The 71204-nt window shown below is 50.4% G+C and overlaps 1 protein-coding gene across 1 annotated transcript; it reads left to right on the plus strand.

Moving 5' to 3' along the window:
* The first annotated feature begins 521 nt into the window (after positions 1-521).
* Positions 522-43875, plus strand: Ntsr1 (neurotensin receptor 1). Its single transcript, XM_075963321.1, has 4 exons — positions 522-1784; positions 38205-38418; positions 40480-40570; positions 41529-43875. The coding sequence occupies exons 1-4, from the start codon at positions 1068-1070 to the stop codon at positions 41776-41778; spliced, it is 1272 nt and encodes a 423-aa protein (XP_075819436.1). The 5' UTR covers positions 522-1067; the 3' UTR covers positions 41779-43875.
* The last annotated feature ends 27329 nt before the right edge of the window (positions 43876-71204 follow it).

A 71204-nucleotide genomic window follows, 5' to 3' on the forward strand; every position in this document is an offset into this window, starting at 1 on the left:
TGACAGAGGGCATCAAACCCAAGGGCAGCAGAAGATCGCGGGGTTGCCTGAGCCCCGATGGAGAGCTTGGGCTGTTCTGCCTTCCTGCTCTCTGCTTTCCCTCACCCAACCCTGCACAGGCTAGAACCCCCCTGGGTGCTCATGGCACCCTGCAGGCACCCAGAAGGGAGGGGACCCAGCCAGCTGTACAAAGACCCTGCCGTGCTAGGAGGGTGCCACCTCCTTCTCCGCCTTCCCGAGTATACCCCCATGGCCTTGATGGAGTTGGAGGAGACATGGGGTTGCTTCCTTTTGGGGGTAGGAGAAGTTGGTACAAACCTTGGAGAGGTTGAAAGGAAAGGTCCAATATCCCCTCACTCTGCCGCACCCCATAAGGAATCCTGGTTCTCTGAGGTGCTCATCGCATCCCAGGTTGTTCCCGGTAGCGTTCAGGGGCGACCGTCAGTCAGTACCCGGGTGGGGAGGGGACAGTGGCTGGGGCCGCCTCTCTGCCTCTCCAACACCCTCCTCCACTGCTGGGCGCGCCGCGCAGCCGCCAGCTCAGTGGAGGCGCGAGGAGCCCCGCAGGCTCCGGCGCAGCAGGAGGTGTGCGAAGTCGGGGTGCGGGGAGAGCTCGAAGCAGAAGAGGGAGAACGAGGGTGAGCACGCTGAGCAGCCGTGCGTGCGCTCCGCTCTGCGCCACAGGATCGCCCAACGAAGCACAAGCCAGCAGGGTCGCGGTCCTGAGGACGTTGCTGCCACCCAGGCGTGGAGAGAACCAACCACAGAATCTGGAGGTCGAAGCAGCCCCGATTCGGGAGAGTTTCGGGACTCAGAGGGTGCGGAGGAAAAGCGAAGCCAGAACGCAGATCCCAGACTCCGGAGGAGAAAGGACAGTGGATCACGGTGCCGGCACGTCGCGAGCCCCAAAGCTCCCAGAATCGTCTGGATCGCGCGCTGCGCTTCGCAGCTGGACGGCACGCCCCCCTTAGCTTCCGCACCCTTCCCTCTGGGCGGCTCCTCACCTGACCCAGGAGGAACTTCCACCTGCAAAGGTGCAGGACAAAGCCAGGTACCCGGCGCCCACCATGCGTCTCAACAGCTCCGTGCCGCAGGGCGCTCCTGGTGAACCCGGAGCCCAACCCTTCTCGCGACCACAGTCAGGACTGGAGGCCATGCTCCTGGCGCTCGGCTTGGGCAATGGCTCTGGCAACACCTCGGAATCCGTCCTGGCAGCGCCCAACAGCGACCTGGACGTGAACACTGACATCTATTCCAAGGTGCTGGTGACTGCTGTATACCTGGCGCTCTTTGTGGTGGGCACTGTGGGCAACTCAGTGACAGCCTTCACCCTGGCGCGGAAGAAGTCACTGCAGAGTCTGCAGAGCACTGTGCACTACCACCTGGGCAGCCTGGCGCTGTCCGACCTGCTCATCCTGCTGCTGGCCATGCCTGTGGAGCTGTACAACTTCATCTGGGTGCACCATCCCTGGGCCTTTGGGGATGCTGGCTGCCGTGGCTACTATTTCCTGCGCGATGCCTGCACCTATGCCACAGCCCTTAATGTAGCCAGCCTGAGTGTGGAGCGGTACTTGGCCATCTGCCATCCCTTCAAGGCCAAGACCCTCATGTCCCGGAGCCGCACCAAGAAGTTCATCAGTGCTATATGGCTAGCCTCGGGGCTGCTGGCTGTGCCCATGCTCTTCACCATGGGCCTAAAGAACCGCAGTGCTGATGGCCAGCACCCCGGTGGCCTGGTGTGCACACCCATCGTGGACACAGCCACTGTCAAGGTCGTCATCCAGGTAAGAGTGTCTAAGTGGGGACTCAGGGCGATGCCACGTTAGGGAGCGCACCAGGGCAGCCACTGTTCCTATCTGGCTGCTCCTCTCCCTGGAGACCACAAAGGGACTTTCTGCAGTGTCACCTCAGAAGCCCCAGTGAGTCAAGGCACCACCTGGGGAGACACAACAGTGATGCCCTGAGGAAAGAACTGCACCCAGCAGCACATTCTTCTCCCTTGTCCCCACATAGGCCCCGTGACATCACCCTGAGTGCTGCATGCTGAAAGAGCTCAGCCAGGGTGCTCCCAGGAGGCAGGGAAGGGGCAGAACCCTCCAGCAGCTCATCCTTCTTTCCTCAACTTTTCTCACTTAGGTGCCTGCCCCACCCTCCTTCTCCCCTCCTGTTGAAGGGGGCTTCAGCCCCAACAGTGTCTTCCCTCTATCTAATGTAATCTGAGGGTACTCTTAGGAGAGAGGGCTGGCATCAGCCTTTCAAGAGATTACAGGATTGTCTGACATCCCCACCGACTGCCCCCCCCCCAGTGCCTCTGGCTGCCTCTTCTGGACCCAAACCCAGGAGTTGGAGCCTTGGTCACAGTCTTAGCTGAGTTGCAGTTTTCCCATCTGAGAAGTGAGGTGATCATAACATTGAGGAGGTCCCTGGGGGCCTGAGAGGGGTTCACAGGACCCCAGGGTGACAAAGCACTCGCAGGCAGTGCCCTTGTGGCTGCTAGTGGTGATGTTTCTACAAAGCAGTCTGGGGTGTCTGGGTGTGGTGAGGCAAGGAAGATCGAGGAGGGTAGTCACAGGGGAAGCCAGAGCAGAAATAACACTTTAAGCCAGGCACAATAGTGCCAAACACTCCAGCCTGGAGCAGGAGGCTTACAAGTTTGAGGCAAGCCTGGGCTACATAGTGAGACTCTGTCTGAAAAATAATAATAAAAAAGGGGGGGAGGAGGAAAGTTTTGAACAATTTCTTGGCCCCAGCCCTTGGGCAACCATGGAGGGTTGGTTGTCCTTCACCTGAGGTTGGGCAAAGAAGCCAGAGAATGGGAGGGTCTGCAGAGGGGCTCCTGCCATGTTAGAGGGGTCTCCAGGGAAGCTAGCTGTCCCATATGTCTGTCACATTCCTCACCAAGCCATCCATAGCCTCCCTCCCACAGTCTCCCACCAGGATTCCATGATCACTTTGGAAGCCACATGGTCTGTCCAGGTGCCACGCAGAAATCAGCAATGCTGGGTAGGTTGTAATAGGCCCTCAGACTCTGGGCAGTATTTAACTCAACAGATCATCTCTGAGGTGGGCCATGGGACCAGAAACACACTTGTGCTACAAGTGTCTCTACACGGGGCCCCTCCTGAGATGTCACTCTTAGCAGGGGTAAGTGCTCAGCTTCTCTGTCTATCGAGAGCCTGCGACTTGAGACAAGCATGCTCCGTGTGGTAAACAGTGGCTAATCACAGGAGCTTCTTGCTCCCTTTGAGGCATGTTTCTTCCTTCAAGTTCCTGTCTTTGATCAACTTCGTAGGAAGGGGGGGCTTCTCAGCCCATAGCGCTTGTGGACGGCAACCTCTCCAACTGTAGGGCCTCGGCAAGGGGGCAAATACAACCCATCCTTTTCTCCTAAACGTTGCCCTTTCGGAGGTTCCTGCAGGACCCCTGGTGGAGCCACAGATCTGGATACCTATGTGACAGTATGTCTCCTCCCTCCCAAAGCTCTGATGTCTGGGGCTTGTTGAGCACCCACGCTTGGCCAGGCTCCCTTCTGTAGCTGACATGGTGTTGGCCAAGTGTTTACTAAGTGTCTGCTGGCTGCCTTCATGCCCCCAGAGAACAGGGCTTCCATTTTTCCTTAGAAGACTCAGGCGCGTTCTTGGAGCGACTGATTACAGCATGTTCTCCGTCCATCTGATGTTAACAGCTGACCAGGCCGCTCTGGCTGGGAACACAACTCTTCTGGGTACTTGATGAGACCATTCCTCATCAGAGGCCTGGACCCTCTGACTTCTCCTGTGTATTTTGCTTCTTGGGGTTGTGGGGTTTGTGGTACCCACCAGGATGTCTGAGTACCTGAAGCATATCTGAGTGCATAGCCCCTGCTCTACTGAGTGTCCCCAGGCAGGGCTGGCCATCCCATGCCTCTACCGTCATGGTCATATTTGGAAGTATTGATGCACTGGGCTCTTTCCAAAACAGGGACATCCCCCTGCCTTAGCGCCTTCTGTGAGGACCGACTACTCTGCACGCTTTAAGGATTCCATCTTAAGCACTTGTCAATGGAGATAATTAAAAAATGAGCCAAAAGTTAGGGATAAACCTGAGCAACTGAGAACAGTCACTGTTTGGAGAGCAGGTGTTTGGAGGTCTTAACAGGATGGGCAGGCAGTGGGAGAAGCAAAAAATCAGGAGAAGCCTGGTGCCCAGCTTCTCCCAAGGCTCGAGACCTGGTTCCTACACCAGTGACAGGAGGAAGAGCTGGAGGCTTGGGGACTTCATGGTGTCCAAAGGTTCCCCAAGACTGTCACATGTACCTGCCCAGTCCTGAGCCCTATGTGGCCCTTATGCCACCCAGACCAGCTTCCCGCTCTGACCTGTAACTGTCCTGCTCCTGCTGCCTGCTCTGACCCTCTATAGCTGCCTTATAGTTCTCTGTTGCTGACCTTGAAGCCTATACCCCAGACTACAGCTTATCTAGGTCCTGTGTCCGTATGTCTAGGGACCAGACATGCTCTGAATGTGAACCCATGGGGAGGAAATGTGAGCCCACAGACTCTGTCCATCCTCAGCCCACCATCCTCTCAGTTATCCCCGGACTGCCCTTTTCTTGTAGTCAGACCTAACTTTAGAAGCCGCAGCAGCGCTGGGTAGTGTACGTTCTCCTTCCCAGGGACAGAAGAGGCTACAATCCATACAGGGAGAAGCGGTGCCGGCAGCCGCTGCCTCAAGTCTACAGCAGATCAATTGCAAGGTAGCGTGGTGAGCACCCAGACAGCTCAGCGGTGATCAGGAAAGAAGAATTACTTTGACTCCACAAAGAAGAAAATTGGTTCCAATAGTTTACAGAAACGCAGTCTGGGCAAAAGGTCACAGGGGTGTGTAGGCGAAGCAATAGTAAGCATTGGGTATTGATCTCTTTTATATATATTTACAGTGTTTCATGATCAAAGTTTGTTTTTTTAAATTGCTGTGTGTGTGTGTGTGTGTGTGTGTGTGTGTGTGTGTGTGTGTGTTTGCGCACACTCAAGTGAAGGTATACGCATGTGGAGTTCAGAAAATACCTTTAGGAGTCCATTCTCTCCTTCCACTGTGAGGCCCGGGTGTCAAACACAGCTTGTTAGGTGTGGGGGGGGGAGCAGTTTTACACAACTGAACAATCTTGCCATCCTGATGACTAAAGGGTTTTTTGTTTTGTTTTGTTTTTTGGGACAGGATTTCTCTGTGTTGCTCTGGCTGTCCTGGAGCTAGCTGTGTAGACCAGGCAGGCCTCAAACTCACCTGCCTCTGCTTCCAGAGTGCCAGGATTAAAGGTGTGTGATCAGACTGATAACTGAAGATTATTATTATTATTATTATGTGTATGTGAGGTTGTATGTGGTTGTACCCTGGATGGAGCAGAAGTTCCAGGACTGCGAGCCGTCTAAAGTGGGTGTTGGGAACCACACCCCAGTCCTGTGGAAGAGCAGGAAGCATCTTAATCACTGAGCCATCTCTCCAGCCCCTGGTCAAAGCTTTTAAAGGCCCAACATGCTATATATTGTTGGACATAGTGGTATATATGTGTAATCTTTGTTCTCAGGGAGACCAAGACTGGTCTATATAGTAAAACCTGGTCAGAGAGGACTTGGGTGTGGGGTGGGCTGGAGCTTGGCTTATGAAATCGGTGTTCAGACTATAGACTGTAACTGGTCATCGTGGGTAAGATTCTGGGGCTATGAGGAGCAAGGAGGACTGAGATGGTCTTTCAGGAGGAGGTAATACTCCCATTGAGAACAGAGTGATCTGGCCTTGTTGCTGGCCTGGCCTAGCAAGGCAGGACATGATGAAGACATGCAGGCAACCCAGTGGGGTCCGTGCTGGGACCTTGTTTCTCAGAAAACAACAGGTGTGGGGCCATATTTTCGTGTTAATCAGGTGGCTTGATAGAGCACTTGTCCAGTGTGACCATCTGAATGTCAAGGGTCAGCGTCTCTGGGAGGTGAGCGCAGAGAAGGGAACATGAGTCCTGGGGGAGGAGCCTGCTCTACGGCAGCTCAGAGGCTGCACGTATAGCTCCTGTAATATCCAGGTGCTGGGCTCTTAGGCCTCCTCAAGGCCTTCATCTGCCACTCTGTTGTGGGGTGTCAAGGGCAGTGAGGGTGTCCTCTAGAAGAACCTCATGCCATGGTCTCATATGTTGTACAGGGAGGCAGAGACCGGTTGGTGGAGTCTGATAACGTGACCGAGATGCTCCCACGGTCACGTTCAAACAGTGAGGTGTCTGGGCCAAGCTGACGTGGAGGGCTCGCCATCATATCAGACTGCACAACAGGGTGGAAGGTCTGTCTGTCTGTCTGCACTTCCTGACCCATAATTACACAACTTTGTATTCTTTTCTAGCTCTTTGTGTTTAAGGGGAGGAGATTCTCAAACCCTTTCTTCCCCACGTTGCTATCAGTCCGTGTTTCATCACAGACACAGAAAGCAAACTAGAACAGGACTTTTGATCAGGTTGGCCAAGTTGAAAGTACCCTCTACCTTCTTCAAACCAGACACTTGTGTCCATTGGAGGCCATTGGAGGCCTCTGTCAGCCCCAGGGCTGGCTTGGAAGGCAAACCAGACACAGTTGGTGACTTGGCTAGTCCAGCACCTGAACCATCACTCAGGAATGGACAGTTTGGGGGCTGCCCACCCCAGGGCCGCAGTCCAGAGCAGTTCAAACTTCCACTCTATAGAAGTCAGCTACAGGACCCAGGGCGCTTGGTTTCCTCGCCTGCCAACAGTAGATGGGTTAGTTTGTATTCTACACTTGAAACTGCCAGGGATTGGAGGCGCTTTCAATTCACAACAAGCAGGATTCCCTTCACTTCAGGGAACAACAGAGATACAGCAGATTCACAGGCAGGCAAGGCTCTTTCTAGAACAGCAAAACACAAGGTGCTGTTACTCCCAGGATGCTTTCTTCACTGGAGCCTGAGAGCAGTTCTATCATCCATCTTTGACACTCCACACGGTTCACACGACCCTAGGTCAGGGAACACAGCCAGCTGGCCAGCACTATGCACCTCCTTTGAGAGATACCTGCTGTCTGAGGCAGAGTCCAGGACCAGGTCTCTCCCGCAGCGTATTCTGAGGAATCGTCCTCTGAGAATGGAGGCGTTAAGATCGGGGACACAGCTTGGTAGGTCAAAGATCTCTGGTAGGCTGCCAGGGGGTGGTGTGCAGGGTCAGGCCACAGGGAAGGACCTGTATTGTGTGTGCCTGAGGAACTGGGAGGAAGCTGGGGGGGCTGGAGCCATGAGCATTAGTGGACAGACGATGCTATGGCTTTCACTCCAGGAAATGAGCAGCGGCCAGCTTCCCAGCACAACAGTACAGAGGCATAATGCTTTAAGAGGACAGATCTGTCTTTCTGCCTCTCAGGAAACAATGCTGGTGAGGAAACCACTACCTTAGTCCATTATTCCAGAGAGTGGCTTAGACTGGGGCCGGGAGAGCAAGAAAAGGCCTGATGCCAGATCCGTGCTCTCTCTCTCTCTCTCTCTCTCTCTCTCTCTCTCTCTCTCTCTCTCCTCTCTCTCTCTCTTTCTCTCTCCTCTCTCTCTCTTTCTCTCTCCTCTCTCTCCTCTCTTTCTCTCTCCTCTCTCTCTTCTCTCTCTCTCTTTCTCTCTCCTCTCTCTCTTCTCTCTCTCTCTTTCTCTCTCCTCTCTCTCTTCTCTCTCTCTCTTTCTCTCTCCTCTTTCTCTCTCTTTCTCTCTCTCTGTGTCTCTCTCCTCCTTTCCTTTTCCTCCTCCTCCTCTTCTTCCTCTCTCTCTCACCCACATAGCAGCTCACAACAGTCTGCAACTCCAGCTCCAAGGGATCTGACACCCTCACACAGACACACGTGCCAGCAAAACACCAATGCAAATAAAATAAAAATTTTTAAGAAAAAAGAAATCAACTTTCAAGACTAGAGGAATAGCTTTGTGGCTAGGAGCGCTGGCTGCTCTTCCAGAGTCCTGAGGTCCCGTTCCCAGCACCCGCAGAGCCACACACAAGTACCTGTAACTCAATCCCAGGGGATCAGGCATGGCCTCTGGACTCCCTGGGCGTGGCATGTGCCGTGAGGAAGTGGTGAACAGGCATACATTTACCAGATGCTCCTATACACAACATCCTCCAGTTTCCATGTTGTGTCTCCAATTTAATTTATATTAATTTTTCATTTCTTAAGTCTGTTTCTCTCGGGTTTAATTTATTGTTTTTTCCCTGAACTGATGGGACTGCTTTTCTTGTTTTGTGTTTCTAAAATAGGGTCTCCCTCTGTAGCCCAGGCTAACCTTATGTTTTCAGCAATCCTCCAGCTTTATCCCGGCATTACAGTGTAAGCCGCCACACCCGGTTTGTTAGTCTTAACTTCTTATAGTAAAAACTTATAGATTGTTGACTTAAGAACTTCACTATATAATATTGTTGTTGGTGGTTTTTTGAGACAGGAATTTTCTGTGTAGCCCTTGTTTTTCCTGTAACCCACTCTGTAGACCAGGCTGGCCTCAAACTCAGAGGTCCATCTGCCTCTGACTCCCGAGTGCTGGGATTAAAGGTGTGTGCTATCATGTCCAGCATGAACTTCATTATTTAATATAAAAACAATTAATGCTACAAAATTCTTCTGAAGTACCTGCTTTAGTAGCATCTCGAGGTTTGGGTTTGTTTGTTGTTGTTGTTGTTGTTGTTGAGAGTATATCCTTTTTCATTGAAATATTTTCTTATTTTTGTTAAGACCCCCTTTCGATCTTTGGGCTGTTTAGAAGTATTTTTTACTTCTAGAGGCTTTGAGATCTTTCCAGATGCCATCGTACTATATCCATTTATAACTCGATTCTATTGTTTTCTGAGAATATACTCATATGATGTAAATTTAGTTTGTTAGAGACTGTTCTACCCAAGATAATAGTCTACACTGATAGATATTGCAGGAAACAGAGGCAGAATGTTCCGTTAGCAACAGATTATTATGTAAGTACTGATGGTTTTAACTGGTGTTTAATTTACCTCTAAAGTTTCAGTGGGTCTTGTATACAGTCTTTCTCTTTCATGAGCTTTTATCTTCCCATTCATTTCAGAGAGTTCTGTACCACAAGGAACACAGTCAGATGCTTGCTTTTTTGCTGTTGTTGTTTTTGTCTTGATGTAAGAGCTTATGGTATAGCCCAGGCTACCCAGGCTATCCTCGGACGTATACCCTCCTGCCCCACCTTCTCAAGCACTGGGATTCTACCATGTGTGCCGAGTGCCTGCTACAGCCTTGATTTTTCTTCCCTTTGGGCCACCTGTTACTGAACTTTTAGGTTCTTCTGTGGTCACCAGATGATATGGGTTCCCTTCTGTGGGTTCTTCTGTGTCACCAGATGATCATGGTTCCCTCTTCCAATTGTTAGTCTCGTGCACAAAAGAATTTAAGAACGGATTCAAGCAGAAGCTCAAGAACGGTTTTATTAAAGTTTAAAAAGAAAAACTTCCAGGCCAGGTGCCATATAAATCTCAGCAGCTGTCTGAAGAAGAGTGGAGGGAGAAAGACATTTAAGCTGCCATGGGGGCCAGACACACGACAGACACACGGTCGCAGAACAGGGGCAGGTGGGGGTACTTTAGAGAAAGAGTGAAGGAGCCCAAAGTGTCAGAAAACATACACAGGTTCTGGCTAGCACGCAAAAGAAACAGAAAAGGCTGGAGGAGGGGTCCTGTTTGGATTCAGGCTCCAGAAAAGTGAGACAACACAGCTGGGCCTCATGGGGAATCAGGGACTGCCCTGGGGAATTCTGGAAGCAGAGAGAACAGTCTTCCCTGAAAGGGGAAATCATTCCCCTACCTCTCTAGCATAGTTTAAGGTGAGCCCACCTTCCTAAGTTGATTGAACAGGCCCAGCAGGAAGGTTAGGTCTTCACCCAGAGATTCTAGTCTCTTGGCCAGAGTATTTTTGTTTTTGCTTTTGTTTTCCTTAGCGGGCTGTTATTGTGGCTGTAACAATCCCATGGATGGATCTAATGATTGTCTTTGCTTTTGGAATGAGTTGTATTCCTGGAGCTTTGTTGTTGTTGTTGTTGTTGTTTTTCAAGACAGGGTTTCTCTGTAGCTTTGGAGCCTGTCCTGGAACTTGCTCTGTAGAACAGGCTGACCTCCAACTCACAGAGATCCGTCTGCCTCTGCCTTCTGAGTGCTGGGATTAAAGGTGCCCAACTTATTTTATGAGCATTGGTGTTTGTATGTCTATGTGAAGGTGTCAGATGCCCTGGAACTAGAGTTACAGAAATGTGTGAGCTGCCATGTGGGGGTGCTGGGAATTGAACCCATGTCCTCTGGAAGAGCAGCCAGCGTTCTTAACCGTTCAATGGTAACTTTGGATTGTTTTCTGGGCATTTTAAACTTTGTTGTGGTAATTTGGGTTATGTTAACCCCTGGAGAATGCTGGTGTTTTTCTTGAGGTGGGCAGGCATTCCAGTAGAACCCCTTGGTTGCACCATCTGCTGATGGTGTTGCCAGCATCAGTACCACAGCTAAGCCCTTAGTTCTTCCCTGAACACTCATCTCAGTCTCGGTTCACGGCTGTGGCTCAGTTCTCAAACCCTTCACGGCAAGTTATGCATACGCCATTCAAGGACAATCCCAGGACTCATGTTGGGTCAGACGCAGCTTCAGTGGGTCCCTTTCTGTCTTCTCTCAGATCTCCTCCCATGATCCTCAGCTTCTAGGGCTCTTTTTCTCCATCTCCTCTCTGCTGGCTTTTCAGAGTCACCTCCGTGGTGCAGTGGTAAACGCCCCAGTAGGGCCACCCCCGCACATCCTATCAGAATCGGTAGACACGGAACTGCAGTGAGTCATATAGGTGCCTCCCACTGCTCCCTGGTGTACCTTGGGGTCTGCATCATGTGACTGCTCCTTGTCAGTGGGTCACTTCTTCCTATTTCTTTACATATTGATAGTATTTTAATTAATAATAAACACTGTAGATGACACTGACCAGGGGTCTGGGCTCTGTTCCATTCCTTTAAAGGGTCTGTTTTCTACTCAAGCAGGAGACTCCATAGCTGAAAGGTATCCTCAGATTGTTCAGGCTCTATTTGATGCTATGCTGAGTGGAAGAGGACAATACACACACACACACACACACACACACACACACACACACTGATGGGGGTTTGCTCCAACCTGTCAGAAAGGTCAGTGTAGGCCATCCCCTGCTGGGAGAGCAGTGTGGAAACAGCCCCTCCCCTCTGACTTCGACCACCAAGAAGCCTTCCATGTTCTGTCTGCACCTGGCCCTACCAGCACAGAACCCACAGAAAAGCCCTGTGTGGATTCACAGCCCTGTCCCTGAACCAGCCTTGCTGGCTGAAGGAGCTTTCCTAACAAAGACTCCAGCTCCCAAAGACTCCATCACAAAAACATCCCCAAAGAGAGGACTGAAGGAGAGCCTCTGGTGCTGGGCACAGTCTTAGCCTGTCAGGACGCAGGGCCTTGGGCACCTGGTGAGGATTGATGGCTGTTTATAGCAGCTGAGCTTGTCCAGGATCTCAGGCGAAAGGCTTCTCCTGACTTTAAACACTGCCTACATCCACAAATATCCCAGACAGCCAAGATGCAGAACCTTGGCTTGAAGAAATTATTCCAACAACGTGTAAGGAGGACATAACAAAGGAAGGTACTTGCTCGACAAATGTTCAGCAAGCCTTACATGAAGGCTTACAAAAAGGAGCAGAATTGTTTGGATTTAACACGCTTAGCCAGTTGTCTGTGAGAAGGTGAATTTATTGTAAGTACCAGTAACTCTCTTTGGCATATTTAAAGGTTAAGAGCGTTCTTGGGAGAGCTTTGTTTTCTTGTAACTCGAAATCGGTTCTTCTCTTTAAAGATGCCCCACTTTCAGCCCCTCAGAGAAGTTCAGAGAGTCCAGGAGCTGTTTGGAAATAATCTCTCCCTGGGAACTGCTAAGATGTAAACACTCGCAGCCAGCCGTTGGTCCAGCATGTGATTTCCAAGGGTTCAGTAGAACCACAGCATCCCCAGCTCCTGGGGGTCAAGGAGAGTGGGGCACATCTGGGTCCTGTCACGCGGGAACTGAGCGCCAGACATGCAGGCCTCAGAGCTGGTCGGGATCCAGGTGGGACTGGCTCGTTTATAAACCTGTCTGCAGCAGGCAGGATATGCACAGTGGGAAGCAACTGTCCAGAGTCAGGTTTATTGCCTAGGGAGGAGGAGGAGGAGTCCCACCCTGTTCAGAGCCCTCTAGGACCTGCCTCCAGGACCCTGCCCAGCTCCTTGCAAGCCCGCAGCTGCTGGTGTCTGCCAAGCACCTCTGAAGACACAAAACAATTCAAGGACCCTCAGACTCAGCCACTTAAAACTCCCTCGTCTTGACTGTCTTCAGGCCAAGAGCCTCTGGCATTGCCTCTGTATTTCCTGTTCTCCTGATGATCCAGAACCACACTCAGGAGAAGCATTTAGATTGCGGTGAAGGCCTCTCCACTCCTGCATAGTCCCCAGAGGGGTCTTCCTGTGACAGCAGGTCAGGGTGAGACACCAGTGCCACCGTAGTCTCTCTGTATCTGCTGTGCTTTTGGGGATGGGGACAGAATGGCCATCCTGAAAGGCTCCTCTGTCCCCGTAGATCTCACATGAGTGTGAGACGCCAGGTTTTGCCTAGCCTCGGAATCCATTTTGCTGAGATGGATTGTACTCCCCAAGGACTTTCCCTCATGAGGGAGGAACTGAATTCCAGAAGATGAATGTGCCTTGAACCAAATCCTGACTCAGAGTCCTGCAGTTCTGACCCAAGCAGAGAAGGATGATCAGGTGCTTGGCACCTTAGAGACTCCAGAATCTGCTCAGATGCCGGGGCAGTAATCTGGGGTCAGGTCAGGCACCCCCGGCAGAAGAAATTATTTCTGGAGCAGCCAGGCACCCCTAGGGCCCCCAGGCTGTCAAATGCGACTGCAGACTGGAAGCCGGTAATTGCAGGGCTCTTAGGCATGTTAGCGCCTGTTAAACTTCCTGCAATTAACTTTGCTGACAGCTTGTTTAAAAGGAACCGCCTAATGTATTAAAAATACCTGTGTCGGTGGCAGATCAGCCAGGCGGTGCTCACAGAGCTCCTGAAGAAAATCACCAGGACTGTATGAATGTCCGCGCTTTAAACTGCTCTAACCTCAGACACGTTTGAGAGCAAAGCCTGGGATCTGTGGCTGCCCTGACCCAGGGCCTGACACTGCTGACTCACAACTGGGAAAATATATTCTCTGATGGCTCCAGGGACTAGAGGTGTGTCTCAGGGCCGTGTTTCCTCCAGGGGCTTAGGAGACTCCTTCCTCTTCTTCCAGCGTGGTGAACTCAAGTATCCTTTGCTCATGGCCTTGGTCTTTGCACCACCTTGCCCTCTCTAGCCATTTGCCATGAACCAGCACAACTGCATCTAAATCTGAGTATATTTTACAGAAACGCTTTTCCAAAATAAGGCTATATTTACAGGTTGAGAGTCTGAAGACACACGCACAGGCACATACACACACACACACGCACACTTGCACACGTGTGTACGCACACACATACACACGTTGTCACCATCATGTTATCTCAGCATACCTTAAAAACAAAGACAGAGACTGGATCCAAGGTCTGGTCTTGCTGGTCCCAGGGCACCATCACTGCTGTTCCTTGAGTTAAGCCTAGCTGGTACACTGGGGACCTTGATTACAGGTAAATATAATACAACATAAAAATAAAACAGAAAGATCCCATTGCAGCCTCAAAAATTCCCACCCTTTTCTACAATGGTTGAAGATGATTCCCAAGGTCAGCAATGGTGGATCTCAAGCTGGGCTTGTTTCTAGCCTCCCTTGCTGGAGCAAGGCGAAACACAGGGAGGGCAGGCTGTGCCTCTGCCCTCTCATACCGAGTCTCTGCCTTCACGGTGACCCCTGGGCTGCAACAGCCCCGTTATCTTCTGTTCTCTCCCATTTCATGCTGAGGTGTTATTCTTGCTGGGCTCCTAGACACACGCCAGTGAGGCTCCCAGGAGAAGGTAGGCAGCTCTTCCACTGGCTGCCTCTTCCCCAAATGCTATCTGTGCTAACTCTCCACAGCTGCCTCTGTAGAAACGACTCCCCTTGACTTGTCCAGCCGCCCCAGCCGCCCCACCTGCCTGGTCACAGACTTTTCTAGTTGCTAAGTGGAATGGGCTAGCTGATACCAGCAGAATCCTGTCCCACGGTATAACAAACTCAGGAGCTTATCCATCTGGTGACAGCACCATCGGTTGCCACTGCCACAGCCTCCATGGCCTGAGTCTTACCTATTGGCTCCTGCTGTCTTGCAATGTGAAGATGTCCCAAAGAACCCCTGCTAGGGCCCAGGTCCGTGAAGCTGCCACTACGGGGATCCTGAAAGCCGGCCGTGTGGAATTTACTAGGCTCAGTTCCTACCATAAGCATCACCTCAGGGTCTGGGGGAGCCCAGAAGGAGCAAGAAATGGGGACCAGCTGTGGTTGGGCTGCTCAGCTTCAGGGAATCTGCAGGCACAAGCTAGAGGGACAGGCCCTAGGGAGACCTGGCAGAGCAACCAGCCCTAGTAAGGAGGCAGGAGCTCTTCCCTGTACCCAGGAATCCAGTTCTATCTGCTTCCTGGGCCTTGTGCCCTCCCAAGAGACTCATCACTTTGTTCCTGTTGTGGGATGGGGCACAGCAATGTGTTCTTTTTTTTTTCTTTTGTTTTAATATTTATTTATTTATTTTTTAATTTATTTATTTATTAAGGATTTCTGCCTCCTCCCCGTAACTGCCTCCCATTTCCCTCCTCCTCCCCCGATCAAGTCCCCCTCCCTCATCTGCTCGAAGAGCAATCAGGGTTCCCTGACCTGTGGGAAGCCCAAGGACCGCCCACCTCTATCCAGGTCTCCTAAGGTAGCAACTGTTTTGACTGGCATAAAATAGGCCTGCTCAGCTCGCGCTCTGACCCGGGACTATACCATTGCAGCAGTGTTCTGAGCTGCTCAGCCTGTGCTCTGGCCCAGGATCCTACCATTGCAGCAGTGTTCTGAGTGGCATAAAATAGGCCTGCTCAGCCCGCGCTCTGACCCAGGACCCTACCATTACAGTACTACCCAGCTAAGGGTGAGTGGTTGTGATTGACAAGGGAAGGCATCTCAACCCTCCCCATGATCCCCCACTGAGTTTTAATGGCATCTTTCCTTGACCTTTGTAACTAATTCACAAAACGAGTGGGCTTCCTGGTGGGCCCTCTTGTGCTGGTCAACACTGTCAGCAGGTTGCCTTGTGGACAGCGGAAACTCAAGCATAGCGCTAAGTATCGAGACTCCCCATCTCAAAAGTCAAAACAAAACAGAATCACTACAGGAAGGGGAGGAAATAAAGCAGCCAGGAGGTTGCCTTGGAGCCTTGGATTCTCAGGAGCCTGGAAGGCAGGTTCCTGTTGAGGGAGCTACCAGTAAGTGATGCTTGGGTTCATCCCACCTGCCTTAAAAAGGACCCTGCCAGAGTTTAATGTGAGGAGGACAGACTACCTAAGAAAGAACCTGGGAGGTGCCCATGGAACCCAGCTCTGCTCTCCCTGGGCAATGGACCCCATGCTAGTCTGCTGTCGGTACACCTGCAGGCCTGCTCCACCCAGAAGGGCCCCCAGCATCCCTCATCCCTCATTCCCTCGACGTTCTGCAGCCAAACAATGCCCTTCTGCACAAATAGCGGGAAGACCAGGCCAAACCCAGCTCCCTGGGCCTTTTTCTGAGTGGACAGGCTCAGTAAGGTGCTTCTTAGCCTGACTGTGCTTGTCCGGCTGTGAGTGTGGTCATCAGCACCGGGGCTGTCTCTCTGCGTCTGTCAGAAAACTGGATTCCTGGGGGAACAAGTAGGTTCACGTATCAGGGTTCAGCAAGGAGTGAGTGCTGGAAATAAACAAGGTGGTCACTCCCTGGAACCGTGGGCCTCCTTCCTCAGACACAAGGTCCAGTCAGCAGATGGCTCTAAAGCCAGCACCCGCTCTAAAGCCCGCACCCGCTCTAATGCCAACACCCGCTCTAAAGCCCGCACCCTCTCTAAAGCCCGCACCCGCTCTAATGCCAACACCCGCTCTAAAGCCCGCACCCTCTCTAAAGCCCGCACCCGCTCTAATGCCAACACCCGCTCTAAAGCCCGCACCCACTCTAATGCCAACACCCGCTCTAAAGCCCGCACCCGCTCTAAAGCCCGCACCCGCTCTAAAGCCCGCACCCGCTCTAATGCCAACACCCGCTCTAAAGCCCGCACCCGCTCTAATGCCAACACCCGCTCTAAAACCCGCACCCGCTCTAATGCCAACACCCGCTCTAAAGCCCGCACCCGCTCTAAAGCCCGCACCCGCTCTAAAGCCAGCACCCGCTCTAATGCCAACACCCACGCCTTGCGAAGCTGCTGGGCAGTAGCTGCGTCTCCAACCCCAGCACTGTAGTGACGGTGTATGTTCCCCTCTTCAGCTGCCTCCGTACAACCACACTAAGGTTCCAATGAGGATTAAGGGCTACATCGATTGAGGGGTTCTGGGGTTGGATAGCAGAAAGGGTTTCAGAAAGAAAAAGGAGTCTGATTTGAAGGCAAAGAAACATGTGTTTTAAGGGTGCTGACGACCCCAGCATCTGACCTATGATTCAGTAAGAGGATTTGAGCTGTTCAGGCTTTACAGACTTTCCTTTCCCCAGGTACACATTGGCCCCCACCTGCTCAGAAGGACCCCAGGCTGCCCTCCTGCCCTGTCATGTGTTGAGTGCGCTCACAAGCCTGAGTCTGCTCTATTAGGTGGGCAAACAGAAAGCCCACCGAGTGTGTGAGCAAAGCCTCCTCTCCAAGACACACCAGCCTTGGTCCCGAGAATTCCTATGTTTTCAAAAACAGAGAGAGCTCATTCCTCAGTGTCCCTTCACCAGAACTGTGGGTTTCTGGTGCAGACAAGCTGCAGTGGTCTCGTCGCCTGTCAAAGCTGCTGCCACAGCTCTGTAGAAGACAGCACACGCTCCACGGGAGCAGGCTTCTGTGTCTTGCACAAAAAGAGGAAGAAGAGGGAAGATGAACACTGTGCGGTGGAGGGGGCTGATCCCAGGGAGCTGGAGTTTCTACCAAGCAGACTTGGGGGCAGTTGCAAGTGGAGTTGAATCTACAAGGTCGCCTGGTCAGTATGGCCACCTGCACCCAGAACCAGTCTTCATTGGGTCCTTACTCGGGACAAAGACTCTTTGGGAGATACTGAGACAGTCAGGTGTGTTTAGTTTTAAGCAACCACAGCTGCCCAGTTAGCAGGGATCCCCCAAGACTTCCTTGTCCCACCCACTAGATCCAGAGAGAGCTGTATGCCAAAGTGAGAGATGAATGCCAAGGTCCTGTCCAGACCCACAGTATAAATGTCCCTGGCCTGCTATCCACAGAGTCACCCTAAGCAGCCTTCCTGCTGTGGCCCAGAAGGGACTGCTTTCTAAAGCAGCTGGTTCCAATGAGGGAGGCTGGGAAAGAGACCAAGATGGAGACACAGGAACTGAGGTGTCCAGTCCTTCAGGAGAGATGAAAGATGGGGATTATAGGAAGCCAGGGGCTCCTTTTGCTTGAGGGGAGATGCTGCAGAAGCACACAGTGTTGTGGGCAGCCTCTGGGGTGGAAGGACCTCCAACTGAGCTAAGAGCCTGACCACCAGGGAGTGTCACAAAACAAGAACCTTGCAAAGTGCAGGGAGGCCCTAAGACGGCTGCAAAGCAGCAAATAGTCCAACAAGTCAAACCCTGACACAATACTCACCAGAACAAAGAACGATTGGAATGCTCATCACTGCTGGTAGAACATACAAGAGCACAGGTGGGGAATTAAGGGGTTGGGAGTAACGACTTTTTAAAAACTGCTTTATGTGTGGGTGTTTGAGAGCATTTATGTCAGTATACCATTGCGTGCAGTGCCTGGGGAGGTCTGAAAAGGGTGTTAGAGCCTGTGGAACTGTAGTTACAGATGGCTGTAAGCCACCGTGTGGGTGCTGGGAATAGAAACTCGGTCCTTAGCAAAAGCAGTGTTCTTAACCACAGCCATCTCTCCAGCCTTAGGAATTACAGCTATTAGTGAACACTTTTTAGAGCAGTTTTGTAATTTGTTTGAGACAATGTCTCATTATGACACCCCCCCTACACACACACACACACACACACACCTGTTAGTTTCCTCTGTGGAAAAGATCTTGCATTGTGAGCTACATTGTCACAACTAACAAGTGTTGGCAAATTAGTCAGAATTGGCAGCTCAAACCAGGGCTGCTCCTTGGTGTTTCACATTCTGTGGCTCTGGCTAGATGCATAGTAGCCTATCAAGGATAACAGTGATACTGCTCCCCAACGCTCTGGGCTCCATCGGTTCACCCTCCCCACCCCAGCTCTGGGCAACTTTTTTTTTTAAAGCCAACTCTGTATTTCATTTTCCAGAAGGTCATACAGCTAGAGTCAGGTCACTTTTCAGGCCAGCCCCTTTCCTTGGCTAATATTCATTCACAGCTCCTTCGAGTCTTTTCCTGGCCTGGAAACTCATTTCTTTGTATCTCTGGATTAGATGTGATCATTGTTCCATTAATGAAGAACCTCTCGGTTGCAAATATGACTAAAGCTTCTATAAGCATATCTGTGCAGATTTTTGCTTCTTTAGGTAAAAGAAGCAAAGATTGGAATCATGGAACCTCATGTTCTGAGTCAGTTAGCTGTGTGAGAGGCTGCACCCTGAGTCTCCTGCAGCAGCTGCGCCCTTTCATCTTCCACTAGCAACGATAAACATTCCAGGTGCTCTTCATCAGGATTTTGGCTTGGGAGTTGTTTTAGGACATTCTTTATTCTAGTCCATTGCCATATTAGTGCTTTTTCCCATTGCCATAGCCGAACACCTGACCAAAAGCGATTTAATGGGGAAAGGGTTTACTTTGGTTTGTAGGGCCCATCACTGTGAGGAAGGAGGAGCTGTAGATTCAGTGGTAAGCAGCTGGTTACACTACAGTTTACCTGCTGGTGCTTAGACTGCTTCTCTCCCCTTCCCTTTTATCCAGCCCAGCACGCTAGACCCCGGGAAGTGTCCCCCCCATTTCTTTGCTCTCTAGAAACATCCTCACAGACTTGCACACAGATGTGTCTCTCCATTGATTCAAACCTGGCCGAGCTAAGCTGATACTCAAGACCTTTGGTCCTGCGAGGCTGGACACACAGCACCACTTCATGTGTGCATTTGTCGGGTAGAGTTTCTACATGAGGCTCCTGAGTAGATTTCTACCCTTTTGTTGTTGTTTTCTTATTTATTTTTATGAGTTTTGTATGTTTGGGATCAGCCTACCATACGTGTCTTTTGCAAATATTGCCTCCCAGGTTTCTTCTTACTTAATCTATGTTTGGATTTTATGAGACAGGGTCTTACAGTATAGCCAGGGCTGGCCTCCAGCTTGCCATCCTCCTGCCTCAGGCTTTTGATGCTGGTATGACAGGTGTTATAGTATCGTGCCGTCTTTTAATAGTACCATTCATTCTAATTAGGTGCAGTTTATTGGTTTTCCTTTCATGGAACATTCTTCTACTTAAAAGCCCAGCTGGTTGTGGCGTCTCACACCTGGAATCCCAGCATTTGAGATGAAGAGGCAGAGGATTGTGAATCCAAAGTCGTGTGAGGCTACATGAGACCTTGTCTTAAGAAAACTAAATAAATAATGAATACATACTCATTATTAACCACAGGGCTAGTTGACTTTTCTCCTGCTTTATTTTCCTGGATTTTATATATAGGTCTGTGGTCAGTTTTGATTAGTTTTTGGAAGATGTAGATCCTGTCCTTTCACAGATGGTTGCCCAGGGGAACAGTCCCTCACATAGCCACAGAGTCACTGATGGTCCTGTGTGGGTCCATTTCTGGGCTCTCTGCTGGCTTCACTGACCAAACCATCTTGACTATGTAGTTTTGTTGCAAGTCTCGGACTTGGCGGTGTTGATATGAGTGTTTGCCGAGTGTCCACAGGTTTCAGAGGTCAGAAGAGGACATAAGATCCCCTGGAGTTGGTGTTAGAGTTGGTGCTATGATGGTTGTGAGACACCCAACACAGGTGATGAGAACAGAACTCTGTCCTCTTCTAGAGCAGCAAGCACTCTTAACCACTGAGCTATCACTCCAATCCCTTCATCTTCTTAAAAACTAAGCCTAGTTTTTGTTTGGGTCAGGTTGGTGATGCTCGGGATACAAGGCAAGCACTCAGACACTGAGCTATGCCCAGTCCATAGCTCATTTTTTGTGTTAATATAAATAGCATTTTTTATTTTTAAGTATTTTGCATTATTTAGTTAGTATGAAAATATAGTATTATGGGGCTTGGCAAATGACTCGGGGTTAAGAGTTTTGCCAGAGGACCAAGTTTAGTTCCCAGAACCCACATTGAGTAGCTCACAATTGTCTGTAATTCCAGGTCCATGAGATCCAATGCCTCTTTTGGATTACACACACACACACACACACACACACGCACACACGCACACACGCACGCATGCACATACACACATATAAATATTAAACAAATATTTAAAAACATACATATTCTTTTTATTTCAATTATTCATTGCTGGTATATAAGAAAGCAATTGAATTTTGTTTATTAGCCTTATATATATCTTGCCTTCCTATAATCATGCTAGTTCCAAGAGTGTTTGGTCTTTGGTATTTTCTACACAGAGAACCATCTATATATAAAACTCTCTCTTTCTTCCCAATATGCATACCTTCTTTTCCCCTTTCTTGTCTTATGGTATTGACTAGGGTTTATTGTACAAGGCTAAGTTGGCTTGGTGCTGGGAAACCTTGTTCCTTATCTTAATGGGGTTATAATCTCACCAGTAGTAAGACGTTATTTGTGGGGCTTTTGCTATTCACCGTGTTGAGGAAGACCCTCTCCATGTCTAACTAGCTTAGAGTTCAGTCACAAATGGGTTTTGGATCTTGCCAATCGCTTTTCTTGCATCTATTGATATGACTGTGTGGGTTGCAATCAAATGAACCATTCCTGCACACCTAGAAGGAAAACCCATTTAGTTGTAGTGTATAATTCTTGCTATGCTGTTTGGGTCTGTTTTGTGCTTGTCTTGGTCAGGGTTACTATTGCTGTGATGAACTGAAACACCGTGGCCAAAGCATTGAGACAGGAAGGATTTTTTTTGGCTTACTCTTCCACATCATAGTTCATTATCAAAGATTGTCAGGACAGGAATTCAAGCAGGGCAGTGCTGTGGGACAATGATCTTGTACCCTGTAAAGATTTGCTACTTGGCCGGGCGGTGGTGGCGCACGCCTTTAATCCCAGCACTCGGGAGGCAGAGGCAGGCGGATCTCTGTGAGTTCGAGACCAGCCTGGTCTACAAGAGCTAGTTCCAGGACAGGCTCCAAAACCACAGAGAAACCCTGTCTCGAAAAACCGCAAAAAAAAAAAAAAAGATTTGCTACTTGTATTTTAATAAAATGCTGATAGGCCAGTAGCTAGGTAGGAAGTATAGGTGGGGTGACCAGAATAGGAGAATTCTGGGAAGAAAAAGAGTTCAGTCTGAAGTTATAACCCAGATGCAGAGGAAGCAAGATGAGAATGCCTTACTGATAAAGGTACCAAGCCACATGACTGAAACAGATAAGAATTATGGGTTAATGTAGGATGTAAGAGTTAATAAGAAGCCTGAGCTAATAGCCCAACCAGTTTATAATTAATGTAGACCTCTGTGTTTCTTTGGGATTTGAACAGCTGCAGGACCAGGCAGTACAGGGCAGAAACCTGGAGGAGCTGATGCAGAGGCCGTGAAGAAGTATGCTGCTTATTGGCTTGCTCCCCCTGGCTTGCTCAACTTGCTTTCTTAGAGAACCACCTGCCCAGGGGTGGTCCCACCCACAGTGGACTGTGTCTTCCCCCATCAATCACTAATTAAGAAAATGCCTACAGGCTAGCCACTGCCCAATTTCATGGACACATTTTCTCTCTAGCTTGTGTCAGGGGAACATGAACCAACTGGGACAGTATGTGACAAAATGACACAGACTGGGCCCTTGACAGTGAACAGGAGTGAGCTGACTTCATGTTTCTGAAGATGAGAGATCAAGATCAAGGGTCCACATTTGGTAATAGCCTTCTTTGTTTGTTTGTTTTTGTTTTGAGACAGGGTCTCTTTGTGTAGCCTTGACTCTCCTGGAACTCACTAAGTAGACCAGGATGGCCTTGAATTCACAGAGATCTGCCTGCCTCTGCCTTCTGAGTGTTGGGATTAAAGGTGTGCACCACCATGCCTAGCTTGGTGATGTGGCAGAAGGTACCACAGGGTAAGAGCAGGTAAGAGAGCGGGCAAGAGGACCGGACTTGCTCTTATAGCAAACTTACTCCAGGATAATGAAATTAATATATGTGTGAGGGCGCTTTCTCAAGACCTAAACCCTCCCACTGGTCCTACCGCTCAACCCTGTTGCACTGAAGATTGAGTTTCTGTGGTGGCTTGAAAGAAAACAGCCCCCAAAGTGGCACTGTTAGGAGGTGTGGCCTTGTTGGAGTAGATGTGCTCTAGTTGGAGAAAGTGTGTCACTGTGAGGGTGGGCTTTGAGGTCTCGTATATGCTCAGGATACCACCCAGGGTTTCAATGACTTCCTGCTGCCCGCATGATGTAGAACTCTCAGCTACCTCTCCAGCACCATGTCTGACTTCACACTGCCATGTCGCACCATGATGATAATGGACTAAACCTCTGAACTGTAAAGCACCCCAATTAAATGTTTTCCTTATAAGAGTTGCCGTGGTCACGGTGTCTCTTCATAGCAGTGGAAACCCTAACTGAGACAGTTTCCAACCCATGGACTTTGGAGAGCACGTTCCCACCACCACCTACGTGCTGCTGTGTTTATTAGTCAGTGTTTTCCTGCGGCTTTTGCCTTTGTGTTCCTAAGAGATGATGGTCTAGATTTATCATTTTTGTGGCTAGTTCTGGTTCTGGAGTAATCTCCCTATGCGTCTGTCTTCTCAGAGAGACAAGAGAGTTGTATCACTCTGATGTGTTTGGCAGGATTCACCAACAAGTCCTGTTTTAGAAGGTTACTGAGTATCTATTAGATTGCTTTAATGAAGACTTTTCCAATTGTCTGTTTCTTCTTTGGGAGTTTTGGTGGATTCTGTAGGCATCTTCAATCTCTGGCCTGCAGGCCGCATGCATTTCAAGATCGCCCAGTCCTGAGTGTTTGGGCGGTTGATAGGTTTCAGGTTCCATTCTTTGATGAGAAACCACCGTGGGAATCAATGGGTCTTGTCACCTCACTGCACAGACAAGGCACCCTAAGGAGGCTGTGGTCTGAATACCACGGAAAGAGTGTGTGTGTGTGTGTGTGTGTGTGTGTGTGTGTGTGTGTGTGTGTGAATATTCATGTAAACGTTGGACTTGCAAATTGAAGCAATTTAAATGTCATGAGCACCTGTGGCCATCTTTTGGAGAAGATCTGTCAGAGAAAATGCATCATGATTACAACCACAGCAGAAGGAGAGGCCTCCAGCCCTCTGCACAGCCGCCAGGCTGTCCCCACCATTCACAGCCCCAAGAGGGTGAGAATTAGCGCTAACCTGGTGAGACGAAAGCTGTTTCCCTCCACAGCAGCTGGCTGAGGCCACAGGCATCTTGGGGACAGCTGTGTTTCCCTGGGCAGGTGACTCCTCCAGGTGGTTCCTGGCCCAGCCTTCCCATTCCTGGTTCAAAAACCGTTCTGGAAAGTGCCTCCACTGTGACTCACCTGCTGCTCAGCTCAGGGCGAGTTCCAGCGGGAGAGTAAAGAAGGGGGTAGGGATACGAGATAGGGTAGCTCTCTTGTTACCACTCTTTGGTTTTAAAAAGCAAGGTGTTTTGTTTTTCTCTCTCTCTTGGATTTTTTGTTTTTGTTTTGTAAGTAGGTTCTCATAGAACCCAGACTGGCTTCAAACTGCTGCCTCTACTTCCCAAGTGCTGGGATTATAGGCGTACACCATCACATCTAACCCTGGTCTCACATTTGACTCGGGTCTCGCTATGACCAGACTGAAGGATCTGAGCTGGGTGAGCGGAGTTCCCGTGACAAGCACTTACTGCAAGGCTGCAACGATTAATTGTGCCGAGTGCAAAATTAGCATATACCTCAGCTAACGAGAGATAGTTCTGCGCCCAAGCCTAACCCAGTGGCTGAGGGTTCTGCTGACCATCTTCATGTTCCAGAGGAAGAAGAGGGACACAGCACGGGTCCTCAGGACCTGCTCTCTGACCAGCTGTGTGCCTAATCTCCAGGCTCTTCTCCCCTCCAGCCCTGAGGCTTGACTTTGCTGCAACGTCACTTTGGAGGCTTGGTCAGGAAGAACTTAGAAGGGAGGGAAAAAATCTCCAGTAAGACTTTGTGGAACCTTTCTGGAGTGTGGGCCCTGTCCCTACCCGGTGGAATCTGGGTGCAGCTGGCTAGGATTGTACAAGCTCTGCTGCTAAGGCCTTGCAGGGAGAGGAAGGTGTCGCACCCCTCCTTAACTAGTGCATGTGATTTATAAGCCGCTTAAGATGAAGGTCCCATCCTTGACCTGTTCAGAGACTTGTATCCTGATAGGAGTGACCTGTGAGCCCAGGATCTCACAGGACCAGGAGGGGGCCAAGGGTACTTCAGAGGAATGGCAGGAAGAGGATGTGCTGCCCCGTGGGGCTGTAGTGTGAACATCTTAAAATTTCCCTTCAAATCTTCCCAGGACAGATAGCTGCCCGGCCCATGGCTGTGCTCAGACGCCCTCTTGGAAGGGTGCTCAGCTTTTGAAGCATAAGTAAAAAAGGGAGCACAGAGTATACGTCACCAATACTTTCACACTTTGAAATAATATTTTGGATAAATTGAACTAAATAAAATTTTATTAAAATTATTTACAACCAGCCATGGTGGTACATGTCTATAATGCCAACCCTACAGTGAAGATCAACAATTAAGGCCATGCTAGGCTGCATAGCAAAAGTCTATCTCAATAAAACAAAGCAAATTATTTCATATGTGTGAGAGAGAAATTGGACTTTACTGTCCATCTGCTTCCTCTGCATCTGGCTGGTGACTCTGCTTGCTTCTTCCCAGAACTCTCTCTGTCCAGAAGTCCTGCCTATCCCACCTGCCTGTCTACTGGCCACTTAGCTTTTTATTAAACCAGTCACAGTGACGTATCTTCACACAGTGTAAAGAAATATTCCACAGTGTGTGTGTGTACGTGTGTGCGCATGTGTGCGCGTGTGTGTACATGTGTGTGTACATGTGTGTGCGTGTGTGCGCATGTGTGCATTGTGTGCGTGTGTGCGCATGTGTGTACATGTGTGTGTGCCTGTGTGTACGTGTGTGTGTTGTGTGTGTGTGTGTGCGTGTACGCACACAACCTCTGGTATCATTCTTCAGGTGCCATCCTCATTATTGTGATACATGGTCTCTTATTGGTCTAAAACTCACCAGTTAGCAAGGTGACTGGCCTCAGGGATCTTCCTGCCTCCACCTCCTCAGTGTAGGAATTGCTAGTGTGCTCCACCACACCGGAATTTGTTTGTTTGTTTGTTTGTTTGTTGTTTGTTTGTTTAAATAGGATCCTCAGCCTTAAACTCAAATCCTCGAGTTTGCAAGGAAAACGTTTTGCCAACTAAGCCTTTCCCCCAGGGTAGAGCTACCTTTAATACGGCTGCTTCTCCTTATAGCCTGCTTCCTGTTTCTCCCTACCCCAGGGCAGGGGCACTCTCTAGACTCTGCTGCACACCTCGGGAGGTCCAGAGCCTGCCCCACCCATTCAGGGCAGGATGTCCTCTTCTGAGGACTCCTTAGCAGCTCTGGAGAACCAGTATTGGGTAAAACTGACAGGTTTGTCCCCAGTAGTCCTGGGAACAGGCAATAGCTCAGCACAAACCAGCCTGCTGTCTTACAAGAACACTGTATGTAGAAGACAGCAGACCACCCGGTGGTGGTGGTGGCGCACACCTTTAATCCCAGCACTTCGGAAGCAGAGGTAAGCAGATCTCTGTGAGTTCAAGGCCAGCCTGATCTACAAGCACTAGTTCCAGGATAGGCTCCAAAGCTACAGAGAAACCCTGTCTTGAGAAACCAAAACCAAACAAAAAGACAGAAGACCAAGACCACCCCCAGTCCTTCTTGCTGAGCAGTGTCAGACACTGATGGGTTAGCAGGGCTCCATCCCTGTGCATCCTGAGGACCCCGCAGCATCAGATGCTGATGGGGTTAGCAGGGCTTCATCCCTGTGAGTCCTGAGGACCCCCACAGCATCAGATGCTGATGGGGTTAGCAGGGCTTCATCCCTGTGAGTCTTGAGGACCCAGCAGCATCCAACACTGATGGGGTTAGCAGGGCTCCATCCCCGTGAGTCCTGAGGACCCCCACAGCATCAGATGCTAATGGGGTTACCAGGGCTCCATCCCTGTGAGTCCTGAGGACCCCCACAGCATCAGATGGTAATGGGGTTACCAGGGCTCCATCCCTGCGAGTCCTGAGGACCCCCACAGCATCAGACACTGGGGGGTTAGCAGGGCTCCATCCCTGTGAGTCCTGAGAACCCCACAGCATCAGATGCTCAGAGGAGGCTGGACTGGAAGGTCATCCTGTACCCACACCGACTTCCAAATAGGCCCAGCTCCCTGGGCAGTCCCATTCACCGCTACACAAAACTCCCTAAGCTCAGTGATTGCAGAGGAGGGAGGAACCGGGATGGAACCCCCAGCAGGGGAGGATGAATGCCTTATTTGCCTCAAAGCCCGGTGGCAGTTGAGTGAGACGGATTCTGTACAAAAACAAAACAGTGTTCAGCCAGGAAACATTCAGTCTAACAAATGAACCAATTATGTCTTTGTGACAAAGTCATTATTGGAAGGAAGATGAGAAGTGGGGTGAAGGATTCAGAGTAAAGTGATCTCAGCCCAGGGAATACACCTTCCTTTGACCCCTTCTTTTGGGGTTCCTCCCCTATGTGGGGTACAGCCCCCCTATTTGCTACAGGCAGAAAATGTAGGGTTATGGGACTTGTCACAGACAGTAAAAGAGGTACCAGGCTACATCACCGAAAGGGACAACCCTCGCATGCCCAGCCAAGGCCCAGTGGTGAAGGATGCAAGATCATCATTATTAGCTGAGTTTTCTCTCAGGGGGTTTGGTCTGGATTCTGCATCTATCACCACGCCCTTACCGCAGCCCCGTTTACAGGCAGGTGCTTCCCAACTCAGTCTGCTAATCTTCATCCTTCAAGGGGAACCACCGTGTGCTGACTGGAGGCCGCTGCTGGCTCTGTGGAAAGTTAGCTCTGTAGCTCATCCCTGCGGGAATGCACCAGGGACGGGTGCTAAGACCTGCAGAGGCGATGAGCCCTAAGGGCTGTTCTCAGTGCCCAGCCCAGGTGGAGCCAGGCAGGTGGGGCAGTCAGGCTTGCTTCTGGCCCAGGTCTGGACTACTATACTTCGCATTAGGGAGGCCTTGAGAGCTGGGAGGCAGTGCTCCCTTAATTCACGAACACATAGAAAAATGTAAGCCTTACTGCCTCTCCTGCCTCAACAGGGAACCAATGTAGATGTTGAGTGTTCTGGTGGAGAGCTAGGAGAACAGTAGAAAAGAGGAGAAAAAAGAGAAAAAAAACTTTGCCGGGCGGGCAGTGGTGGCGCACGCCTTTACTCCCAGCACTCAGGAGGCAGAGGCAGGCGGATCTCTGTGAGTTCAAGGTTAGCCTGGTCTACAAGAGCTAGTTCCAGGACAGGCTCCAAAGCTACGGAGAAACCCTGTCTTGAAAAACCAAAACCAACCAAACAAACAAACAAACAAACAAAAACCCCTAGGTTTGATCCGTAGCCTCGCTCTACCAGCATTCAGAAGAGGGAGAAGGGAAAGCTACACATACCCTTCTTCTGACTCAGGATTCAGAAGGCTGAAGGACTAGCAGGCCCTGATAATGGCTCTGGGGCCATTGCACAGCTGCTGGGAGGGAATTCAAGGAAGGAAAGGTACATTATTTCAATAAAGGGATAAATATTCCTCCCATCTCTTTAGCAAAGCCTTAGGTGAATCTGCCTTCCAGAGGGGCGTTCCCTTCGCCAGGCGGTTGACCTGCCCAGCTGCAACAATTGTTAGAAGAGACAATGGTATGTTTCCACCCAAAGGAAACAACAGCTTTCTCTTAATGGGCCTTCCAAGCTACTGTAATTTCCCTTCCAGCCCTTATAACTAGGGTTTGCTATTGCTTTTTGTTTGTTATTTGTTTTTGAACAGAGAGAAACCTGAAGGGTCAGGCATGTAAGGGAAGCCGGGACCATCTTCTCACATGCTTGAGTTCCTGATCATGTGACTCAGCTGGCCTCCCCCAAGATCATTGTTTAGTCATCTCCTTCTTGGTTGAGGTCCTCAGGACCCAGGAGGTCCTGGTGTTTGCAGTACGTCTGTGTATGTGTGTCCGTGTGCATCTGTGTCTCTGTCCACAGTCTCCCCATATGTGCCTGAGATCCTGTGCACACAGCAGCTCCCAGAACACAGAGCCATTGTGCTGATGTCACTGAGCAACCAAGACGCCAGTAGCATGTACAGCACCTGCTGGGGACAAAACCACATAAAAAGATCCAACTTGCTTGTGTCTCAGAGAAATGGCCGCATGGATCGTCCCCTCCTACTCACAGCTGACCTTCACTCAGTTTCAATCGTGATAATTTGCCATCAACATTCAGCCCAGCCTGGCTGTGGATTTTCTCCTGCAGCTGCTATGGTCCGGGAGAATTTACAGACCGAGGCCTGAGTGCCTTGAAGTGGCCATTTCAGAGCCATCAAAGGAAACTCATCTAGCCTGCAGGAACAAGATTAACGGGGCAGAGACTGCTGCCCTGAAGGAGTTAGCTAGACGGCTGGATGTAGCCCATGCATTCCAATGCCTGGAACAAGGCTTCCTGCTGCTGCAATTAGCATCCAGGTCAATGGCAGAGCCTAGCAGAGGAGGCGGCGGCAGCAGCTTGGAGAATAGACCATTGACTCAGCCTGTCTAGTGGGTGCAGCACCTAGCTTCTAACTAAAGACAAGAAAACACCCCTTCCTCCTCTCCCCCATTTCTACTGCCCCTCTTCCTTCCCCTCCTGCGTCCCCCATCCTCCTCCTTCCCTCTTCTCTTTCTCTCCTCCTCCTCCTCTCCCCCACCTCCTCCTCCTTCTCTTATGTGCCCCAGCAAATTATGCTTGTCTCAGATGGACAGAGAGGGATGCTGGGAGGAGGCCCAGGTGCAGACGCTTACTCTGAATGCTACTGGAATAATACAAACCTCATTCTCTCTACACCTTGAATGTGCCTGACAAGGCATCCTAGTGAGGGTGACTGACGGCCCATGACATTCAGCAGAATGTGAATGAGGACGCCAAGTGCCTGCAGAAAGATGGATTTGTTCAGCGACATAGGTTCTGTGGGGACTTCTCTGAGGGAAGGAAGCCCCAGTTGTCAAAGAAAGGCGTCCAGAGGAGCCACTGGCCAGGGACATGGGTGTCGACGGGGACACATTTGGGGAGATTCGTGTACCTTCCACCATACCGTGTACGCAGCTGTAGGGGTGCCACCTTCAGAGACAGTGGAACAAAATGTCGGGCCTGGCAGCAGAAGGCTGGATTGGGCCACGAGAGAGTTCCTCCCTCTGCCTAGTATAGCCCATTCTTAGGGTTGTTTTAAACTGTTTTGGATGTGAAGTGAACGAGCCTAAGAGATTGTTTCTCACCTCAGAGTCCCTAGGAATAGGACGGGTTCTCAGTCGAGCACACCATTGGCCTTCGGCCCGTTGGCCATCCTAGAACTGGAAGCCATGGTCAGTTACGGTGGGGAGGACAGAAGACAGTGGCAGTTGTGTCCTGCTACTTCTAGATGGCTCTTGCTTCTCATGCTCAAACACAAGTTTTGGTTCCTCCTCTTGATCCTTCTTGCTCCTTCTGTACACTGGGCGCCGTTGTGGGAATATAGTCCCAACGGTTATATTAGTCCCCGTTTTTCTCAAGTGGACTGTGATGTGACCATCACTCAGTGTGTGTTCCACGGCCATAAGCATGAGTCTTTCAGGCAGGAGTCAGCAAGCTGGGACTCTGATCTACTATTGAAAGTGAAGTTTCATTGGCATGCAGCCCACGGTTCATTCACATGCTCGTGGATAGTTTGGACTGTGGTGACCAAGCTGAGCAGTTGTGACAGAGACCTCCCTCTGGCCTTTTAGGGCAGCTATCTGTGGGCTCCTGCTCCAGGACATGGGGGTGGATGGGAAAGGAGGGCCTCAGGGCGGGATTCAAATGGTTCCCATTGTCAGGTTAGGGACACAGATAACCTATGTCACCCTAACTCAGCCAGATTTCTTTGCTTTGTTGGCCCAACGGCAGGGCCCACAAAGGTTATCATGGGGCTTCTTACCCTCACGCTCAGCAAGAACCCAAGCCACGGCAGAACTGGAAAGTCAATGTGAAGCGACCCTGCCCGAGCGCTTGGGTTGTGGAGTCGGCACTGGGTTCTGAGATGCCCCACCACAAGGCTCTGTTACCAGGTCCAGCCACAGCCCTGGCCCCTCTCCACAGCTTCAGGTGATCTGGCCCATCCTCTCCGGCGAGGGGATGGCAGGAAGGAGTGAGGGGTCACTTGATGAGATCAACTCTGCCATCCTTCCTTTCCCAGCATCCTCTCCTACAGAGAGAAAATCCAAGAGTTTATACCCACAGCTCTCTGATTCACAGACGCTCCGGAGAGCATGAGTTGGCAGGCTGTGCCATTCATAAAGCAAAAAAGCTGCTCTGCTATTGTAAAGAAAAGCCTCATGCGGCTGTAAGGACAGACAATATAAAACCTAATGAGGTAATGGGACACAGAGAGAGCTTGTAGGCTGGGAGGGAAGGGCGCTCTATAACAGAGAAGTTCTTTTCTCCCCAGCCCCCTTCCCACCCAGTAGCATTTGAGCCACTGCTTACTGTTTAGTTTCCTCAGCTTCCAGTCTTCCGACTAGGAGCGCACGCGTGTGTGTGTGTGTGTGTGTGTGTGTGTGTGTGTGTGTGTGTGGTGTGAACGTGTGAGAGAGTGTGTGTGTTCGTGGGTGTGTAAATGTGTGTGAGAGAGTGTGTGAGTGTATGTGTGTGTAAGTGTATGTGAGAGAGTGTGTGCATGTGAGAGTGTATGAGTGTATGTGTGTAAGTATATAAGTATATGTGAGTGTGTGTGTGTTTGTGAGAACATGTGAGAGAGTGTGTGTGCTTGTGGGTGTAAGTGTGTGTGAGAGAGTGTGTGTGAGTATGTGTGCATGTGAGAGTGTATGAGTGTATGTAAGTATATGTGAGTATGTGAGTGTGTGTGTGTTTGTGAGAACATGTGAGAGAGAGTATGTGTTTGTGGGTGTAAGTGTGTGAGAGAGTGTGTGTGTTTGTGGGTGTAAGTGTGTGTGAGAGAGTGTGTGTGTGTGTGCATGTGAGAGTGTATGAGTGTATTGTGTAAGTATATGTGAGTGTGTGAGTGTGTGTGTGTTTGTGAGAACATGTGAGAGAGTGTGTGTTTGTGGGTGTAAGTGTGTGTGAGAGAGTGTGTGTGTTTGTGGGTGTAAGTGTGTGTGAGAGAGTGTGTGTGTTTGTGGGTGTAAGTGTGTGTGAGAGAGTGTGTGTGTTTGTGGGTGTAAGTGTGTGTGAGAGAGTGTGTGTGTTTGTGGGTGTAAGTGTGTCTGAGAGAGTGTGTGTGAGTGTGTGTGCATGTGAGAGTGTATGAGTGTATGTGTGTAAGTATATGTGAGTGTGTGAGTGTGTGTGTGTTTGTGAGAACATGTGTGAGAGAGTGTGTGTTTGTGGGTGTAAGTGTGTGTGAGAGAGTGTGTGTGTTTGTGGGTGTAAGTGTGTGTGAGAGAGTGTGTGTGTTTGTGGGTGTAAGTGTGTGTGAGAGAGTGTGTGTGTGTGCATGTGAGAGTGTATGAGTGTATTGTGTAAGTATATGTGTGTGTGTGTGTGTGTGTGTGGTGTGTGAACGTGTGAGAGTGTGTGTGTTCGTGGGTGTGTAAATGTGTGTGAGAGAGTGTGTGTGTTCGTGGGTGTGTAAATGTGTGTGAGAGAGTGTGTGAGTGTATGTGTGTGTAAGTGTATGTGAGAGAGTGTGTGTGAGTGTGTGTGCATGTGAGAGTGTATGAGTGTATTGTGTAAGTATATGTGAGTGTGTGTGTGTTTGTGAGAACATGTGAGAGAGAGTGTGTGTTTGTGGGTGTAAGTGTGTGTGAGAGAGTGTGTGTAAATGTGTGTGTATGTGTGAGTGTGTGTACATGGGTGTGGAGGCTAATGGTTGATGTCAGGTGTCTTCCTCTATCTCTGTCCACACTATTTTTTGAGATGGCCTTCCACTGAATCTAAGCTTACCAACTGGCCAGACAGCTGGCTAGCAAATCCCAATCTCCCCAGTCTCCACATCCCCAGTGTTAGGATTACAGACGTATGTCTGAAGGAAAATGGATGAGCGGTGGATGCGGGGAGAGAAGTGGGGAGGGACCTGGGTGGAGTAGAGGGAGGGGAGGCTGGCATTGGGTGTATTGTATGAGAAGAATAAAAAAAGCAAACACTTTGCTAACTAGCTGTCTCTCGAGCCATCTGCTGCCATTTCTAAGGAACATTCTCTTCTGCCTGCCCTCAGATACCCCATAGTCCTACCCAGCAGAAAGCTGGCTAGAGGCAGAGTGTCCCCCAGCCAGAGGTGACACAGAGCCTGGTCACCCAGGAAAAGTCCAGAGCCTAGTTTTGCACAATAAGGACTCCTGTCCTTATTGGAGAGTCGTCTGACACACCTGAGGCTCTGTGTGGGGGAACGAAAGGGAAAGGCGTCTACCAACCTCTGCCCTCACACTGGCCATCTCTAAATCCTCTTCCTGTGGGCAAGGACACCCCCTCTATGTTTGCTATAATCGGATTTACTGAGCAGGGACAGGGCTCTAATCCCATTGAGACGCCATTGTTGAAGAGCCAGATGTCCGTGGGGAAGTGTGGTGGCCGGCTTTGGCAAAGGGTGGTAATCAGCAACTGGGAGGAGCAGGCAGGGTATTTGCCGCACCACCCACACAATTACACGGCAAGAAAGCACACAGCAAATTGTGGGGCTGGAGATTCAGCTGCCACCAGAATGCGATGACATGGCAGCTAGTGCACAGGGCAGGGGCTGCATCCTGTGTGCCTCACACAAAATGTATGCTCTGAGATGGACTGTATATCCTGCTTACAGCCACTGAACCCCAGCAGATGGCCTCGTCCCAGCCTTGCAAAGCCTCCCTCCCAAGCTCAGCTGAAAGCCCTGTATGATCACTGGAATTAGGAGGCTACTGTCCACGAGTCCCAGGCTTTCCTGGCATGGAACAGAGAACTTTCTTGGATGGCTCAACCTTTGTCAAGGGCTCTCAATGTACTGGGCTGAGCACTTGGCCCGAGGCTTAATCCTTCAGTGTCAAATTAGCACCCTGCATCTTAGGAAAATGCAAACAAAAGGCATATCAGCAAAACTGATTGAATTGGCCTGGGCTTTTGAAGTAGGGATACAGAATGTTGCATCTTAGCAGGTGGAAGCTGCTTTTCAGGACACGGTTACCCATCAGAGGAGATGCTACTGTCTTAGCTGATGTGGACAGAGTCGTAGACTCAGTTCAGCTGTGCGTAGCTTTCCTGGATGCAGGCATAAAGTGAGCCTAATTCACAAACTGGGGCCTTTCCTGCCGCACTGTTGGGTATGGAAGAGGGGTGTGAGTCCAGCCGTACCCAGCCCACCTACTCTGGACTGTGCTGCCACTGAGGAGGGGTGTGAGTCCAGCCGTACCCAGCCCACCTACTCTGGTCTGTCCTGCCACTGAACTTATTGGGGATCTCAGAGTCATTTGTTGCTGCTTAGTGGATGCCCCACCGATCTGAACGTTCTAATGGGCTTTTTGGCTGACATGTATTGAAGGCGTGGCAGATAGACGGCAGTCCTCCATGCCCCGAAGTCTCTATACAGGTGGTTTGGGGCCAGTTTGAGAGGGGATGGAAACACTGAAGCATCCTGTCACCTGTTTCTGTCCCCCGTCCTGTAAGCAAGCCTCACACCACCAGCTGTGCTGAGAGTTCTGGACCCAGGCTGCCCTGCACCTATGCTGCTGTGCTAAGCCCTCCCCAGACCGTAGGGTCTGGCACAGGTGGGCAAGGGCGGAGCTGTTGAGAAGGCCATTTCCTAATCCAATTGAGGCCTCTGGGCTGAGTTAGTGGTCTCCCGACAGCCAAACTGGTGCCAGGCTTGCAACACTGCCAGGCACTGGCAGGATGTGGACGTTCAAGGTTTTCTGTTGCTAAGTCCACAACCAGGCAGCAGCCTCTGGACAGCAGGAGGGAAGAGTCTGCCTCTCACATGAAAGGTGGCCAGTACACAGAGAGGTGGGAGGGTGGTATGTACCATCTGCGGGTAGCAGAGAGGCAATGATGTCCTGCCCACATGCTGGTCAGAAGCCCTCTTGGCATAGGTAGGTACTGCCTGTGGTCCTGACTCCCCATCGAGGACTTAAGAACTACCCCACAAATCTCCCAATTAGATTCTGTCTGGGTCCAGCCTCTTCCAGTAATCACAAACCAGAAAAAGTACAGGGGCCCAATAGTGGAGTGGGGGCAACGTAAGGAAGCAAAATAGAAGCTTCCTGATAAATTCCCAAGGATTCCCAGCCTTTGTACTGAACACTCCCTAGTCTGGCTGCCGCCCAGAGAGGTACAACCTGAAAAGTGGGGGGCTGGGCTCAGCACACTCACTCATGAAGGAAGAACCTGTATTTTATCTGCCTGGGATCTGGTCTGACTCTTTGTCTCCCTTCTGAGCTGCCTCAATTTCTAGTCCTGGTATACTCAGAACTTTGTGTCAAAGCCACCACTCCCAGACACCTGTAAGGGTGACAGGGGTTCGAGTGGAGGCCGAGACAACGTGGCATCCTAGGCTGCCACTCTTTGTGACATCCAGAAGCAGCTGCTCCAACAATTTCCTTACACCTTAAGCTCTCTCCTCGCTGTTAGCTACTTGACTAGAACCTGGCTCTCAAGCATCCTGCAGGGGCTCCTAGATGATGCTTTGTCTTCTCCCACAATCCTGCTCTGAGAGCAAGCGCCTCATACTCACTCTCGCTCCCGTGGAATTCTGGGATGTGTCACTTTAAGAGACCCCCCCATCCTCTAGTTTTCTGGGCCCCAGCTGCCTACCTGTGAAATGAGAATAGACCCACCGATACAGGCTTCTTTTGTCCCTAATATTTCCTAGATCTGGGAATAAAGGATGGCTTTGGTGTGACGTGGGGTCTCTTGTTCACATCAGGCACCAGACATGTCCAGTGTGTAGGGTAAGACAGATATTTCAGGTCCAGTTCAGAAAGGACACCTGAAGCTTGTTCTACCAGCCCTCGTCTAGGTTGGTTGGGTTTTCTGCAGTGCCAAGCTATGCCTTAGAGGAACTTGGGGAGCCACCATGTTTCCCCTTGTTTCCTTGTACTCTCTCTCCCCATAAACTGCTATCTTCTGATACCTGGGGGTCAACCAGTGCCCCAAGGAGCAGATGCATGGGGACTGGCCAGCTGTCTCTGCGGCGGGCATTTGAGTCATTCTGTCTTTGTTATTTCAAACAAGGCTGTGCTGACAACTTGGTAGCCGGTCCTCAGTGTGCAGGCCTGGACTCACCATCCCTGGTCAGTGTTTCTCTTCTGCCATCTTTTTTATTCTGCCTCCCTCCTTCTCCACAAAAATACAGATTTAGGCAGGGCAGTGGCTGGGTTACCCCTATTCCTCTCAGAAACCATCCTAGCTTCCTGACAAGAGACCTCAGCTTGCTTCTTTTTCCCACCCTGATGGTAATTCTGGTGCTACCATCCAATGGTGGGGGGCACTTCTGCTCACTCTTCCAATAACAAACCTTATACCTGGAGTGACTAGAACCTGCTCCAGGTCACAGCTGCCATAGGCCATAGGACTCCTGTCTGTCTAAGGTTCAAGTCTAGACCCCATCCTGCAGCAGCCCCCACCTCCCCTGTGTTCTGCCACTCTCTGGAGCCCCTCCCCCATGCTGAGGCATTTCCAATCCAGAGCTGAGTGGGATAGTAACAGCCCAGGTTCCCTGGGTGGAAGAGAAGGCAAGGACACCAGAGACTGACGTGCCCTTGTGTCCACTGTCCTCCCCAGGGTCCCAACTCCAGCTTTGTAAGCATGACCACTAAGGTGGTGGCACAGGGTGGCCCAGCACCTAGCTGCCCTTAGGACCCTAAGGGCAGGTCCTGCCACCCATGGGAGTTAGTACATATGTCTAAAACATAAAGAGAAAAGCAAAGACAGAGATACCAGGACAGACAGACACACGGAAGGGAGGCAGCAACAGGGTGGGGGAACAGGCAACAGAGACGCTGTATGACCGTATGCATGTGCCGCACCTCCCCAAGACCAGTAGCACTGAGTCTGGCCTCTCCCCAGCACTCCACAGTCCAGCTGAGACGAGACAGCTCTTCCCACAGCGGGTACTAGCAGCTCTGCCTCTCCTGCTATTGGCTGTGTCTTCCCCACTGCTCAGAATCCTAAAACAGGGTGGTCTTGGGTCAGTCCCTGACTCGTCCCCAGGACACTCAGTGCCACATTGAAAGATGCCGTGGGTGCTTCCGGTTAGGTGGGATGGCAAGGAGGCATCCTGCTGTGAACTCAGCATGACCCTCAAGCTGGCTGAGGCCATAAATGTTCCTCAAGGCTATCCTGTGTGGACAGGGCTGGGATGCCCATGTAAGTTGGAGGCAGACAGCTGGGGCCACACCTGGTAAGGGTCAGAAAAGGGCTCAGCTTGGGAGCCTTAGGGTTAGGAGCCTGGGGACCAACAGGGGCCTAGAGCCAATACCTGTCTTGCTGCTCTGCTCTGACTCTGTCCAGTCCCAGAGGTAGCGAGCTGTCTGCTGCCTGTGTTCAGCGAGGTGTGGTATTTTAAATGTTTTGACATTTTAAATCTGTGTTGGCTACATTCCGTGTGTTTAATTCCACCATGACTCACCAGGAATTGAGTCAGTGTGTCTCCTGGGATGGGGCGCAGCTGGGTCCAGAGCAAGCCGAGAACTTCTTGCCTACCCTCCATGGGCTTCCAGTGGACGGAGATAAGCACACGGCAGAAGTAGGTCTGGCTCCTGACGCTGGGGGTGGGGGGGTGGGGGGTGGACAGACCCTCTGTTCTCAAGGTCAGCTTGGGGAGGGGACACAGGGTCCAAGAGGGAGGGGGTGCTGACCGAGAACATGCAGAAATACCTTCCCTTGAATGGTTTGTACCCTGACTGTTGAATAGAGCTTTATTAAAGTAGCAACTTGGACTGCTTCTTCCCAGCCCCTCCCAGTGATGGTCTGTGGCTACCTGGGAGTAGAGGCAAAGCCTTCCAGATGCTGCAACCAAATCCAAAAGAGACATGGGGAGTCCCGCCAATTCCAGCACTCTGGGTGGCCACTCCCCTCATTTCCAGGGTCTAGTCACGGTTGTCCTCACCACAAGCCAGGAGCCTTGCAAGTCACAAGCCTTGTGCTGACCATGTTCTCTGTGTGTTTCCATTAAGACATGTCCACATTTGTGTGGTTTTGCTCCAAAAGCTGACTGGACATTGCTGAAGAAGTCAGGTTGAACTCACACAGGCCAGGAAATAAATCCATGTCCAGCCTCTTCTGAGTCCACAAGAACCACAGACTCGGTTTCCCCAAATGTAGAGTGTGTAGAAAGCCTGGACCGATGAGCAGGGCTGTGCTTCTCCAGACTGCTGAGAGGCACCCGGTGGGTGAGAAAATGTATGGAAGCATCAGTGTGAACTGTCTGCACGCCGAGTGGGAGCCAAGGGCTCAGCCTCACTGAACAGACCACGCCATGGTCTGGAGTCCTGGGCATGATATCCTCCGACCCAGGATCCAGAGCTTGGACCTCGTCAGAACACGCAGGGTTTACCCAGCCCCAGAAACAGAGGCTGTGTTGATCATTTCCAAGCAGATGGGCGTGGGAGCTGAGCCTGATCCAGAGGAGGACCTGATCCGGTGGGCAGGCTAATGGGCCCGGCCTCCCTAACGTGTGAAGTACCTCCCAACCCCAGCTCTGAGCACACCAGCATGATAGCCTCCAGGTCTGGTGGGTAAGCAAGGCCCGCGTCTAGGACTAACGGCTGCCTCTCGCTCTCCGCAGGTTAACACCTTCATGTCCTTTGTGTTCCCCATGCTGGTCATCTCCGTTCTCAACACTGTGATTGCCAACAAACTGACCGTCATGGTGCACCAGGCCAACGAGCAAGGCCGGGTGTGCACCATGGGCGCCCAGAACAGCTTACAGCACAGCACGTTCAACATGTCCGTCGAACCTGGACGTGTCCAGGCCCTACGCCACGGAGTCCTCGTCTTACGTACGTAACCTCAGACCCTGGGGAGTAGACAGTGCTCTCGGGCTCAGTGTGGGGCTCGACCCAATGGGATAGAATGTGGGTCCAGGTTCGCCAGCGGCACCCTGCCATCTTCACCCCCTCATGCCTTCGCTCAATCAACCAGAGGCTGGGTGCCAACTCTGAGCTTGAAGTCTTGTTCCAGCTTTCTCGCTGGCAATCAAGGCTCTTTCAAGCACGCGATCGCACCCCAGGCATGAGCACAAGTGAAGTCACATGACCAGACCTGGCAGTTGGGGGCCTCAACATCTTGCTATACAGGACTAGGAAGTCCTGGTAGCAGAGTTATAGGCAGAGGGCTTGCCAAGCAAATGCCGGCTGGCCAGGCAGGACTTGGCAAACAAGGCTGAGCAGAGTGGGTAGGCCTGAATCCTGCAGCTGATGCAACCTCAGGAAATGGTCATCAGGTATGATGGATGAGAAAGACGCAGGACAAAAGTCTTTGTTCTCCAGACCCATGTCTTGCATGTTTCTATGGCTGTGGCTCCTTGCTGGTCTTGTCCTTTTGCTATTCAGGCTGCTCACCAGTAGCTCTTGGTGCAGTCTCAGAGCAAACCCACGGCGGCCAGCACCTCAGAGCCCTGTGGCAATCCTCACTGATGTCCTTATCTATACCCAAACACAGTAACTGTGAGAAGAGTTCCTCCCAAGGACACTGATAGAGCCCAGAGTCACCTCCTCATGTCTGCACTAACCTAATGGTCCTCAGCATAACTGGAAGAGATCTTACATTGCTGTCTGGCTGTCCAGCTATTCCATCCTTCTGATCACACCCACCAGGAGCTAACTCACCCAGGGCAGACATCAGGACTGAAGGGAAGACAACTATTAAGCACCCTCTAGGACCCCAAGGTGTCCCAACTCTGCTTCCATTAACTTTGGGGGTCTGCACCCTCAGTGGAACAAAACTGAAAACCTTGAAAGCTCACGTTGTATAGATAAGGATACTGAGGCCAAAGCCTCTCTCCACCTGAGTGACTAAATATCAGGTCAAGTGCAGGGCCATCCTGATGCTCAGACCGCTGTGTTGCTTCTCAGGGTCCCACATCCTCTGCTCTCAGGGAGTTTTCCCAAGTACAATTTTGTTTTTTTAATTTTATGCCAAAAATGCATAGCATAAAATATTCTACCATAATCATTGTGAGGTGCCCAGTCTGGGACATTAAGCAATAATTGCTCCCCACTATCTCTGTGTAGAACTCTTCATCTGCCCGCCAGCCCATCCTATGAGTCTGACTCCTGGAGGAGCCTTGTATGCACAGAATCATACAAGAATTAATTATGTGTCTCCATATACAAAACATATTTCAAGCTTGTCTGTGCTGGAGCATATGTTAGATCAGAATCTCCTGCCTATTTAATGCTGAATAATATTCCATGGTGCAGTGCTCACTTCACGTTTCAGGAACACACATCATGACCAGAGACTGGCGAGACAGCAGCTCCACCTGTCTGTCCCCAGGCTCCCGATCTCTTCCACTTCTGTGATTGGCTAGGGATGATGCTATTGTAAGCGTGGAGTGCAAGTATTTCTTTTCAGTCCTTTCAAGGCAATTCCCAGAAACGGGGCTGTTGGGTCATGTGCTAACTGTTGTTCTATTTTCTTTAATTGCTGTTTTTCACAGTGGCTGCAACACTTAGCACCCTTGCATCTGTTTGGCTGCTCTGTGTGTGTTTGCTTTGTATGTGTACGTGTGTATGGAAGCCAGAGGTTGACAGCGGTTGTCTTCCTCTTTTGCGCTCTGCCTTCTCTTTTAAGATGGCTTCTCTCACTGAACCTGGAACGCGCTGATTCAGCTGCATGAGCTTGCCTGTGAGCTCTAGGTATCTACATGTCTCTGCATGGGGCTGCAGTCTCGTAGCGCTGGGTTACAGACACGCGCTGCTGCACCAGCTGTTTTTTTTTTTTACTACAAAAAAAGAAAGAAAAAAGAAAAGGAAGAAAAAGGTCCGTGAGCTCAGAATGTCATCTCTGTCTCTTGTGGCTCTCTCCACATTTCCGAGACCGATGACTCTGTCTTACAGGTGCCGTGGTCATCGCCTTTGTGGTCTGCTGGTTGCCTTACCATGTACGGCGCCTCATGTTCTGCTATATCTCGGATGAGCAGTGGACTACGTGAGTGATTGGTCTATAGCACATGGGAGCAGGGCTGCATGAGCCCCACAGCTCACGAGCCAGTCTGGAATGAGGTGGAGCTGTTGTGAGCTTATGGCTCCAGGGAGGATGGTTGGATGAGGATGACCGTAGCCAAGAGGTCAGAGGAGGCAGCAGATCTTCAACGTCATGCCTGGGACATTTGGGTCAGACCTAAAGGTCCTTGGGGCCACAGCCATCCAGAGTTGGCCTTGAGACTCACACAGAGTTCTGTGTGACTTGTCACAACAGGAGGAAAAGGGGCAAAGATAGGGGAGACAGACAGGTTCAGCTCCCACCCCAAGCCACTTGTGAATGTTGTTAACTGGGCAACTCATGGGAGACTTGGTGTCCAGGTTCTTAGAGGAGGCTGGTCAGAGACCCCGCTGCTAACCCTGAGCCAGGCTCCCAGAGAGAAAGCAGGTAGTCAGCAAGAACCAAAGAGTCAACTTCTGGTTAGAGTAGTCCTGAGGGCCGGCCCAGATGCCATCTAAGGACCAGTCACTCTGGAGGCCTGCTCTGTGAACCCTTTCTGTACCCAGAACCGGGAAACCAGATATATGAGTAACAGCGTCTTCGGGGCAATAGGCACAGGAACAGCCCTGTGAAAGTTTCTGGAGCTTAGGGATGCCTGGGGATAGGGAGATTAAACCCTCATGAGTGGACACAACACACGCAAGCATCAGCAGCCTTAGTGGTTCCTGTCTTTGTGATATGGTCAGGGATCAGTGGGCCCTGAAGCCTTAGGACAAAGAGCTTCTAAATAGGACTTCACGGGCAATTAAGATGTGTTACTGAGAGAAGTGGGGGCAAAGTAGAGAGGCCATGCCCAAGGGGGGCTGTGGTCAAAGCCAGATCAACCGGATTCCCCGGGAGTCCCAGGCCACCATACCATAGCTCATGCCTGGATGTGTACATACCAAGGGCTTTCCCCCCGCAGGTTCCTCTTCGACTTCTACCACTACTTCTACATGCTGACCAACGCCCTCTTCTACATCAGCTCGGCCATCAACCCCATCCTCTACAACCTGGTCTCTGCCAACTTCCGCCAGGTCTTCCTGTCCACGCTGGCCTGCCTGTGTCCCGGTTGGCGGCGCCGAAAGAAGAGGCCAACGTTCTCCAGGAAGCCGAACAGCATGTCCAGCAACCATGCCTTCTCTACCAGCGCCACGCGGGAGACCATGTACTAGGCCCTGAGGAGGTCGGGAGGGAGCCTCAGCTTGTGGGCCTCCCAGGCCTTTGTGGGGTTCACCAGTCTAAACCATGCCCGTGAGGCTGGGGCTCCCCTCCACCTGGAGGCTTCTTTCTTTACACTTTCTCTTTCCTTTCTTCCTCTGCTCCCCTCCTCCCCAGTCCTCTATTCCTGCTCTCTGTCCCTCTCCTACCTCTGATTTAAAAACAAGAACAGAGAGACCCTCCAAAGGTCTCTAACAAGAAGAAACTAGCACTCACCAAGGACAGCCTCCTTTGTTGCCAGACTAATGGATGCTTAGAAAGAAGAAATGAAAGCAACGCATTGGGACCCAGCTCTTGGGTAGAGGGGATGCTCTAATCATAACTGCACCTTGTAGCTGCACCAGCTGGGCCAGACACCCACTGAAGCTGGACTTGGGCTCAAAGTCCACAGGCATAGGCTCCATCTCAGCTTCCTATGCCTCTGCTCCTGCCCTGGTCCTGCAGGTCCTGTGACTCTCTCCGAGTCTCATGTCCAGACCCTTCCTGGGCAGCTGAAAGCTGAGAGGACCCACGCCTCTGTCTCCACCCTGGACAGCTATGGCCCACTAAAGAGACCAAGTTCTCACATGCTCAGAAAGGACAAAAGGCTGACCTGGACTCATACAGACCTGGGCTCCCTCTTCTTTAGGCCCATCCTCACCCAGGACAATCTTCAAGTGCCTTGCAGGGATATCTGCACTGGGGCCTTGACCTTTTGGATCTGCAGAGGGCTGGCAGATATGTGGGGCCCAGTCTCCCCTGTCCAGGTGATTTTGTTGGGGAGATACATAGTCCTGTGTCTCTTAGACAGCTGTGTAGACTAGGGTCTGGCAGCTGCTGGCTTCAGGACAGGACTCCTGAGAAGGGCACTGAGCCAGGTCCTCAGCAAGTTGCCAGTGTCTGAGACTTTGCAGGTAAGGGGAGGCCAGTGCCCCAGCATCCAGCTGGCCAGCAGCCCCGGACTGAGACATATGCCAATTTGTTACCAGCTGCCAAGCAGCCGCCCTGGCCCAGGTTCTGGGCGCCCGGAAAAGCAGGCACCCTTCATCTCTGGGAGCTGTCTCCAAATAAGACAGAACCATCGAGCCTCCAGCCAAGAAAGTTGGCTGAGCGCTTGGAGACAGTCCCAGGATGCCCTGGACCAGCAAGGGAGGAGTAGCAGGAGGGCCAGAGAACTAAGCTCAGCCTTTTGCAAAAAGAGTCTTGGACCTCACTGTCCTGAAGAGAAATGAACAAATGGGCAGTTGGCCAGTGAGAATAGCACTGCCTTGGGTCATGACCCAGGGCTAGCCTTCACTCCCTCTGGGCTATAAAACCACAGGTTGAATATTGGGGTGTCTGTGATCACCCAGATATAGCCACTGTGCTACCTGAACCCCACAAAACACCTCTGCCAATAAAATGACCCTTCAGGTCATCAAAGGCAGGGCCTGGCTGACACCAGGAAGATGTGATCAGCCCAGAGGGGTCCTCTCCATCCAAGAACTGTCTACACAGGAGCCCTCGCAGCCAGTGAGTGGGTCACAAGCCAGTGCTTCTTCATGAGGATATGGACGTATACCCTGACCAGGCAGTCCAGCCCCAAGCCCCCATCCTGGGTTCCCAGACCTTGGGCAAGCCTTTTTTCTGAGCCTCAATTTTCTCATCTCAGCTGACTGGGACTGTCTTGAAGGACCCAGCCTAGACTAAACAGAAGTGAGAAGCCCCCAGGCTGGATAGAGCCAATGCCCTATTACACAACCTCCCAGAAGTGCTGTGGCTGTTACCAGAAGTCCTTGCTGCAGTCTTTGGCCCTCTTGTCTGTGTGCTTGATGTAGTTAGGGACATATGTCCATGCCCTACCAGACACACCTATGACCTCGGCTTGGTATTCTCAGCTCTGGGCCAAGTCAGGGCGGAAATAGCTCTGGAGGCTGACCTTAGTGTCCTGGGTCACAAGTCCAGAGTCTCATGAGCCCAGTTAGTGATGTAGACACAGGTCATGTGCCCTCAAACATCCACCAGAATACCCCCACCCCCACTCTTCCCCATGTGTCCCCCATAAAGAATAAAGGAAACTGTGGACACCCGGTTTGGGCCTTGTGTATGCTTCCATTCACACACCCGTCCGTTCATTGAGGCGGGCAGAGCTGATGCAATGTATGGGCTGCATCTGCCTCTTATAAGCTATGGGTGGGGTCATAGCTCCTAAAAACTGAAAGGGTCCTGGCCACTTCCATGACCACCTTCCGAAAGACTTAAAAGTCCCCCTCACACACCTGCTGCCCGACCACCTCCCTGCCCACCTTCCTGGAGAGTTAAAAGTCCCCCTCACACTCCTGCTGCCCGACCACCTCCCTGCCCACCTTCCTGGAGAGTTAAAAGTCCCCTGACACTTTACACCTGTTCTCAGCAGACATAGCTCCACAGAGAGCTGAATGATGGCTGCTTTTGAACTCTGGTTAAACTTTAAAAAAATAAAATATTGGAATTTTAGACAATATAATTTTCCTCCGAGTTGAGACGTCTCCATCCAGAGTGAGGGAAGATGAGCAATGCTTCCGGCTTTCACTCAAATGTCAAGTGGTCCAAGCTGAGCAGATCTGCACTCAGAAGAGATGACAACGTGACGACGGCGATGATGTCGACCGTGAACACTTTCCAGTCCTATCTCAGAAAAGGAGACTCAGCTAAGCCAACGGGACCTCAGAAGCCGCCAGCGTCCCCATCCACCTGGCTCTTTGGACCCTCTGTACCGCCTGCGCTATCACTAGCCTGCCTGGATTCTCTCGGCCTTGGGATTACAATCTGTTCTACTTGGTTTACTATTGCTGCGATGAAACACCACGACCAAAGGCAACTTGGGGAGAAAGGGGTTTTCACTCACAATTCCATATAATGATTCATCATCAAAAGCAGTCAGGGCAGGAACTCACGCAGTACAGGAACCTGGGGGTGGGAACTGATGCAGAGGCCATGGAGGGGTGCTGCTTACTGGCTTGCTCCCCATGGCTTGCTCTGCCTGCTTTCTTACAGAACCCAGGGCCACCAGCTCAGGGGTGACCCCACCCACAATGGGCTGAGTTCTCCCCCATTGGTCACTAATTAAGAAAATGCCTGCAGGCTTGCCCAAAGCCTGATCTTATGCAGGCTTTTTCTCAATCGAGGTTTCCTCCTCTCAGATGACTATAGTTCATGTCAAGTTGGCATAAATCTAGCCAGCCCATAATTCCACACAGTGTTTTCTGTCACACAGGTACAACCCTGAAGCTGCCTTTTCACCTGTCTGGCTCTCTCCATCTTCCTGCTTCTTGAGGAGAGGGAAAAGTTGCCTTCTTCCTAGGTTGAGCATCATGGGAGACCAGTGGCGTGACAGGTACCCAAAGACAGGTAGAGATGAGACTTGTGCCCACTTGCTTAAATATTGAATGGGGAAGTAGTTATAAGCATGTATGTCAGGGTACACGCACACATGCACACACACACACACACGCCACACACACACGCACACTCACACACACACGCACACACGCACACACACACCACACACACGCACGCACACTCACACACACGCCACACACACGCACACACACACCACACGCATGCACACATACACACATGCACGCATGCACGCACACACACACACACACACACACACACACACGCACGCACGCACGCACACCACACACTTTAAGTGAATGAAGACTCAGGGCCACCAGCTTTGGAGCCACCCTGCCCAGAACCCAGAGAGACGCTTTCTGGGCTGGGGTATACCCTGCCTCATCTCTTTTCCACCCCCACTTCTGATCCTTCTGCCACAGTCAGGGGCTCACACTCCAGCCCTGCCTACTATGAAGTTCTTCTGACAGATGTGAGAAAAGGTCTCCAACAGAGCGACCAAGATCTCTCCCCCTTCTCCCGGAGTCCTCAAGGAACCTCATACTCTCGAAAGCACACAAGCCTGCTAGCATCGCCTCCCAGCCTTGCCTCACCCTCTGGAACCAGGAGCCCAGACCTAGGAATCTGCGCTCCTGACAACTGCTCTAATGGGATTCTCCTGAAGTCCAAGAGTCACCACATCCTCCCCAGTCTCCTATCTTCTCGCTCGCTCATTCATACATTCATTCATCCTGTATGGCTTCCTCAGGCCGACTCCATCCCCTGAGAAGTCCTTCATCCCCCTCTCACAGGCATGGGGAACAGGCTGGCACACAGACCCATAAGATACATAGACAGAAACACCAAAGGAATGAAACACTAAAGGTGGGATTCCAGGCTGGTCACAAAAGTCAGATTCTGGGAGGGAAATCCAGAACGTAGCCCTGACCCTGGCCACTCACTACTGCCCGTCCCACTGAACCTACAATCCTAGCAAAGCCCCTCCCAGCTCTGATCACGAGTGTGTCTCCCATTCTGTGGCCTGGACAGAGGAGGAGTCTGCAGCTCCATCACCATTGCTAGGCAACAGGGCAGGGCTTGGGAGCGAATCCTATGTTCTAAACACATTTGAAAGAAGAAAGAATGCCAAGCTTCCTGTGCCTGTGAAGCTCCCCTCCCCAATCCTCCCTTCCCCCACCACTCCCTGCAATTATGATCTGAATTCCAGTTTTTGTCAAAACACCATGGAAACCATGTCCAGGCTGAGTCTGTGAAAGAACGACGCTGTGGAAGGCGGGGGGGAGGGGACCCCCGAGTCAAGGGAGCGGGCAAGGAGCGAACAGGAGCCAGACAGAGGCAGAGAGGGCAGAGGTGAGCTGTCCTGGGATGGAGGAGGCTGTTGGCACCTGCTGAGCAGAATGAAGAAGCCTCTTCAGCGCCGGCACATGTACACACACACACATGCACACACCGTGCACACTCATACACACATAGACACGCACACACACAGACCATGCACACTCATACACATAGAAACATACACACACCACACAGCAGCTGTACATATTGTGAGAATACATACTTCCATGGAAACCTAACCATACCATATGCAGATGAGAATGCATACACATAAATGCACATACCATACACACCAACATGGGTGTACACCTGATGTACACATTCGCACATAGGTATTCATACTTATCCTGTGCATGGCTTTCTGTCCACCTCATTCTTTTTTTTTTTAATATTTATTTATTTATTTATTATGTATACAATATTCTGTCTATGTGTATGCCTGCAGGCCAGAAGAGGGCACCAGACCCCACTACAGATGGTTGTGAGCCACCATGTGGTTGCTGGGAATTGAACTCAGGACCTTTGGAAGAGCAGGCAATGCTCTTAACCTCTGAGCCATCTCTCCAGCCCTGTCCACCTCATTCTTAAGGTCTGTGATACCTGCTGTTTCTGGTCTTGCTGGTCCACTAGTAAGCAAAGGTTCTGGTGTGCTGGGAAACCCCTAGCCAGGACCAGAAGCACCAGATTTCCAGAGCTTGATGTAAAAAGCCCTCAACCTAGCTGAGGACCAGATGATAGCTGGATGGGGTCCTCAATAAGAGCGAAAGAAGCCCAGCTCCAGACACATGAACTCCACGGCAGCCCTCACTTACACCCATTTGTAGATGGTACTGAAAGCAATCACTCAGTATAGACCACTGACCAACCATCCGGTGAGGCACTGGCTTCTACCGCTGTGTAGGGTACCTCCCTTCCCATCCTCTTCCCCACTTCTTTCTTCCTAGGGTCATCTCTTGTATGACCAAATGACAAGTACTCAAACCTTGGTCTCAGAGCTTCTTGCTGCAGGAAAATGAGACAGAAATACTCCACACAGTCAGAAATGCCGCAGAGAGAGGGTGGGGCGGGGGCGGCTTCAGGGACCCCCGCCTAGCCGGTGGCCTGAGGTGAAAGCAGAGAGAGGGGTGGGAAGTAAAGAAAACAGAGGAGGGAACAAGAAGAGGTTAAGGTAGAAGAGAGAGAGCCAAAATCCATCGAGGAAGAGAATAAGAAGAGCTACCTGGGGATGACCTGGGAGAGGCTCACGGAGGGCTTCATGGAGGCCGGCAGGAGGGAAAGCTCCTGAAATCACCCAGGATTCTTCTGCCTCCTAGACCAGCCTCTCCTACAGGGCCTCAAGGGCTTGACCTCCCCTGTAGAGCTCTCACAGTCTGGGCTCAACCTTCAGGGCCTCCAGGAACCACCTCTCCTCCATATTAGAAAAGCATGAGACAATAAGTTTTAAGCTCTGTGTAGATAACCTCACAACCCAAAGGTCCTCTTTTACCCCTTCTGAACATTTTACTGACAGGGAAATTGAGGCCTAGAAGGGAGAAATGGCTAGCCTAGGGTCCCAGAGATGTTAGGACTAGACCGAGGCCTAAAACCAAGGTCCTTCTCCCCACCTCAGAGGCGGGTCTGAATATGTATATCTCTCCCCATGGGACAGAGATTCTCCGGCTTCCACAAACCACAGTGCTGAGGTCCTAGGGACCCAGACCCACCCAGATTACAAGAATTGGTGAATGAGGGCTCTAAGCCACTGCTGTTCTGTAACTGACACCAAGGTACCCAGCAGGGTCCTGTCTGCCTAAGGACAGTGCAGCTCAGCCCCCACAAAGAGCATCAGATGCCACCACTCTCCAACGGCAACAGATGTGTTACATTTGTATCTGCTGCAGAATGTTACTTTAGCTGTGGAAAGGTGTTACTTTGTTTATGCTGCATTTGTTTAACAATGTAAGGATGTATGTTTAATTGTGTGAAGATATGTTACATCTGTTTCACCTTGCCTGCCTAAGGCACCTGATTGGTCTAATAAAAAGCTGACAGGTCAAAAGGAGAGGGATGGGTGGGGCTGTCTGGCAGAGAGAATAAATAGGAGGCGGAATCTAGACTCGGGAGAAGAGGAATAAGAGAAGGAGAACTAGGGAGACGCCAGCCAGTCAGCCATAGAGAAGCAGTGAAAGAAAGCTGTACAGAAGAAAGGTCGTAAACCCTGAGGCAAAAGGTAGATAAAGAGAAACAGTTTAAGTTAAAAGAACTAGCTAGAAACATGCCAAACTATGCCAAGGATTCAAAACTAATAAGTCTCTGTCATGATTTAGAAGCTGGTTGGTAGCTTTAAATAAAAAACCTGGAACACAGAGGGAAGGAGGGTGCCCTGGAGATTTTAAGCAAGGAAGGCCCTCTACCCTCAGGATCTTGGGGTGTGTTCCTCATCATTGTCCTCTGATCTGTTTAAACATGGACTCTAGGACCCAGGGTGGCCGTGAAAAAGATCAATCCCTTTCCAGGGCATCTCAGGGCACCCAGATGGCCGCAGGATGTTCTATAGATAAGCTGGGCCACAAGGCTCTGAGCAGGGGGATCTGGCAGTATGTAGTGGGTTCCAGGAAAGTTCAGGGGCATGGGCACAACTCTCCTCGAATTTGTTTCCTCACACACAAGGCCGTTGGAACGTCCTCTCAGAATTTAGCTATATGCTGCCTCCTGCTCCCCACAACCCTACCCCATTTTCATGTGGTCTCAAGAGCTGCCCACGTGGGTGGAAGGTTAACTGAAGGGAATTCTCCACTGTGAAGCCTTGAGGAGGTTGTCACCCATATTGGGCCACCCACACTTCTGCAAATAATCCCTCATCCATTCTTCTGCTAGTAAGCCCGATCAATAAACTCACTTATTCATGAGCTGGGTAAATGGGTGGAATCATTTCTTGGTCTGTCATTGGTAACCATAAGTATGTTTTTCTCATCTCCCCAGGAACAGTTAATGCAACACTGCCATGCGCTGATACCCACAGGCAGTGACCCAGGATTTGAAGCCAGGATGGATATTGTCAGGTCCTCAGAGGTCCCTGTAGAACTAAAGAACTCCAACAGCAGGGGCCTCTAGTGGCCTTGCCACAGTCTCTGCCTTGGTATTGTACTAGTTGAAGAAAATGACCCTGGCCAAGACCAAGGGCACCCACCCTCAGCGAATCTCAACCACAGGAATGTATTCTTGGCCCCATGCCACTTGTGCCCTCCACCCACCAGCCCAGAGGCTGCTTTCCTCTGAAGCTGCTCGTGGTCACTTATGTAGCACCTACTACTGCCTTCCTCCCGGGGCAGAGGCACAAAACTCAGTCCCTCATGCAGAAGAGTTGCATCCCCTGAAGAGATAGATGGACCAGGGTGTATAGAATAGCTAGCCTTCACACCTCTGACTCCTTCCTCCCAGACAGCCAACCAGGAAACCCCGGGTGGGAAGCTAATAAGGCCACGGAGTTCTGCCACCAAAGGCTGAGACTGTGAGCAGGTGTGTGGGCTTCCGGAAGCTCTAACCCTGTGCCAGCTCTAACCCTGACCTCAGGGTGAGGGGTCCCCAGCTGTGTGGGCTGCTCTGCCAACTCCCACACAGAGGGGCTGACACATGGGCCCTTAATGTCAGAAGTTCTAAGCCCTGTCACCCTGCAGTGGGGAAGGTCTGTGACCCATTGCAATCAGACGAGGTCATATTCTCAGACTGTCACACTGGGGAAGCTCATGCCTGTCCTGTGTTGGAACTGCTGCCTCAGGTAAGGCCGAGGACCAACCGAGATGGGAGGAAGACAGGGGAAAGTCAGTGGAGGAGGTGACCGCAGCCCAGCAAGTCCAGCAAGAGAATGGAAACACCGGTGCCTGGGGTTTCCAAATCAGTTAGGAGGAGAGCTGGCGAGGAACCCTGTAGGTGATGTCCCAGGTCCCCTCTCTGCTGACCTCTTTAGGACCCTCTGTATCCAAACTCTGCGTGGAAGCTCATTCTCACCCATGACATGAAGGGCCTTGAAGGTAGAACTGACCAACAAGGACCAGGTCCTTCCTCTGAAGCCTGCAAGAGTATGGGATGATGGGTAACCAATTCCACACAGGCTGGAGCAAGGCCAAGGAGACTTCCAAGGGAGAGCGGCTGAAAACTGGGCCTCAAAGGGCTGTCAGGTAAGGAGGCAGAAGGTCCTGAGTGGACGTTTGAAGACCCTGCTGGACTGGAGTGCCATGCAGAGAAGGAGAAACTTGAGAATAGCCCAGTGTGGGAGTCTGAGAGTTTAAGGGAAAGCAGCGGGTTAATGCTGGGCGGTGGTGGCACACGCCTTTAATCCCAGGACTCGGGAGCCAGAAACAGACGATCTCTGTGAGTTCAAGTCCAGCCTTGTGTACAGAGCGAGTTCCGGGACAGGCACCAAAAGCTACAGAGAAACCCTGTCTCAGAAGAAAACAAACAAAGCAGAGAGCTAGATAGACGGCAGCCCCATGGTCAGGACTCGAGGAGAGACAACCTCATTCTCTGGGTGGCACGTGACGAGGGTGACTTGAGGCTTGGGACCAGGCTAGGGAAGGAATGAGCAGGCAGGGCAGAAACACCCTTAGGTGCTGTCTACTTCTCTGCCTGGCCAGCTACTGGGGATCCAAGCCCAAGCATCCACCTCCTACCTGACGTCCCAAATGAGAAGTAGCACAAGCATGTGTGCTTGGTGCATTGGCTTCCTCTTCCCCAGCCACCAACCCTACGAGAAGGACCCTCCATCCTGGCAGTCACTGCGGTATGTGTGGCTAAGGGACAAAGACAGCAATTCCCTCTTCCAAATCCCAGTGTTTGCCCTTTCTGATATAGCCACCAGAGACAGCAGTGCACTCAGGAGGTAGAGGCTCAGGAGTTTCAGGCCAGCCTTGGCGACATAGGAAGGTTGGGGGCAGCTGGGGTGCTTGAGATCCTGTCTCAAAAAATAAGCCCACGCAAGGTGGTGTTGGATCTGTGGGTGAAGCGACTCACAAGCACAGGGGTGTGGGTTTGGATCCCTAACACTCTTTTTTTTGCCAAAAGCAATGTGACATGTGTCTGTAAACCCAGAATTGACTAAGAAGAGGCATGGATCCCAGAGGCTTGCTGGCCAGCCAGCCTAGCCAAAATACCCCGAGCTCCAGGTTCAGTGAGAGACCTTTCTGCAAAAAATAAGGTGGAGCCAGGTGTGGCGGCACATACCTATTCTGCACAGAGTTCAGGCCAGCTAGGGCTATTCAGTAAGACCTGGTCTCATATATATATGCCCCCCCACAATACATGCCCCCACACACAGGAGGAAGATATATATGATGTAGTACTGGAGAGATGGTCCAGTGGTTAGGAATATGTACTATTGCAGAGGATCTAAACTCAGTTTACATCACCTCCATCAGGTAGCTCAAAACCACCTATAACTTCAGCTCCTGGAAACCCTATGTCTCTGCCTAGTGAGAACAGTCACTCATGTGCACAGAACCGCACACATACACATAAATAAAAAAAAATAATAAGATCTTTTAAAAAGTAAGGTGGATACCTATCAAGGAAGATAACACGAGAGAGAGAGAGAGAGAGAGAGAGAGAGAGAGAGAGAGCATTTCTCTGCTCAAGGCTCATGAAAGGCAGAGGCTGAAACCTGCTCCCGAATCCGCAATCTGCACAAGAGATACACACTTTCATAGTCTGGCTGACAGGATGATCACTCACCAAGCAGGCTGGGCTTCCTGGCTCAGGTGGCATTCAGACAGGAGACAAACAGTTTCCAATACCTCTGGTTCACCTGCCTTCGAAAGAGCTTGTGCAAGAAGGACCTGAATCCAGGCAAACTTACCCCCATTGCCAACAAACCCAGCAAAATAGCCAAGCTCCAGCTCTGATGCTTGCAAGCCGACCAGGCAGTGCCTAGTGGTACTCAATAGATACTCGGACCTATTGATCAAATGAATGGAAGAAACGCCACTTCCTTTGCCAGTGCTGGAGATGGAAAGGCTGGGCAGTTTAATCAATATCTCTGCCTGTGCACAGCCCGGAGGGGTGCATCTAGTGTGAGATCAGCAATCTGGGAATCAGAGTTCTATTTCTGCCCCTGACTTTTCCTAGGACAGGAGAGAGTAGGGTGTCTGGAACATGATAGAGAGGATGCAAGGCCCCCATAATGATCTCTTGGTAGATGTTTGTGTCTAAGCTGTAGCCACCTGCACAGTTCTGGGCAGAGCAGACAGCAAGGCCGCAGTCACACCCTTGGATCTGGCAACTCCTGCAAAAAGCTTTATGCACACACATTCCGGCTGGGCAGCCATGCTGCAGACAGGGATGGACAGATCCCCAGGGCAGCAGCGGGTCTAGGGTTCCAGCTTGGGACTGGTGGAAACAGGAAATCAGGTAAGAGCTCAAGTTTCTGCCCTTGGTAGTCTCTCCCTAAAGCAGTGACTGTACCTCAGGACACATGTGTTGTATGGGTTTATTGCACTCTGTCCCTCCCAGTCCCCGGTGCTCAGAGATGTCAGAAGTTCCGTGGTTCCTGAGCTGTTGTCTCTCAAGGCTGGACGGATGCCCAGATCTCTGCCTCCTGATGTCCTCTATGACATTTTACCAGCTGTCTACTGTCTACCCCATTTCACCGGAAGGCAACACTGCACCTCATTTGCCCCCAAGGCCCATAGCTCTTCTGCAAGCTGTTGATTCTGAGGCCGTCTACACCAGATGCAGATATCATAACAGAGTCTGTGCCGGAGTGCCAGTCCTTGAGGTAGACTCAGACCCGCATCTCCCAAAACTGAGCTGAGCTAAGAAGTCACCTAGAAACATAAGATTTCCACAGCAGCCCACAACCATGTGTGGGAATCAGAGGGAGGGCAACAGCCCAGCAGTGCCAACATCACAGGCCTGGAGCTCCAAGTCTGGGAAGGCTCCAGCTGCCCCAAAGTGAACTTTTCTGTGATATGACCGCCCTTAAGTGACCCATATTCCTGTTAGTGACACCAGTTGACTTATTGTTCACCAAAGCAAACACGGATGGAGGCCTATCTTCTCTATCTAATATCAGCGTATGTTCTTTGTCTCCCTGGGCAGACGGCATTCCGAATCCTCCCTGCAGAGTTACGGTCATGTGCCCATCGGGGTCTGTATGAGACTCTGTAGCTCCCCTCTGATGTTGCCAGCAGAATATTCCACAGTGTTTTCTTCCCTTCCTTGTCTGGTCACCAGGAGGTCAGAGGGAATCTGGGATGCTCAGACTGAGGGTTTCCTTTCCTAACATTGGGACCTGACACAGAACCCTTACCATGGCTGTCACGGGAGATCAAGCACCTCTGTGCCTTCTGCTGGCCAACGGATCCACCCACGCTGCACTGGTGACCAGAAGGGAACGGGCACAAGCATGTTACTCGTATCTTGGACCAGAAGACCCACAGTTCTGTGTCCAATAATCCTCTTGCCTTCTGCCTTTCAACTCCAAGTCTCCAGCTCACACCCAGCAAAGCCTAAAGCCTGAGGACCTGGGAGAACCGTTTCCAATCCTTGCCCCAGAGTAGGCTAATTGTGCAGTGGGGACCCATGACTTTGAGCAGACATTGTGAAAACGCTCTGACCTGATAGGGAAGGAGGTCCCAGGAGGGATGTAGGCTCCAGGTACATTGTTTTGGGCTAACCATGAACTTAGCCATCAACTGCTATCCCTGCTTCTCAAAATGGCTCCACATAGTCACCTCCCCACCACCCTCAGGCCACTCACAGGCCTCCTCTCTCTTCCTTTGACTCAGGAGTCACTGGCCGTGACCTCTGCTGGGGGTGCCTGAGTCTGTTTCCCCACCCCAGCCTTCCTCTGGCCTCCTAGCTTGCCATGTGCTTTCTTGATATCTCATAAAAGCGTTCATTCTCTGGTGAAAATGCTAAATATGCAGGAGTAAACCACACAACTTAAGTCTTACTACCACCCTCCCCCCCCTCCCCCGGGATAATCACCACTAACAGATGGGCGAGCATGCTGCCTGGCGTTCTACACAGCTGCAGAAATGTATATATATCTATACACACATATATATCTAACTTGGAAGCAGCTCACACACTTGCTTGCCGAGGCTCAGACTCTTCCTGCCAACAGCCCCGTCACAGTAACACGCACGGCACGCTCCTTCCCGGCGTGCACAATCGCAAACCCTCATTCAGATTCTGGATAAAATGACTTGGCGACATCTGAAAGCAAAATAACCTGTCTTGCCAGGCGGGGTGGTGTACACCCTTAATCCTAGCAGGGTAGATGGATTTCTGTGAGTTTGAGGCCATCCTGGTTTACATAGCAAGTTCCAGGTTACATATTGAGACTCTAGTCTAAAAACAAAATAAAACAAAAAGCCCGTCTCAAAGATCTCTGTAATCTAATACAGAAAGGCTTCCTGTCCCCACAGCATCTAAGCAGAGAACCACGCCGCTTTATTTGAGATATGATTTGGGGACACAATTGAGCAGCAGGGGCACTCCGTCATGTTGTTTGTGCATTAAAGAGCCACAGGGAGGGCTGGGGAGATAGCGGAGTGGGAGGAAAACTCTTGCTATACACTTTGTAAGGACCTGGGTGAAAATCTGTAATCTCAGTGCTCCTAGGATAGATGGGAAGCAGGATTCCAGGAGGATCCCCAGAAGCTTGTGGGCCAGCGTCAGCGAGACTGACAGGCACAATGGTGAAAATATCAAGGTGGAAGGTGAGGACCACAGTGCCTGAGGTTGTCCTCTGGCCTCCACATGTGTACTATAGCATGCATATGTCTACATTCACATACAAGCACACACACACAGGCATGCATGCACATACATCACACACACGCGCGCACACACACACACACATACACACACACACACACACACCACTACCACAACCACCACCAAATAAAAAGGAGGTGAAGAAGGATGGCTCTGTGGGTAGAGGCTCTTGCCTCCACCCGTACTATTGATAAAGTGTTTGGCTAGTGTGATCATAAACCAGGCACGGAGGCCCATGCCTTGGGAGGAGGATCAGGAGGATCAAAAACTAAAGGTCACCTTCAGATGTACAGGGAATTGAGGGCCAACCTGGGCTGCAAGATACTCTGCTCCCTATTTTTTTTTAAATTTCATAAAGTTACAAATGTAGCTGGGTGTAGTGGTGCACCCCTTTAATCCCAGAACTCCGGAGACAGAGATAAGCAGATCTCTGAGCTGTTGGCCAGCCTTGTCAGCAGAATGAGTTCCAGGACAGTCAGAGAAGCCCTGACTGTCTTGAACAAACAAAAATAAATAAGTCAATAAAAAATAAAGTAAAGATGTAACTATCCAGTCAGCAAGGTGACCAGACTTCCCATTCTTTACCCTTCCCCTCTGACAATCCTGGAAGACGAGGTTTTGCGGTCAGTGTGACGTCACTGCCTCTGCCCGTACACCACTTTTCTTTTGTGTGTGTTGTTTATTTGTTGAGATTTTGAGACAGGATTTCACTCTGTAGCCCAGACCCACCTTGAGCTTGCCGTTTGGCCCAGACTGGGCTCAAACTCATGAGTACCCCTGTTCTTCACTCCCTGGGTTCCAGGGTTACTGGTGTAAGCGACCGTGCCCAGCTCACTCTAATTTTATTTTAACTTTGTTTCATTACGAGGCTGCAGACCCTGGGAAGTACCGGGCTCTCACTCACTCGCTCAGTCATCCGCTCCCCTCAGTCCTGTTACCTAGACCACAACTTCCTCTTCCTTTCAGTGGAAGAGACTCCCTGATTGTCCACTGAACTGCTTGGCACTAGATCCTAGGGATCATGAATGAGGCAGCACAGTTCCTGCCCTTGCATTTCCAAAGAGCCACAGTCCGATGGTGTTCTCTGAAATCCAAGTCCTAACCCACACACCTGAGACTGGGATCTCATTAGAGAAAAGACTTTGCAGATGAAAAGGGCTGGGATATCAGGATGAGTTCCCCATGGTTGTGGTGGCCCCTAAGTCAGAAGACAGACATTATTAGAAGACTTCGAGCAAGTGGGGACGGCAACAGGAGAGCTGCACCCACCAGCCCAGAAGCAAGGATTGTGGCACCTGAAGTGGAGAGAGAGGCAGAGACACCCTGTTTCTTCCCTGGCTCTCCAAAGAAACTGACCCCACCAGAACCTTGTTAGAAATTGTTGACCTTCTGAACTTTAAAACTGTAGTAGTAGGGCCTGTAGAGATTGTAGTGATATTTTGCTCATAATCTAACAAGTAAAGCTTGCCTGAAGGTCAGAGGGCAGAGCTAAGACTCTAGTCACCCATAGAGGCCAGGCAGTGGTGGCACATACCTATGGTCCCAGCACTCAGGAGACAGAGATAAGACAGATCTCTGAGTTAAAGGCCATCTGGGCCACCCAAAATTGATCCAGTCTAAAAGAGAAACAGAGCCAGGCAGTGGTGGCTCACACCTTTAATCCCAGCACTAGGGAGGTGAAGACAGGAAGGGATATGGCTGGACGGAGACAGGAGCTCAGATGCCGTCCTGGGATGCGTGCATGGGGAGGCAGTCTGAGGACAGGATCACCCTTTTGGTCTAAGGATTCGGTAGACAAAAATGGTCTCTCTAGAGGCCGCACTTCTTCTCTGATCTCTCAGCTTTCACCCCCTAATATCTGACTCTGGGTTTTTATTTAAGACCAATTAGAATTCGTGTTACAAGAGATGGCTCAGTTATTAAGAGCACTTGCTCTTTCGGAGGACTGGGGTTGGGTTCTCAGCACCCAGATGGTGGTTCACAACCATCCTTAGCTCCAACTCAGGGGATTGGGATCTGATGACCTCCACTGACTTCCATAGGCACCAAGCATGCATGTGGTATATGTATCTGAATACAGGCAAAGCACTTACATATAAAATAAAATAAATCTAAAACAAAAGGAAGGAAAACTAACATATTCCTATTGTTTCAAGGCTCCTGATTGGTGATACTTTGTCGCACAACACCAAGAACCTCAACCAAGGCTCAAAGTCTCATGAATTCACTGTACCGTTGGGATGGACATGATCTGCCTTGCGGCCAGGGCCATAACTGCTTCAAGAGCTGCTGACACCCAACCTAGGTCACCACTGACCAGGCTGGGGCCACAGTCTCCGTGAGACAAGCCAGACACCTCCCTAACTGGTTCACACTGGCTTCATTTGTCATCCAGGAGCCAACCTCTCAGGCTTCCATGGCCCATGATGTCCTCCATGGCTCTGTGGACACTGGCCCTCTGGTCAGCAATGCCTCTTCCTGCTCACAGGCTCCATCATCCACCAAAGTAAAGCCCTGTCTGTGTGTTCTGGGACCAGCTCTGAGGCCGACCTGGGTTCTTCCTGGTGTATCACAGAGGCCTCTTTCCTCCATTGACAAAGCACATTGTAGGTGTTGAAGCCACCAGGTGCATTATGGGCTGATGGATATGACACTTTTTTGTTTTGTTTTGTTTTGTTTTTTGTTTTTTGAGACAGGGTTTCTCTGTGTAGCTTTGGAGCCTGTCCTGGAACTTGCTCTGTAGACCGGGCTGGCCTCAAACTCACAGAGACCCGCCTTCCTCTGGCCCCGAGTGCTGGGACTCTGATTTAACTCTCTGAGCCTGATTCCTACTGTCTCTGAAGACTGCAGGGCTATAACCTGCAGCTAGCGCAGAAACATCCTCTGCACCTTGATCAACAGATGTCAGACAGACAGCATTCTCCAGGACCCTGGAGCAGGAGTCAGAACACAGTCCCAGACGCACCTGCTCCTCAGAACTACAGAAGACATTGGTTTTCAGACCTAAGGCAGCTTGGCCTAGCATCATGGCACATGCCTGTCATGCCAGCACTCAGAAGTGTGAATCCAGAAGACTGTGAGTCTGAGGCCAGTCTGGGAGTACAGGACTGTCTTTGGCCCACCCCCTGTGTCTCCCCCCTTACATAACCCAGGCTGGTCTCAAGCTCAGGAGCTAAAGAGACCCTTTTGTCCTGGCTTCCTGAATGCTGAGATGTCAGGCATGCACTACCTACAGGCTTTGTTTTTATTTTAATCTTCTTTTGGGTACATCCCCACAGGTGAAATGCATTCAGCAGACGGCCTTTAAATCACACGTGTAATTAATTTATATGTCTCCATTTGAGGCCAGCAAGATGGCTCAGTGGGTTAAAGCACCTGGTGACTGCTGATAAGACAAACAGCCTGCATTGCAATTTCAAGAATAAAAAAAGGCTCAATAATAATAGACCAAGAATAAAAAGACACTGGTAGAATTCCATTGACCCATTTATTATTTTAACTAGTGTTTTTTTTTTACTTACAAAATAACAGGTTTTCATTTTGACCTTTTTTTTCAATATTTTATGTATTTGCATAGATGTATGTGCACCATATGCATGCAGTGCCCACGGAGGCCAGAAGAGGGCGTCATGTCTCTGGCACTGGAGTTGCAGAAGGTTGTGAGCCACCCAATATGGGGCTAGAAGCTGAGTTCAGGTCCTCAAATCCACTGAACTGTCACTCTAGCCTCCACATTACGGTATTTTTGTTTGTTTGAGATTAAAAGTGTGTGCCACCATGGCCTGGCTTCAGTATGGCAGCTTCATACACACATTTGATAATATATTTCATCTAGCCTGATGCATCCAAAGTGTTAGTCCTTTGACATAGACTAGGAATAAGAAATGTCTATTTTCCTACAGAGTCTGAAATCCATCATGTATTTTATGCTCCCACACACTCAATTTAGACATGAAATTTGCATTGGTAATACTCGATCCGTATTTAGATTTTGTAAACTGCATAGCTCAGAAGATAAACTCACATATGTTGTTCCAAACAACAGTAGTTTACTGAAGTTTTCCAATTACTAGATGAAGTATGAATTCTTTATTTAAATGTTTACTATTATTTGGTGATGTGAGATGTCCAGCTGTATATGTGTTGTTTTATTGGTTGATGAATAAAGCTGTTTTGACCAACGGCTTAGCAGAGTAAAGTCAGGCAAGAAATCGAAACAGAAATAAGAGAGAGAGTAGGAGGAGTCAGCGAAATGCCATGCAGCTGCCTAAGGAAAAAGACACCGGAACACTATCCGGTAAGCCACACCTTCACGGTGATACACAGATTAATAGAAATGGGTTAATTTAAGATGTAAGAGTTAGCTAGGAATACGCCTAAGCTATTGGCCAAACAGTGCCATAATTAATATAGTTTCTGTGTGATTATTTGGGTCTGGGCAGATTGGAAACAGAAAAGTAATCTCCTTTTACAATTTGGCATTTTATGTGTATTGCTGTTTTGCCTGTTGTGGGAGTTTGAATGTAATTGGCCCCATAATCTCCTAGGGAGTGGCACTATTAGGAGGTGTTGCTTTGTTGGGGTGGATATGGCCTTGTTAGAGGAAGTGCGTCATTGTGGGGATGAACTTTGTGGTTTCCTATGCTGAGGAGTCTGCCTATTGTCCTAGTTAGCTTCCTGTTGCCTGCGAGATGTAGGACTCTCAGCTACTACTCCAGAACCATGTCTGCCTGCATGCCACCATGGTAGTGGACAAACTTCTGATACTGTAAGCAAGCCAGCCCAATTAAGTATCTTCCTTTATAAAACTTGTGGTCATGGTGTCTCTTCACAGCAATAGAAACCCTAAGACACCTGTATATACGCCATGTACCATGTTAATGCACTGTCCACAGAGGTAAGAAGATGGTATTGGATCCCTGAGACTAGGGTTACAGATGGTCGTGAGCTGCTGAGAAACAAACCTTGGTCCTCTGGAAGAGCAGCCAGTACACTTAACCACTGACTGCCCAGCTTTGTTTTTCTTTTAAGTTAATTTATTTAAAATAATAGTTTAGGGCCAGGCATGGTGGTGCACACCTTTAACCTTAGCACTTGGGAGACAGAGGCACGTACACTCTGTGAGTTCCAGGCCAGACAGGGTTACACAGAGAGACTCTTGTCTCAAAAAAGAATACAATCTGGAGAGATGGTTCAAAGGTTAAGAGCACTTTTGTTCTAAAGAGGACTCAGATTTAGTTTCAAGGGGTTCACAGTTGCCTGTAACTGCAGTTCCAGGGGATCTAGTACCCTCTTTTAGCCTCTGCAGGAACTGCATACATGTGGTGCACATACAGACAAGCAAGCACACACACAATATACATAAATACAAATAAATCTTAACATTTAAAGAATAAGAGACCCGCTGCTCTCGGGCTGACCAGTTTGGCTATTATCTGGGCCCAGATCCAGCACTTTGAGTCAGTGCACCCAACATCTCCATCAACTACTGATGGAACAAGCACAGGACCTGGTGCTGCAGAACCAGACCCAGGAACAAGTTATCACCATCAAGGAGGAAAACCTGGGCATGGCTGCTAATGAAACTGCCGCAGCCACCGCAGAGCACCTCCAAGGAGCCCCCGAAGGGAGGTAAGGCAGCGGCAGAGGCGTCTGCAGAGCCCACACTGTCCCTGGAAACACTAGAGAGGGACAGGTCCATGGGAAGACGCTTTTAAAAACTGGACTCATGAAACTGGAAGGAAAGATGGCAGAACAGAGCAGATGCACAGGGGAGAGTGGCGAGACTACAGACGGTGATGCCAGCGATCCAGACCATAGCCGGAAACCTTGCAAAAGTCCACAATCCGTGCAGCCGCTCACTACAAGGGGCAAGTAAGCTTCCTTAGCGTGGTGTGGTTGACGGCAGACTCACAGTTGAGAATGAGAGACACAGAAAGCTTCTGTGACATCCTCTCCCCTCAAGCCCCCCACAAAAGAACCAGTCTAGGAAGCCATTCAAGAGAACTCTTAAAAATCGCACTAAGGATGCTGAAGTGTAGCTCTCCACAGTTGATGGCTTCTGGCGGGGGGGGGGGGGGGGGGGGGTGTGTGTGTGTGGAGGGAGGAGTCACTTATCTTTAAAGCGCTGGCCACTGCGAGTTTGACCATGCTACAGTGAGTATATGGGCAACTCAAATTGGACTTGATATTCTTTTCTATTCGTCTTTTGTTTGCGGGGAGGTCGTAAGGGTTGGAGGGTGGACCTGAGAGGACTGGGAAGTGAATGGGCGCATTCAGTAAAATTTTCAAATAATTAATTAAAACATTAAGTTAAATAAAAAAATTTAAAGAACAAAATAAAATGTTAAAGTCTAGCCCCTCAGCTGCACAGGCCCCAGTTTCAAAGGATCGTCACGAGGCTGGTTGTGGATTAGGAGCTGGCCTGAGGACCAGGCCTGTCATCCTAGCTTCTTGGGATGCTGAGGCAGGGGAATTGCAAGACCAAGATCAGCCTGGGCAATTTAGCAAGTTCCTATCTCAAAACAAACAAACAAACCAAAGAAACCAAAGCAATTAGTCAAAAAGTGAAAAGGAGGATGGGGGATATAGATCAGTGTAACAGCCTCAGCCTGGCATTCATAAAGCCCTGGTTTTGATTCCCAAGACTGGCACAGAAAATCAAAATAAGACAAACAAATAAACAATGACAACAAAAGACCCACAACCAAATAGTCGTCTTTAATCCCAGCATCTGGGAGGCAGACCCAGGCAGGTCTCTGAAGTTTAAGGCTGGACTGGTCTACAGAGTGAGTTCTAGGGCGGCCAGGGATACACAGAGAAACACTGCCTTGGAAACAAACAAAGAAAGAAAAGATTATGAATGACTTGAAGCCTCCTGAAGTGGAGCGAAGCCCCACAGAGCAGAGCAGCTCCCTCCTGGGGCATTTCTAGCGCTGCACAGGAAGCCTGCTGCTTCTCACTGCCGTCCAGTTCACTGGCCATGCTCAGTCTACTTCTCTCTCTACCTACTCTGGACTCTTCCGGGTGCCTCTGGATGTCTCCTGTCTACAATAAAAGCTTTCCCTTGCCAGGCATGGTGTCTCACACCTTTAATCCCAGCCCTCAGGAGGCAGAGGGAGGTGGATTTCTGTGAGTTCAAGGCCAGCCTGGTCTACACAGTGGACAGCCAGAGCTACACAGTGAGACCATGTCTCGAAAAAACAAACAAACATCATCAACAACAACACTTTTCCTTCCCCTTAGCCATACCACGGAGTGATCACATCAGTTTTTACACTAGGCACATGTGGACAGGGGGATGAACACACACCACGCAGCCCCTTACCCCAAGAGCCACCTCTATCCCCAGTTACCCCGGCCCAACAGATGGGATTCTGACGTTACACACGGAGCCGGTCAGTGTGGCAGCCAGTGTCACTGGCTGTTTGTCCGAGCCGATCATTTCTCTTAAGCTCAAATTGCCTTTAATCACCTCATTCTCTGTCCGGCAGTCTGGCTCCTCCAAGTGGCCCGGTCATTCATCTGCATTAGAGAACCACGCTTCCAGCAGCGCAAGAGAACAGAGAAAAGCACCCATTCATCAGCTCGCCGGTTCTGCAGGGCCACACTTCTAACTGGGATACAGAGTGGACAGCCGGTGCTGTCCCATGGTGTGGTCCCTAGCCTGTCTCTGTCTGATGATGTAGATCATTACTTGTCTGGTAGACCTGGCCAGTCTGACGGACCTAGGATAGCACAGACCCTGAGCTCCCGGCTAGTGTGGATTCTAGCACATCCGATGGTACACAGCCTGCCAGGGGAGACCACGGTGCTGAAGGGAATCCATACATACCTGTTCCTGACTATATCCTCCTGGGTCTCCCTACCTGTGCCCACAGCCCTATATCTGCAGATCTGCTCACATCACTCAGCACACATTTAATGAGTTCCTACCGTGTGTGCAAAGTCAGGCACTGGACAAATGAAGAGGTCATGGGGACGGGGTGGGGAAGGCAGCAGGAACCCTCAGTGCGGGTAATGCCGTGTGTCAGAATGTCTCTCTGGGAGGTAGCCTAGCAGCCCTCACTACACCAGAGGCTCTGGCAGCTCTAGGGGCTGTGTCCCCTGCCATCCCTTTGTAAACGAAAGGGAGGACTCCCATCCCCTGAGCTCTTGTTCCCCAGGACTCAACTGCTGCAGAAGGAAGGAGACTCAGCCAGGGTCTCCCACCCAGACAGAGCATCTGGGGTCACAAGAGACCTGACCTTTTGTGAGGCAGCGTCTGTGGCCAGGAGAAATGATCACACATAGTCACATCGTGACATTTCTTGTTTTGACCCTGGCCTTGTCCTGCATGCTCTTCTGCCCCTACAGCCTGCCTCTACCTGAAGTCCCACTCACTACACCCCAGGTCACTCACCTAATATGCCAACTTCTGTAGGCTCCAGGGAGATCTGGTGTTGGCATTCTGCAAGTGTAACCAGGAAGTATGATAAAAGCACAAAAGAAATCAGAAAAGAGGGAGATTAACTTCCCTGCTTCAAAAAGGGAGAGGCATGCCTTCTTTAGCTTTTACTTTGAATTTGTAATTGAGATGTACTTGACATGTGTGTAGACCTTCTTAAAAGCTAACTAAGCCTCTAGCGGGCATTCAAGCTGGGAGTCTTTTGGGAGAGTGGGGAGCCATCCATCTCTTTGAAATTAACACCAGGGAAGACTGTGGCGCCTGCCCCACAGTCCCTGCCTGAGGAGGGGGAGCCTGACTGCCTCCTGTCTGAGAAACACCCGGAAGTTTTGCTTCCCAATTAGCAAGCACAGATGGGCCCCACAATCTCCAGGTGGGTTTGGGATGACATGCCCGTGACAAATGGTGCTGTCAAGTCCTCCCACTAGAGGAGCTGGTAACTGTTTACTCTGAAGACATGTTTGTGATGCCTTGTCTGCGGGGATGAAGGCAGAGAGATGCTCTGTCATTGCAGGCTGTCAGCCGTCGCCTGGGATGCACTTTGCAGACTGGGCTAATGGTCATCGGTCATCGCCTGCTGTAACTGGTTTCTTCCTTCTGCCTTCATGCGCAGGGGTCTCTGTGGAACTGGAGGGATTCTTTTAAAATTATATTCAACATGCACAAACTCCCTCAACTCCATGTGACTTGGAAGAGGGCAGGGAAGCCCTGTAGAGACTATCGGATACTATTGGATGCCCCTCCTGACAGATTTTCTAGCTTTTACGTGACTTTTGTGCCATAGACAAGGCACCTTCAAGCACCACTGAACAGGGGGAGCATGCTGGATCCCAAGGTACTGTGCTTGTCAAAAAGGCAGTTGGCCTTTCTAGTGTCCACACCCATCCCAGCAGCCAGACACGCTGGCTTCTACCCACCAGCTAAATGTGTCTGTGATTCTGCTCCCAACCAATCAGAAGACCGGATTGATCCATAATTTAAGGAGCAACTGCTGGATTCTGTGATTAAGAGCAGGCAGTGCTCTTCTAGAGTTCAGTTCCCAGCACCCATGTTGGATGTCAGGTCCAAAGGAAACTCCAGTTCCCCAAACTCCAAAAGGCAGTCCATATATTCAGAAATGGGCTAAAACTGGACTACAGGAGGATTCCTGGCAGTTAGATAAAAGCCAGCATTGCTCAGGAATTTGTGAAACCAGTTCCCATCTGCCAAAAGAGTCATTTCCCTTACTTCTGGCAGAAGGGACATATGGTTCCATTGACATGTACCTGTGGCTGCGTGTCAAAGCCCATGACAGTCTCCAGACTCCCTCGGTACTTGTTATACATTTCAAAGTCCATGCTACCCTCCCCGGGCTTCCCTCCTCCCATATACTCCGTGTGTGTGTGTGTGTGTGTGTGTGTGTGTGTGTGTGTGTGGTGTGTGTGTGTGTGTGTGTGTGTGTGTGGTGTGTGTGTGGTGTGTGTGTGTGTGTGTGTGGTGTGTGTGGTGTGTGTGTGTGTGTGTGTGTGTGTGTGTGGTGTGTGTGTGGTGTGTGTGTGTGTGTGTGTGGTGTGTGTGGTGTGTGTGTGTGTGTGTGTGGTGTGTGTGTGGTGTGTGTGTGTTGTTTACAACGGCAAGGTTTTTCCTGCCCCCATTATCTCTTGTGTGTGTGTGTGTGTGTGTGTGGTGTGTGTGTGTGTGTGTGTGTGTGTGCGTTGTTTACAACGGCAAGGTTTTTCCTGCCCGCATTATCTCTTGCTATCCCCCTACTCTGAATATTCTCCGTTCTCTTACAGGTAGCCCTGGCCACATCCAGTCTGCTTTCTTTCGCTCTGCTCTGGACCCCTTCTAGATGCCTCTAGGCATATCTCTCTCTCTCTCTCTCTCAATAAAAACTTTCCCTTAACCATACCATGGGGCAGTGTCTTAGTCTCCTGGCCATTTTGAATCCTTGGGCTATTTTGTGCTGAGTCAGCACCCCGATTACCCATTTACTTTTATTCTGGGTGTGTGTACTTGCGCTGTAGGGTGAGGGTGGCGTGTGCACGCCACCACATGTGTGTGGAGCTCAGATGACAACTTGCTCTCTGACTTTGTTGAGTCAGGATCCCTCTTGTTGGAGGCCGTGAGAGTGACAGCAGGTGACAACTCGTGCTCAGATGTCCTCCCGCCAGAGGAGTGGCTCTTGATGGAGGTCAGTCCTGTCCAGGAAAAGCCTGCCGACTCTGAAAACTGCTGCTCACATTAGCTAAAGCAGCCTGGGGTCTCCCCAATACCTGTGCTGTAGCGTGTAATATCATGCAATGTGTAGTAGGCAGCCTCTTGTTTGTTCCCAGCTGCCCAGAACTGAAATAATCACACAGAAGCTGCATTAATTACAGCACTGCTTGGCTTATTAGCTTATGCATATTTCTAGCTCACTCTTATCTCTTAAATTAACCCATTTCTATTATTTTATATTTTACTAAGAGGCTCATGGCCTACCGGCAAGGTTCCAGCTGGCTGCTTATGTCTTTCTCCTCTGGAGGCTCCATGGCGTCTCACTGACTCCGCCTTCTTTCTCCCAGCATTCACTTTAGTTTTCCTCTTTTCTGCCCTGCTATAGGTTCAAAGCAGTTTCTTTATTCATTAACCAATAAAAGCTGTGGCGGACTTCTCGACCGGCGACAGAAGAATGACCACCACACCAGGATTCCACTCAGATCACGCTTTACTGGAGTGCCCTTGATTGATGGGGAGCAGGGAACGAGAGGGCGGGAAAACAAGGGACAGGGAGCAGAGGGGCAGGGAGCGAAGGGGAGAGGCAGCAGGAAGCGAAGGCAAGGGGTGCACTTAGGCAGCCGCTTAAATAGGGAATTGGCACACGGGTCGTCCTGTGATTGGCTGCCACCAACAGCTGACACCAGACCGCATCAGGATAGGCTCAAGGATCCTCATTCACCGTGCATGCGGGAAGCTGGGACGCACAGCTCTCAAAGCCATAGCCAAATATGGAGTTGTTTATTGCCAACAAGACAGGATGTCGGTGCCATCTTGTAATGGCGATCCTGTCCAGCTCACTACAAAAAGCAACACATATGCAGAAGGACTTCCCACATCAGCAATGTGTATATGTAATCTTATGATTACATCTCAGTCTTATAGGCACGTATATTTGTAGGTGTTCAGGAAGATGACTTTTCATTGAGATGTATAATTTTGAAATATAGAAAATATACCAGGACACACTTCATAACTAGATCTATTGTCCTGTGAAGACTAAGGACACTTAAAAGCTGCTTTGTTCCTTTTGGTCAGGCTAACTGCCCACAGTTAGCTCACTTTCACCTCAGAGCAGGTTCAAACTGGACTAAAGGCTTTTTGTAAATAGATCATAAGTTTAAAACCTTACAGCTAGGCACAAGGTCAGAGTCACAGGTGTCTAACCAAGGTCACTACACAAAGCACCCTAAGAAAAGCATGCCAGCTCTTTGCTTGCCAAGCCTAGCTGACAAAAGACCTATGTCTCAAAGTTTACCACTGAGTACTGTGCCATTGGACTCTGGTTACCATCTTACTACTGAAACCTTGAAATCCATGTAGCCACGGCAAATGGCTCAGCTCCTTATCACCCTAGGAATGTGCTTTTGTGATTTTTTTTCATTGCTTCAAGCTTCCTATAAGAAGAGAATTTTTAGGCTATAGGAGAAGCTGGGGGGAATAAGAATTAGGACAGGAGAATTAGCATAGAGGCAGAACAATGAAGAGACCTGGCTGGAACAGCACGCGTGTGAGCCTTTGCCCTCAGATTGGAGCCAAGGTTCTCTTCACTGCTCTGTGGCTTCTGACCCAGACTTCTGGAAGGCAGTCCTGTGAAGCAGGCCTCCCAAACTGCCAGTACCCTCTGTCATTCTGCCATGTTGCATACTCCAGGCTAAGTAGCCCAAAACTCCTGTGTCCACCTCCCCTCTCCCTGTAGGCAGGCTAGAACAGCTTATGGGTGTTACTGTATCTGGATTATTTTAATTTGTATTTGTATAGGTGCTTGGCTTGTATGTATAACTGTGTACTACATATGATGGTGCCCCAGGATGGCAGAAGAAGGCACTGGAGAGTCCCTGGCACATGGAGCTGCCATGTGGGTGCTGGGAATAAACCTGGGCCATCTGGAACAGCAGCCAGTGCTCTTAACTACTGAGCCATCTCTCCAGCTCTCCACATTTGGTTTTTGTTGTTGTTGTTTTTGTTTTTTTAAGACAGGGTTTCTCTGTGTAACAGTCCTGGTTGTCCTAAAACTAGCTCTGTAGAGTAGGCTGGCCTCGAACTCAGAGATCTACCTGCCTCTGCCTCTCAAGTGCTAGGATTAAAGGTGTGCACCACCTCCTGGCATTTTCTAGCTTTATAAAATACATTTTGGTTCCAAATCAGATATTCAGGCTTGCTACTTAGCCTACCTAGTACCCCAATTTTGAGATCTAAAGACTATCTGGATGGTGGTGGGAATCCAGAATGGAAAGAAACATCTTAAACGTTGAAAGTCACCTTGGGTGTTGCCTGGTCTCGGTTTTTACTGAGAAACACTCCAAACAGTCAAAGGTGATGCTGTCTGTGGCGTAGATGATGTTTGTAACCATGTAGCCATATTGTGGAGACAGAAAAGTTTCGGGAGGCAGCACCAGGGATCACGCCTCCGTCACCCAGGACTTAAGGAAGCTGGCCTTGGGATCAGCAAAGACCTGAACGGTCGCTATGAGTTTGTTAGTGATGCCCACCATGATGCTGTCTTCGGCCGAGACCTCCTTGACTTGGATGTTGAAGATCTGACTTTGAGATTTTGGGGTCTGGATCCCCAGTAGTTACTGATGAGCCACTACTGGTCTCTGGGGCTCCCGGAGCAGTGAAAGTGGTTGAAGTCAACATTGGCCTAGGGGGTGTGGTACCCTAAACAGGTGATGTCAAAACTACCTGTGGCTGCAGGACCAGAGGATCCAACAGCCTCTTCTGGCCTCTGTGGCTTACACACATAAACTAAACTTCTTCCCCTCTTAACGGGCTCCCTACTGGGACCTTATCTGCATCTCTAACAGACTTCTCAGAGCCAGGATTTCTCATGGAGACAAGAGGGTTCACATCAAAGAAGGTGTTTGTGGCCACACACCCTGCTTCCCACCCTTTGATTCCTGCCTGAGAATCAGAGAGCCTAGCTACAGGCTTGTGCTGTGGACTCCCTCATCTTCAAAAAGGCATAAACAGAGACCCCACTTCTGCCATAAAAGCCCTGATTTCCTCTTTTCAGAGCCCCTGCTATGCTGTCTGTCTCTGGTGCTGGGGCCTGAACTCCACAGAACCTCTGCTGTGCTGTTGTCTGTCAGACTGCCCACGAGAGACTTAACTCTGCTAATAAAGTCCTTGCCCCCAACAATCCATCCCAGCATCCTCTTGAGCCCATATCAAAGGACCTTTACCTACGCCTGAGCTGTGACCCCAGGGACACACTTTGCTCCTGACCTTCCATGTCTGGAGGGTTTCTGCTCAGTGACCAACAGAAAGCTGGAAACGGAAGATGCTGGGAACTGGAGGTGGGCTTCCTCCTGGTCAGAGTTCACAGGAACTCTGTCCAAAGGATCCTTGAGGCTTTATCACCGCACATGTGGTCTCCACAGGAAGAGTCTGGTGTTTGCTGCTTAGAAAGCCACGGGCATACGTGTGGGAACAGGTTTGGTGGCCTTTGGGGTGAGAATGGGAAAGAGTGGGCAGCACCCTTGGTACCTACCCTAAGCAGGGTAAGGAGACAGGAGGCAGGAGCCAGCGGCTGCATTCCAAGGTGGCTTACTCTCCCCTGGTGCTCAGGCTGGTCCCACGCTCACACTTGCTGCTGACACTGCCCTGAGATCCATGCTTGCCAGCCTTTCCCCACCCCCAGCCTGCTCAGCCTCAGGGAGCTGAGAATATGTCAGCTGTCTGTTGAGATTTCATAAGCAATTGCAATGTGTCAAGCTTTGAGGGAAAACATGATAAATACTTGCAATTTTCCTTAGTCAAAGAGAGAAAGCACACACCCAAGGAAGAAAAAAAAGGGCCTAGAGTCTCCTGCACCCACACTCCACAAGCTTGGGAATCTAGAGAGCGTGAGAGAGCCTCTTGCCCGAGACCCCAAAGCTGGCAAAAGGCCAAGCCCTAACAAGGCAGCCAGCTAGTTACAATCAGCCAAGCAGAGAAACCTGGGACAGCTCACTGCCAAGAACAAAAGAAATTCCTGGGGCCTATCAGTGAGCCAGCTAGTCAGCCCCATTTCCCCATCTTCACTGCAGCCCTGAGGGAACCAAGCAACAGCAGCCTCGTGTAGCATTCCCCTCTGTACGCTGTGAATGTGTTTTGTTACTATTGGTTAATGAGTTAATTTAAGATGTAAGAGTTAGTTAATAAGAAGCCTGAGCTAATAAGCTGAGCAGTGTTTTAAATAATACAGTTTCTGTGTGATTATTTCAGGTCTGGGCAACCAGAAAACAAACAAGCAGCCTCTGTCTACAGCAGCCTCAAGTGACGAGAAACTTCAAGGAAAGAAAAGCCCACTAAGGGGTTTGGCGTCAAGTCCCTAGACAAGACAGACCAAGACAGTGCTTTTCTCAAAGCTCACAGCAAGCTCTGTTCTCTGTCTCACGCTGGGAGTTGTGAGAACCTTGTGACTCTTGGAATCAGTTTGGCCACAGCCTAGGCAGATGCAGTAACAGGCATGTTGGGTAACAGGCATGTTTGAGCTTTATCAGACATATCTTTGCTCCGGTTACCAAGAGACAGATGAGCAACCTGTGTTACACTGGGCTGGACAAGTGAGGAGGGCCCCTCCTCCCTGTAGAAGCCCAGGTGCCAGGGATTGTTTATATACTCACACACACATACATACACACACACATACATTCACACACACACACGCATACACACATACACATATACACACACTCAACACACATACACACACACACACACACACACACACACCACACTCTGAGACCCGGATGATCTGTGGTTCTGTGAGTAGAGCCCTGAGCCCCTGGCTCTCAGCCCAGGAGGGAGGGAAGGGCTTATAAGGCTGAGTGTAAACTGGATCGATCAAGGACAAGATGTTGCTCACTCTGAGATAGTGCTAGCCTACATCCCTGGCTTAGAGTTTGTCTGTCTGTCCTCTCTCAGCCTGCTGTGCAGGGGTCACCATAGCCTGACCACACAGACCCTAGAAAGATGAACTAATGAGGCACTTTTCCTAGCAGGTGGCAGAGTGTCTGCCCCAGGTCCATATGAGTCATTCCAATGGACCAAGATGGGATGGGAGGATAGGGCACAGTGACCAAACAGGACCCTAACCTCCAGAGCATGGAGTCACAATTCCTGTGCAAAGTCAAGGCAAGGGAGTCCCAGATGCACACTCCAGAGAGCTGAGCCAGGGATATCTGCTCCCAACAATCTGGGATTGTCAGGGTTCAATTTGCCATCCACACCCTGTTTTCACCAGACAATATCTCTGTC

The sequence above is a fragment of the Microtus pennsylvanicus genome, chromosome 2 (genome assembly GCF_037038515.1).
Source record: "Microtus pennsylvanicus isolate mMicPen1 chromosome 2, mMicPen1.hap1, whole genome shotgun sequence".
In the NCBI taxonomy this organism is placed as follows: domain Eukaryota; kingdom Metazoa; phylum Chordata; class Mammalia; order Rodentia; family Cricetidae; genus Microtus; species Microtus pennsylvanicus.

Coding starts and splice junctions, on each gene's coding strand:
- Ntsr1 (XM_075963321.1), top strand. CDS start 1,068: ATGCGTCTCAACAGCTCCGTGCCGCAGGGCGCTCCTGGTGAACCCGGA. Junction 1,785..38,204: donor CTGTCAAGGTCGTCATCCAG/GTAAGAGTGTCT, acceptor CGCTCTCCGCAG/GTTAACACCTTCATGTCCTT. Junction 40,571..41,528: donor TCGGATGAGCAGTGGACTAC/GTGAGTGATTGG, acceptor TTCCCCCCGCAG/GTTCCTCTTCGACTTCTACC.